Below are 72,089 nucleotides of genomic sequence, written 5' to 3' on the forward strand. Positions count from 1 at the left end.
ATGACAGCTATTGGATATAGTCGGCCGATCCTTATGAAATTTTGTACACAAGATATTTCGGTCAAATATAACATGTGTGGAAAGTCTCAACCCTCCAACTTAAAAAACACCAAAGTTATGGCATTTCCGATCAATCAGTTATATGGCAGCTATAGGATATAGTCGACCGATCCCGGCCGTTCCGACTTATATACTGCCTGCAAAGGAAAGAAGAGTGTGTGCAAAGTTTCAACTCGATAGCTTTAAAACTGAGAGACTAGTTTGCGTAGAAACAGACAGACGGACAGACGGACAGACGGACAGACGGACCGACGGACAGACGGACAGACGGACAGACGGACAGACGGACATGCTTATATCGACTCAGGAGGTGATCCTGATCAAGAATATATATACTTTATAGGGTCGGAGATGTCTCCTTCACTGCGTTGCACACTTTTGACCAAAATTATAATACCCTCTGCAAGGGTATAAAAAGCAACAAAAAATAGTGACAGTGACACATACATATATAAACAATATAATATATAACATATATACATATATTCAAAAAAAATAAGAGTTGCTCGCGACGGTTGTGCCAGTGAATTCAAAATACAAATTAAAGAATTCTCCGCGTCGCGAAACAAACTTCTACATAGCTGCTACTGGAAGGATTCGTCGTCCCCATGCACTGCACCTGCATCAATTGTGAAAGGAAAGTGGCCGCAGGATTAAAGGATCCGAAAGCAGAACCCCAGGTATTTGTGCAAAAAATTGAAAGTTGAGATAAGACAAATTAAAATCCGTCTTGTGCTGGAATATTGCACCCTCCTTTCAATTCTTGGCGCATACGTACGTAGAAAAAATAGTAGAGCAAAAATAAATAACAACATATATAAAAATTCTAAAATTTTAATTATAAATATATGTGCTAACCTAAATGTACTGCCTGTGGATAAAATAAAAAAGAGAATATTTATATTATTTGCAATCACTGTCGCCCCCTACCCCTCGTTCTCGAATTTACAAATCTTCCAAATAAATACTAAAGTGCAGCCAAAAATTATTTTAATTATTTCAGATAAAATAAAGGTGCATATATATTTGGTTTACATACATACAAATAGATGCAGCGATAATATTCTCGTTTTCGTTTCCCACCGTTATCCGCTGCTGTATGTATGTATGTATATGCACTTTTTGGCGCGTATAGTTTACCGGTCTGCCAAGTGACGCGCTCCCCTACAATTTGGTCAAGCATATTGGTTTCGGTGTCATTGGCGACCAACTATTTTTTTGGATACTCTGTGCCTCGACTATCAATAATTCGTTATCAATTAATTAATCAATTTAGATTTGGTTAAATTTAATAAATTATTTATTATATTTAAATAAGATTAATTAATTATTTTCGTTTTCGCATTTTCTTGTTGTTGAATTAAATTCAATAAATTTTTAAATAAATTTTAGAAAAATTTAATAAATAAAAATTTAATAAATTTTTAATATTAATATTTTAAAATTAATAAAAAATTTTAAATAAATTATTAAATCTTAAATTTGCATTGTTTTCGTTTTTGTATTGAAAAAAACAAATTTTTTATAATGGAAAGTACTAAACAAAAACTTAATTCCACGACTCTTATTGACTTAAAAAAAAGATTAAATGTCAAAGTTAAAAGCATTCGCCGGTTGGAGGAACGTTTGGAAGATGGATCACTTCCTCTAAACAAAACCGAGCTAGAATGCAGGCTTCAGGTTTTAGATGAGGCAATTTCTAAAGCAAATGAGTTGCAAGACCAGATCGAGCAAATAGATGAAATGGATGATTTCGGAGCCGAGTTGGAAGAATTAGGAATAACTACGAAGGCAAGGATTATGTCCTTATGTAATGCCTTGAATTCAGCTGAAGACTCCCGTTCAGCTACTGCAATTTCTGCAGCCCCAACTCGAGCTCGACTTCCTAGTTTGGCATTGCCAAAATTCAGTGGAAATTATTCGGATTTCAAAAATTTCATAAGTCTTTTCGAGACATTAGTTGACAAAGATGTGAACATTCCAGTTATCGAGAAATTTAATCATTTAATTTCTTGCCTCTCTGGTGAAGCCTTAGGAACTGTCAAGGCATTCCAGGTCACCGAGAGTAATTACGCCAAAGCTATCGCTAGTTTAAAAAGAGTTTATGATAACGAATGTCTCATCTTTGCGAACCAAATACGTCAACTGTTCAGCCTTCCGAAAATTTCCCAGCCGTCTGCGTCGTCCTTGAGGGGTCTCATCGACACTGTATCATCAATTTATGGATCACTATTATCCATAGGAGATGATACTAAAATTGCAAACTCAATGATTATTCATTTAGTTTTGAGTAGAGTGGATCCAGTGACCAAGAAAAAATGGGAAGAGTCACTGGATTATGAGGAATTGCCGCTGTGGTCCGATTTCGAAAAAATACTAAATCGTAGATACCAGCATCTGTCCGCTGAAGAGACTGGCAAACCAAAACAAGAAAGAACTGGGTTCGGCAAGCAACTAAATAGAACTTCGTTGGCTTGTTCTTCTACCAACGCCAAACCAGCTTGCAGTTATTGTAACGCGAACAACCATTTTTTGGCCCAGTGTAGTCCGTTCGCTCGCCTTGCTGTAATGCAAAGGTTTGAGTTTGTTAAGTCAGCCTCCCTATGTTTGAATTGTCTGCGAAAAGGTCACACGGTAGCGAATTGTAAATCGACCAGGTGCCAAATCTGTTCAAGATCGCACCATAAACTTCTGCACCGATTTACAGTGACCGAAAATAGCTTAACATTACCACCACCCACACAAAATCCTCCTCCAGAGTTAACGAATGATGGCCCTTCTACTTCACATGCTTTGCATGCGTCGTCTGTAGAAAGGGTTTTGTTAGCAACGTCGATCGTAAGCGTTCGCACAAAAAATGGTGAGCACATCTTGGCCCGAGCATTACTTGACTCAGGGTCACAAATGAATTTTATTACAGAAGATCTTGCTCAACGCTTACAGATCCGTAGGGAGGAATCGTGCATCAACTTGCTTGGAATTGGTAAAACTAATTCACAAGTTAAGAAAAAGATACACACCGTGGTGAAGTCGAGAGTCAATGGTAGCGAGTTTCCGTTCGACTTTTGGGTTTTGAAAACCATTTCAGGCTATCACCCTGATCAGTCAGTGAACGTAAAAGATTGGACCCTACCAAAGAACTTGCCGTTAGCAGACCCATATTTCTACAAACCTCAGCGGATAGATATGCTAATTGGAGCTGAGTCATTTTTCGAATTGTTGTCCGTTGGCCAAATAAAACAAGGTCCGAACCATCCCATCCTTCAAAAAACTCTCCTTGGGTGGATAGTGTCGGGAAAATATCTGGCAAATTCCTCAACTCCTCCACAGCCAGTCTCTAGTCTGAATTGCCAAGAGGAAGTATTAGAGTCAATAGACAAAAACTTGAAAAAATTCTGGTCGTTGGAAGAAGTTCCTTCTTCTAAAAAGATGTTGTCGCCAGAACAAGAGCTATGTGAGGAACATTATCGGAAGACTACAAGAATACTGCCTTCAGGTCGATTTGAAGTTAAACTTCCATTTAAGTCGGATCCAAGCGTTTTGGGCAATTCATTCGAGATAGCCAAACGCCGATTCCTGTCGCTCGAGAGAAGATTATCTCGAGATCCGAACTTAAAGAAAATGTATTTGGAATTTATGGAAGAATACGAATCCCTAGGCCATATGTCCCCTGCAAGCAATGACGTTCTTGCTTCTCCACACTACGTCATACCCCACCAGTGTGTCTTGCGGCCGCAAAGTACAACGACCAAACTTAGAGTCGTTTTCGATGCGTCCTGCAAGACATCCACACAAAAGTGTTTAAATGAGTTGTTTATGGTGGGTCCAACAATTCAGGAAGAGCTTTACTCAACTCTTCTTAGATTTCGGCTAAACAAATTCGCTCTGGTAGCCGACATAAAAAAGATGTATCGTCAAGTGATGGTAAATGAAGCAGATCGACGATACCAGTTGATAGTGTGGAGAAAAGACCCGTCTGAGTCCTTGAAATTGTGCAAGCTCAACACCGTTACGTATGGCACTGCACCAGCCCCATTCCTGGCCATAAGGTGTTTGAAGAGGTTGAGTGAATCCGCGAAAAATACATTCCCTCGAGCTGCTAAAGTTATTGGGTCTGACTTTTACGTCGACGACATGTTAACGGGTGCTGGTTGCGTGGAGGAGCTAAAGACAATTAAGTCTGAAGTAACTCAGGTTCTTCAAAACGCTGGATTTGAATTGAGCAAGTGGTTTTCAAACTCGCCTGAAGTTACTGCATCCGAGAGCACGGTTAAGCCAATAACACGTTCGGACTCAGAGCTGACAAAAACATTAGGAATCGTTTGGGTTCCTAAAGATGATGTATTTAAATTCGAAATTGATATGTCAGTCATGGGTCAAAGGGCGACTAAGCGGAATATTCTTTCGGTGACGTCAAAGCTTTTCGACCCTCTTGGCTTATTAAGCCCGATCCTTATTAAAGGAAAGATCCTGTTACAGGAACTTTGGCTCAATAAGCTAGATTGGGATGAGTCCATTCCACTGCACTTGGAAACCGCATGGAACAAGATTCAGCTTGCCTTGTCACAGTTAGAAGAGATCTCAATACCGAGATTTGTGATGAGTGAGCCAATGTCACCAATTGAAATTCATGCCTTTTCTGACGCATCGATGAGAGCCTATGGAGCCTGCGTCTATATCCGTTGCAAATCTGCAGAAGGTAGTAAAGTCTCATTGTTGACAGCAAAGTCGAAAGTAGCGCCGCTCAAGACAAAGACGCTCCCCCGTCTTGAGTTATGTGCCGCTCACCTTCTCGCGGACCTCTGTCGCAAAATAAAACCTCTTATCAAAGCACAGATCGAACGAAGTGTATATTGGTCAGATTCGGAAGTTTGTCTTCATTGGATTCGTTCCCATCCATCGTCGTTGTCAACGTTTGTATCAAATAGAGTTGCTGAGATTCAAGAGTGGTCAGAGGATAGCACGTGGCGGCATGTACCAACTAAACAGAATCCGGCAGATATTGTGTCAAGAGGTGGAGACGTAAAGGAAACGATAGAATCAATTTGGTTCACAGGTCCATCGTTTTTAACGGAGCCGGAAGATAAGTGGCCAACGAGCCCTTGGTTTGATCCGTCACCAGAGATTTTGCAGATGGAAGCAAAGAAGAGTGCGGTCGGACTGACTGCAATGGTCTCTACCTCATATTTGTTGGAAGTGATAGAAGGATTTTCCTCTCACTTAAAACTGCTGCGAGTGTTCGTTTACATGGTCCGCTTTATAAAGAAATGTAAAAAATTAGTAGTTCCTTCTGATAATGTACCTTCCCCTGTCGAATATCGAGACGCGTTTAATAAAATTGTCCAGATAGTCCAAGAGCACGAGTATCAAGAGGAAATTAAAAATGTTAGAAAAAATCTTGTTGTTAGCCCAAGCCTACAGAAGCTAAGTCCGTTTGTCCATGAAACCTCTCAGGCTGGGCTTACCTTTTCGTTGTTGCGGGTCGGGGGGCGACTAGCTAATGCTCCTATTTCGTACGATGCCAAGTTTCCAGTATTGTTGACGAAGCGCTCTCAATTTGTTCAGAGCTACGTCCGATACTTGCACGAGTCGAATTTTCATGTGGGTCCACGAGCACTAGTGAGTCTCTTGCGACAGCGCGTTTGGATAGTAAACGCGCAGGAAGTCTGCAGTCAGATAGTGCGGTCATGCATACGATGTTTTAAATGCAAGCCTCATCTGATGACTCAAATTATGGGAGATTTACCCCTAGATCGAGTTCGTGCTCTCCGCCCATTTTCCATATGTGGCGTGGATTTCTGTGGCCCTATTGAGACGACCTTGAAAATTCGTGGTAGGCCACCATACAAGTCCTACATTGCCCTGTTTGTTTGTTTTTCGTCTAAAGCAGTACATTTAGAAGTAGTTTCCGATCTGTCAACTGATTCCTTTCTATTGGCTTTTCAAAGGTTCGTTGGGCGCCGAGGATGTCCGCAGACCGTGCACTGCGACAACGCGACGAACTTCGTCGGAGCGAGTCGCCACTTCGCGGCACTGCGGCACCAGATCGAGAGCGAAGCGGACGAGCTGCGGCAATACGCATCAAAAAAAGGATGCGTATTTGCGTTCATACCGCCGCGGGCTCCGCACATGGGCGGACTATGGGAGGCAGGTGTGAAGTCTGCAAAGAACCTACTCCTACGAGCGGTGGGCAGCGCGAAGTTGACCGCAGAGGAGCTGCAGACCGTCCTCGTTGGAGTCGAGGCCGTCCTGAACTCGAGGCCCCTGGGCGCCCTCAGTCAGGACCCAAGCGACGGCGAGGCGCTGACTCCCGGGCACCTGTTGACAGGCGGGCCGCTCATCGCCCCACCAGCACCGCGGACCCCGGACCAGCAGGGTCTAACGTGCTTGCGGCGATGGCGGCTTGTCTCGTCAATCAAGCAAATGTTTTGGCAGCGTTGGTCCCGGGAGTACGTCTTGGGCCTACATACGCGGTCGCAGTGGCAGCGGGAGCAGGAGGACGCCAGGAAGGGCGATCTGGTCCTGGTCGCCGAGGACGACCAGCCGCCCCAGCAGTGGATCACCGCCAGGGTCGTCGAGACTCACGCCGGCGCGGACGGAAGGGTCAGGGTCGCCGACGTCAGGACGAGTAGAGGAGCATTGTTTCGGAGAGCAGTCCACAAGCTGGCAAGGCTGCCAATAGTTGAAGCCTAAGGAAGGCCTTCAACGGGGCCGGTGTATAATTAATAATAATATAATAATATAGTGAAGCTCTCACTTGCGCTCTCCCATGAATTCGCCCCGCTTCGCCGCACTAGATAAGCTAGGCTTAAGGTTTTGTTAATATGAAATATAACCGAATTTATAACGTCGAAGAGTGCACGCATTTTCGTTTTCGTTAGTTTTTTTTTCGCAATATAATTTAATTCTACAGCCACCGATTTTTCCTTTCGTTTTTCGCGACGAGATAAAATAGTCTCGATAAACACATATGTTTATGTTATTCGTATGTTCGTATGTGGCTGTATTTGGTCAGTATAAGAATGCTGACCAAACGTTTAAGCCGTATTCGCTGAGGTGGCTGATCATATTACACTTGAACTGAAGCAAAGTGTTTCCGTATTTATTGCAACAAAGTGTCACAATTTATTTGTTAATATTTATTGTACAGTGATCATTGCCTATAAGCATTTGCTTACACTACAGCACATCACCAAAGGAAGTCGTTGAGAAATGGGTCTGTTATGGAAATATGAGAAAGTGGACTTGTCAGATTCTTATTTCATGGCTCTCAAACGTCTCAAGTGTCTTGGTCAAAAACACAAAGCTAAATAATTTATAAATCCACACTATGCGAAATGTTCGTCCGTAGAGCGTTATGCGGCCACTACGTCGAACTTGAACTCGCGGACATAACGGTAGGTCCCGGAGTCGTAGTCAAAAGAACGTATAAAACTTCTGACTAAATGTACCTGGATTCTGCAAGGGACTGCTCGGGTTGACCAGGCGCTGGAGTTGAAGTCCTGGGCTGGTTTTCCTCAAGTACATATGGTACGGTGGTTCGGCTGATACCTTATCGGAATTATCGGTGCTACTTTTGGTCCGTTTCACGGGAGCAACCCTCGAAGTAGATTGGATACCGCGGGTTCTACTTGTGGTCCGTTTCACGGGGGCAACACTCGAAGTAGAGCAGATAATGAAGTAGGTTCGATGATGAAAGTTCTACTGGTGGTCCGTTTACACTGGAGCCACGCGAAGTAGATAGCTTTAGAGTCCTAACTTGTGAACCGTTTTTCACAGGATAACTCGAAGTAGGTTGGATGATAAAAGTTCTACTTATGGTCCGTTTACACTGGAGCCACGCGAAGAAGAAAGCTTTATGAGAGTCCTACTTTTGAACCGTTTTACACAGGATCACTCGAACTAGGTTGATTTTAAGTGCCGTAGTTCAGACACTGAGTATCGAGACGATTCACTCTGATTTCGCAACTATCTTTATTTCAGAAGAACAATTCTTATATAAGATGCTAAATTATACAGGGTACTCCATCTTTTATGTCGGTATGTAAACGCTGAATAACTTTCACATTTACCAACCGAGCGGTTGTATCAGATATGTTTTGGAAACGTCAATTCAGTACAATTTTTGCCATGGATCGCTTCACACCGAAACAACGCGCTGAAATAGTGACACTTTACATTTATGCTTATTGCTAGGTGTTATTTAGCATAATTATTACTAAGTGTGCTAATAGGTTAGTGGGTCTGATTGTTGTGTATTGGGACATGCTGATCACCATTGATTAGATCAGATTACCAAGTGGGTAAGTAGGGTAGTAGGTCTGGGCACTAGGTGTTAACACGAAAATACATTCGAAAGCAGCAAAAGCGTGAGTGGCTTACTAACCGATATTCTTGATACATTTCTCTCTTGCTCATTTATCATTCCACTCTTTATCCCAAAGCGAACGGACGTGTTTTTTTTGGGCGCACTGCGTTTTCATAAAATTTGCTCATTAGCTTTCCATAAACAGTCGGTGTTTATTTTTATTCACTTAAAAAAAATAATAATAATAACAAATTGCAATTCATAGATCCGTATCGCTTCGCGTGTGCAGTGATATATTTTGAGGTAAAATAATAATTTTTATAAATTTTTCTTCCAAACATAGCGCTGCTCTGCTTCTTCATCTTTTACGGTATTGCGTCTATTCTATTTCTCCTATTTCTTGCTCAATAGAGACTTTTATCTCTATTTTTTGCATTTTACTAACTCGCACTAACTACTCTCTTCAATCTCCCCCTTTCGTTTCCCTGGTACAGTGGTACAAGGTTTATCGATATTATTAATAAATTAATTATTGAAATTCTAATTGGAATTTAATGGAATTTACATTGGTCTGTGCGTTGAAGTCTTGTAATAAGACAATCTCGTCTTCCCAGCCTACCATCCATTGCTGGCTTTGTGAAAACGTTTTACACGCTAAGTGTGCCGGGTTCACGGCCTCAATTTCGGATGCAATCTCACGTAGGTCTGGTCTCCACTTTTGCGGTGACGGTTGTCGTGCTGTTCAGGACGAAATGAGATCGTTCATGAGGCAGACCAAAAGCGGATTCTTTGATTTTCGAAAAATCAATGACCAACTCTGTACGCTTGATACACAGTTTAGTAGTCTTCAACTACTAAACGAGTCTCCAAAGCGTAAAAAATCCTCTTTTAGTGATGTGCTTGTGGCGAATAATCATCAGCCTGCTCAGCCGACAACTATGCAGCCGCTTATATCTCTGGCCACCCCAAGGGCCGGACCTGAGAAAAATTCGGCTTCCGAATATCTCAGGATTAATGAGCAATTGTCCGATATGTCCTCTGTGGCATCGCTTCAAGTGATCCCAGACCCAATAATTCAAACCCCGGAAACAGTCACCAAACAGGGCAATCAACCGCCCGGACCCCCGGTACGTATTGATGCCGCTGTACTAGTTACGGCGGCACCAAAACCCTTGGAGGTGATCCCACCATCGAAACATATTTTTGTTTCCCGGCTTGCTCCTGATACTTCTGAGATTGATATCTCGGCTTACATCAATGCCAAAGCAAAAGTCGACATAAAGGTGGTGGACATTACAAAATTTAAATATTCATACAGCAGGCACACGTCATCTTCAAAATACGTGTCCCTTTGCAGATGTTCAAGACGATTTGTGCCGCCAGCTTTTGGCCAGAGAATATTTTCGTCCAAGAACATCAGCCAAGTACGGTGAAAAACAAAATGACCAAACCTGTGGGTGTAAAACTCCCACATGTTACGGCCACTGACCAACCTTCCACTTCATCTTCCTTAGTTTTAAAAAACTAATGTCTTCTCTAACACTTACCTATCAGAATACAAGAGGGTTACGTAGTAAACTTCCCAAACTGTATTCTGATAGTTCTTTCTTTGCATCTCACATTATTGTATTTACAGAAACTTGGTTAAAGCCGGAGATCTTTAGCTCCGAAGTTTTTCTTAGTAGGTACACCACTTTTAGATGTGATAATACTCTGCGAAGAGGAGGAGGAGTGTTAATCTCTGTAGACTCCAAACTCGCTTCTGAAGAGGTAAATGTTGTATGTATGTTACCTGTATGTTACCTGTTCTTACATACCACCTTCGTCCAAACCGCCAACATACTGGCAACATTTGTCCGCTATTCGTTTGGTTTTCGATCGTCTGTCTGATGGTGACCAGCTGATAGCTCTGGGTGACTTTAATATCCCAGAACTTATGTGGTCAAATGTTGAAAATTCACCATCTTTAGAGCTTAACTCCCACCACGACTTCCCTGCGGGCATGTTCGACATGTCACTCGGGCAAATTAACCACGCTAGAAATTCTTTAGGTCGGCTGTTGGACTTATGTTTCGTTTCTGATCCTGATGGAGTTACTCTTTCCAGAACTTTGCCCCTTTCTGACTCTGTATGGATCCCTCATCCCACTCTTGAGTTTTCAATTGAAAACATCTCTTTAATTGACCTTAAGTCTACACTAAAATCTCATAAAGTTCGTTTCTTTCGTAAGACCGACTTTATGAAATTAAATAAGTTAATTTTGGAACTTGATTGGTCTGATTTACTGGCATGCGAGGATATAAACTTATCATTAAAAAATTTTATTTCACTTTAAACTCATTTTTTGACGCTTGTGTGCCGTGGAAAAATCCGTCCGCTGCAGCGAATCTACCTTGGTATACAAGGCATCTTATCAACTTAAAGAATAATATGAGTAGACTTTTAAATAAACATAGATTATCTGGCTGTACAGTTAGTTATTTAAGATACTTAGTAGCTCGGTCCAATTTCACCGTGCATAACGCAGAATATTATAGGATAACTCCTCCGCCGCTGCAGGATTCAGTTTACTCAGGATCCGAATCAGTTTTATAACTTTGTAAACACTAAGCGTAAACATGTTTTATTTTCCCGCACTGCTTACGTTTGAGAACTCTTATGCGAACGCTGATCAGGCAATGGCCGATCTCTTTGCACAGTTTTTTCAAACTACGTATTCCTTTTTCAAACTGTTAACCTATCCGCAGCTCAGCTCAGCCTTACACTTATAATATCCAATCAGCCAATCTTATATTTCGCCCATCTTTCGATCAAAGTGGTGTGTTATCGGATCTTCTTAAGGTCAAGCCCGTGTATTCGCCAGGCCCTGATGGAGTACCAGGCTGTGTTCTGAACAACTGCGCCAAGGCTCTGTGCATACCACTCGTTAAACTCTTTAATCTATCGCTGGAAACTTCGATCTTTCCCCTTATGTGGAAGGAATCCTTCATTATTCCGCTGCATAAAAAAGGGAAAAAATCCGACGCTGCAAATTATAGAGGCATCTCTAAATTGTCAGCAATTCCAAAGCTTTTTGAAAAACTTATCACGCCACATTTGCAACACCTATGTAGTTCAATAATAACTCCGTGCCAGCATGGCTTCATGAAGCGCCGCTCCACCACTACCAACTTATTGGAGCTAACATCTTTTATCACGGATGGCTTCCGGAATTGCTTACAAACAGACGTCATATACACTGACTTCAGTAAAGCATTTGACTCTGTTAACCATTCGCTTCTTATAAGTAAACTCAGTCTTTTGGGATTCCCAACTAATCTTCTTATCTGGATTTCGAGCTACTTATCTGGGAGAACCCAACGTGTTTTCTTTAAAGATGTTACCTCGCGTTTAGTCCGCGCCACATCTGGGGTGCCCCAAGGAAGCCATCTTGGACCAATGGACCGATTAACGACTTGCCCCTTGCCTTAACTAATTCACTTGTACTTATGTACGCGGATGATGTTAAGCTATGCCTTCAGTATAAATTCACTAGCGCCCAGTCTAGACTTCAATCCGATTTGGATAATCTTCAAAATTGGTGTTTAGCAAATAACCTAAAGCTTAATGGATCTAAATGTAAACTCATGTTTTTTTACCGATCTAGTCCTCACCAGGCTATGTACTTTCTCTATGGGAACGCCTTAGAACGATTAACTCAGGTAAACGATCTAGGTGTTTTATTACATTTGAAACTTAAATTTACCGACCATATATCTATCATGGTTAATAAAGCTATGGGTGTGCTTGGTTTTATTAAAAGATGGTCAAAAGAATTTAATGACCCGTACATAACTAAAACGTTATATAAATCACTGGTTCGTCCGATTCTTGAGTATGGATCGTGTGTCCTCAATATGGAGTACACCAAGATCACATTGAATCTATACTTTTGCTCTTAGGGGACTTAATTGGGATGCAAATCTTTACCTCCCCTCTTATCGTAGTAGACTTTTACTAATCAACTTACCATCATTAACAAACCGTAGAACGATGCTGGGTGTCATGTTTCTATATAATCTTATTTATGGAAATATTGACAGCCAGCATTTACTAACACGCGTTAATTTTAACGTTCCTAGTAAAAGGACTAGAAACTTTCGTCCTCTACTCCTCAGCCATTGTAGTTCGACATATGCCCAACACGATCCGTTCAGGGTATTATGTTCGGACTACAATGGTCTCTACCACATCTTGTCACTTTGCCCTACTAACAATCTTAAATCGCTTATATTAACCTCCTTATCTGTGCAACACTCTTCCTCGTGATATCTTTCTCCTACTTTCCGCTTAACTATCTCGGATCTATTCCCGCGATTCGAGCTGTACGTCACGCGGCAGCGTCCCTCGGTCGGTTGGACGGGAGGTGGGCTGTACGTATGCAGTGGGAACCGCGCGAAAAAATACCTTTAGGAAATACAGGTGAATGGGGTATCGTTGACTGATAGCCTCATGAAAAGTCCGGATTTGTTGGTGTTCAGAATATTTTCGAAATTGAGAGATCGATCGATCTCCGCATATATATTTGCAATGAAAGTGATGACTTCCTGGGCAATTTTTTGGTAATGAAACTTTTGGATCAAGGTTTCCCAGCAGCGTTCCTGAAATATCTGGAGAGCAAGAACTTCAGAAAAAAGTTCTGAGCATGTGATGGCTTTCCGATTCAGACATGCTAATGTTTGTAATTATACGTGAGTTGCTGCACAGGTCCGCAATCACGAGATTACCATGATCGCCGGAAGAGCGTTCAGTAACAACCATGGAACTGATGAAGCAGGATTAGTTTTGGTCTCACCAAGCTGAACCTGCACCACATACCAGAGGGAGGTACGGATTACTAAGGGTTACAGTCGATCATCCCACAATAAACTACGAATTCGTCATTCATTTTAGAGAGGCATGGAATACACAAACCCCGGGACCAGTGGGCTCGCTTCATATTTAAACAGATGGATCAAAGCTTAACGGTCAGGCGGGAGGCTGTTTCGATTGCGAGCATCTGTGTCTCAACGAGTTCTTCAAAATCCCAGACCTGCAGTGCTTTCCAGGCTGAAGTAAGAGCCATCAGAGTAGCACTTAAATCCGTAGCACTAGGGGTAAGCAGGATACCATATGTGTCTTCTCGGACAGTCAGGCAGCACTTAAGGCACTAGACGGCTTCTCATCCCACTATAGTACAGTCAATGACTGTCGCAGATTTCTTAACGAGATGGCAGAGCAGCATGACATCCGACTCATACGGGTACCCAGTCATAGGGACCACGACAGAAATTGGACCGCAGATGAATTAGCAAGGGCAGGGACTACCAACCCTCTCCTTTCGGAGAAAGAACTAGTAGGCATCCCTTCAGCAACTTGCAGGCTCAAACGCAGGAAGTTTTTAGACCTTGCAGCCTTTAAAAAATGGTCACCAATCCTGCAGAACCTCGCTCTTGATCTGGTCCACTCGCTGTAGGAAAAAATCGGGAAGACTCACCGCGCTCAACAGGCCAGACTGTATCAGATCGTTAATAGCAACAACCGGGCACTGGCCCACGACTATTGCAGGAGCTGCAGCGACGAGCAGGAGGAGGAGTCGGTCACGCACCTGGAAATACCATTGTCCACACAGTGATCCCACGTATTCACGCTAAATATATTTTTCAAAGACGGCTAAAAGTGTGCTACTGCATATATTTGTCGACGCGATCTTGAATGCTGCGGTAGCGCACTTGCGGGTTGAACTTGGCAAAGAAATCAGATGCTCCCTAGTCGCGTCAAAGAACAATGGCCTTTTTGAAACCCATATCTGTGCCAAGATTGGAATTGATGGCAACCATTTTGGGTCAGAAACTTACAAAGCCTTTGGAGTCCGAGCAATCAGAATTGAGAGGCGTACATTTTGAACTGATGCTCAAGATGATCTGTTACAGATAAATGTCGGACGTTCGTCGGAGTCCTGGAAGGATCAGAGATTGTCGATTTGCGATGGATACTTTCGAATTAGAGGTCTGCATGGATACATTTTGGAATGGAATAGAATGTATGAGTGCAATAGACAAGACGAATTGAGGGAGTGGGAGCGAGAGTCTAAGAGAGCATTCTCACTCATAGCCATTCTCCTGTTTTGAGTCCGAATGAGTTAGTGTGGGAAGCAAATTGAGTGATTTCGGAATGCCGAAAGGTTTTTAACGCACTCTATCCATTCGTAAATTTTTTTGTTTAGGCTCACTGATAGATGTCATAATGGAAGAGAGAGGCGGATTGATGCGGAAACCATAAAAGGAAAAAGCATAAGAGACGGATATTTTGACCTATTTTTTCTTTACATTTTTATTAGAATTATGTGTTTTATCATTCAATCACTAAAATAAAACACTATTTAATTTTATAATTTACTATTAAAATATAAATTATAAAAATATTATTTTATTTTCTTTTTTATTGCAGTTTAGCTCTTTACGACTGAACTGAATTTATAGTTTCTGTAGCTGATTTTGTATTACTTTGACATTATAAATTGACTTTTAATCAAAGTATATTCAACAATTTTAGTTTCAGTGCGCACTATGTTTGCAGCTTAATAATAAACGAACCTAAAAATATATTTTTTCAGGGAATCAGAACACCCTTCCCGTATCCTTATTCGAAAAATGTAATAACCAAAAACAATTTTTTTGTGGCCCAACTATTTTAAATTAAGTAGAAAATTCTCAAAAAAATAAAATAAAACAAATAAATTATACGAAATAATAATGAACATTGCCAAAACAAATAACATTGACTTGCCTCCACTTTTCTATTATTGCTATATATACACTCAAACATTGACCGTTCATTTATGAATGCGTTCGAATTTTACCTTACTCAATTCATTTGTCCTGAAGCAGATAGTAATCTGCATAATCTGCACGTCGCAAGCAGATAGTAATCTGCATGGTAATTGGTTGTCAAGGAGATTATGCAATGCTCTTGGATACCAGAACACTCGTAAAAGAAATTAATAAAATAAGATGTTGACGAGAAAATATGGACGCTAGTAGAGAAGAGTATTAGCGCAAAAAAGGGATCGAACGCATATCAGCTTCGGATGTAGAAAAAAAATTTCCGGAAATCACATTTGAATTCATTCCACCTCAGAGGGTCTGACGCCGAATCATTTTCTAATTGGAAACTCATATGAACTTCGTGAACGCGGGACTATGGAAGTCCCTGGACATTGAGGAGCAAAACAATTTCAAATCGCTGGGCAATTGAACTAGTGAACACACTAACAAGACTTACGAGACACACACTACACACACATGACGAAATGTTTCATTCAAACCAGATTCCGCGTCCAGAAGAAGATATAGTTCTTCCAAAAAGGAGATGGCGTAGATGTTCAGTGTGCCCAATTTGAATTTTTGTGCCCAATTAACGGTCCAATTTGAATTTTGTGAATAATATTAAGCCAGCATTATATATTTTAAAATTTATGCAGTTTCCGATTGGATCGTTCCAAACGCCAATCGTCAGTGTGAAGAGCGGCAAACCACAAGTGTATGCAAAAAGAACATCAAATTTATAATTTTTTAACATTTAATTAAAGATTACGGTGTTTCGTGCATAAAAAGTCAACAACAACACTTACGCGGGAGGCTTTAGAGACCTGGGAGTGTTTCAACAATAAGTTTGCTGTTGAGTTTTTCCCGTTTAAACTAAAGAGAACAAATATGAGAAAGAAATGGCCAGGTATTGAAATGCAAACGTCCAAGAACATCAGCCAAGCACGGTGAAGAAAAAAATACCAAGCCTGAGGGAGTTAAACCTCCACATGTTAGAGCCATAGACCACCTCATCTTCCTCAGTTTTAAAAAACTAAAATCTTCGCTAACACTTACCTATCAGAATACTAGAGGGTTACGTAGTACTTCCCAAACTGTATTCTGATAGTTCTTCCTTTGCATCTCACATTATATTCTTTACTGAACCTTGGTTAAAGCCGGAGATCTTAAGTGTTAATTTCTGTAGACTCCAAATTCCCTTCTGAAAAGGTAAAATCACAAGAGTTTGGTGACATTGAATTTCTTTGCATCAAAATCACTTTGTCCGATCAATCTTTGTATGTTACCTGTTCTTACATACCACCTACGTGTGAACCGCCAACATACTGGCAACATTTGTCCGCTATTCGTTTGGTTTTCGATCGTCTGTCTAATGGTGACCAGCTGAAAGCCATTGCTTTAATATCCCGGAACTTATGTGGTCAAATGTTGAAAATACACAGTCTTTAGAGCTTAACTCCCTCCACGACTTCCCTGCGGGCATGTTCGACATGTCACTTGGGCAAATTAACCACGTTAGAAATTCTTTAGATCGACTGATGGACTTATGTTTCGTTTCTGATCCTGATGAAATTACTCTTTCCAGAATATCTGGCTGTACAGTTAGTTATTCAAGATACTTAGTAGCTCGGTCCAATTTCACAGTGCATAACGAAGATGTTATTGAGATATATTCGCCGCTGACGGGTTCAGTTTACACAGGATCCGAATCAGTTTTATAACTTTGTAAACACTAAGCGAAAACATGTATCTTTTCGTCCTTTGCTTACGTTTAAAAACTCTTATGCGAACACTGATCAGGCAATGGCCAATCTCTGCACAGTTTTTTAAAACAAAGTATTCACCTAGCGCCAGTCCAGCTCAGCCTTACACTTATAATATCCAATCAGCAAACAGAAAGATTTACTAAAATTTACTTTTTTGTTGAAAGAAGTTTATTTTATTATATGTATGTAAGCTTACTAAGGGAGTATGTTAAATTATGTTTAAAATATATTAATTATTTTCCGCGAAACAATTTTTAATTAAATTGCATTTTCTTTCTAAATTATATAAACTATAAATTTATTTAAGATTGAATTAACCTGATTCTACGTCGTATACATCCTGTATATAGTCGCTAAAAAAAAAACCAGTAATAGCCAAATATTTTTCTTTGACTTCCAAGATAAATTTTAATTGAGAATTTCGTATCTCGAAATACGACAAATTTAAAAAAAAAAAATCTACAAACTAAACCGTTATTAAGGGGCAACCCTAGTTATAACTTTCAAAAATTAAATTTTTTATTTCACATTTTTCAAAGTTTAGGTCCCTAGAAATGTGTCTGTAAAATTGAAAGTGGGTATTTCAAAAATTGAATGAGATATACAGCATCAAAGCGGTGCGCATGACGCTATTAAGTTAAAAGTTAAAACTTTAAACTCGTTTTTCTGGGAATATTGTTTTGAAAGTCGGTGACCAAGATTTCCCAAAAACTACCAAACCGATTCTGCCCAACTTTGTGGGCTTCTTTTACGCAAAAAAATGTAGTTTTGGATCGAAAAATGTTTTTTAAATGAAAAATTCTTTTTTTTACAGTTGAAAACCCATCCTTTTTTTTTTGTGCCAAAATCAAAAAGTTAGGTTTTGGCCGTTGCCATTTTGTCAAAAGTTAAATTTTTTTTCCTTCGATTAAAGACTAGATTATCTTCAACTTTAACTAAATTCGTTTGAATTTTTTGTTTCAGATGAACCAGCTCCTAATAATATTGGTCACCGAAAACCATATTTTTCATGCAGACCTCCACAAGATCGCGCACCATTACTCCATTTTAAAATTTTTTTCAAATTTTTTCATGGAAATTTTTAATTTAAATTGTGTAATTTTAGAAAATAAATTCTATTATTCAAAAATGTTGGTAGTTTTCTTTTAAATATTTCATGAAAATTTTCAATTTTTTGCGCTGCAACTAGGGTTTAAGTTTACTCTGTTGATGGTTTTGGTAAAGAAACAAATTCTTTTTGCATCTTAAAAAAAATGTCAGCACAAACTCAGTACACAAAATTGAACAAAAAAATGTAAGACTTGAATTCCTGAGCGTTTATTGAAACTGGCTTATAAAACACAAAAATTACTTTTTGCACTAATTTTAGTTTGATTTATTTAACAATGCCGCATTCGAGGTACGAAAACCAATTTCTTGTGTGAGGACCATCTAAGAATGATTTTTTTAATGAATGAAAGTTTTTTTTATCTTATCAGAGAAGGTACGCATAATTATTAAAATCGTATACAATTTAAGGAGCAACGTACTTTCTGCATCAACCAACGTTCGCGTATAGCCGTAACCTTACACATGCAGCATTAAAAAAAAATACACTGTAAACTATTCTCAAGGACTTAGATCCTGATGAAGATTAGGATCGTACCCGCCCATAGTGTTGTCATACGATTGCTGCTGGTCATAGCCTCCAGAACCTATTGGATAGCCCATTGAGTCCTGTGGTGGTGCAGGAGACATCATGGGAGTTGTTGTACCACTTGGCGGTCCAGCCATAGAATAAGGTGAAGCTCCAGCAGCCTTTTTAGCTGCGTATAAATTTGCCTCCTCCTGCGCCTTACCAATATTTTTTTTATAACGAATGCGCTTATTTCCAAACCAATTTGACACTTGCGATACCTACAAAAATATTTTTATAAGTAAAACAAAAAATGAAAGGTAACTTCAGGCGGAGCCGAAGTTGATATACCCTTGCAGTTAGGTAGCAGATTATATTATTATATATAATATATATTGGATCGTAACTAGTTGGCCGATTTTTATGAAAATTTCACTATCAAATCAATTTTCTTATCAAAATGTTTAAAAAAGCCTCAAGCATCTTTAATAATAGAAAGGTTGTGCCATTTCCGTATAATTTCAGTTATATGGCAGCTATAGGATATAGTCGCCCGATTCGAATGCCTGCAAACAAAAGAAGGATGTGTGCAAAGTTTCAACTCGATAGCTTTAAAACTGAGAGACTAGTTTGCGTAGAAACAGACAGACGGACATGCTTATATTGACTCAGAAGGTGATCCTGATCAAGAATATATATTCTTTATAGGGTCGGAGATGTCTCCCTCACTGCGTTGCACACTCTTGACCAAAATTATAATACCTTCTTCAAGGGTATAATAAATATTTTTTTTTGTATTAACTTACTGTTATGCCACATTTACGTGCAAGCTCCTCCTTGGCCTCTTCTGAAGGGTACGGGTTACTTAAGTGGCTATAAAAGTATTCGTTGAGAATTTCTGATGCCTGCTTACTGAAGTTGCGACGCTTGCGTCGAGCATCTAAAAAACGTGAACGTAAAATCATGACAGCCTCACAAGTAGATTGCTTTAGTTGCATTTGAATGGAACTAAATTTCTTGTGTATAATTTGAACCATACGCTCTATTTCTTTTGGAGTAATCGGTCTGAAAAAATATAATTAAATTTAAGTTAAGAATTATTCAAAACCTGTTTCTTCTTTTTTATTATAAAATAAAATTATTTCGAGTTTTCCCTTAAATCCAAAATTAAAACATGATATGATCTACTGATTTCAATAAGAAAATAAAAATCTTCCATAGAAAAATATTTGGGGAAAAATCATAGAAGTCCAAAAATTAATGTAGAAAATCTGAGATTTCAACTTTGGATGAGTATTCCAAAGATACTTCTAGATACCATTTTTTAATTTTAGTTGGTACACATACATTTTAAAAATGATATGTACTAGAAACAATGATGATCATCACCATTACACGGCCTACATAAATCAATACAGTAGAACTCCAATTATCCGAACTCCGACTATCCGAATCGCCGATTATCCGAATCACAAGTCTTGACTTGACTTGTCTTAACTTGCCGTTGTGCCTACACTGACTTCCCCCGCGATTGTTTGTTTTGATTAAAAAGTGTGCTATTCACTTACTCGAGGACGCTACTCTTTCGCTATGGCTTACTTTTGTTTGTGCGTGTACAATACTGTATTGTTTATATACCATGGCTTCGAAAAGAAAACGAAAATCCGATTATCCGAATATTTGATTATCCGAATGGGTCCCGGTCCCCATTAATTCGGATAATTGGAGTTCTACTGTATATGGTAAAATTTGATCAATTTCTTCTCTTAGGTGTACCGCGGAAACTGTGGGTGATAGAACCTATGTTTGTTCTGGACTTTGGTTCAGGGGAGCTCTAAGATTATGGAGCAGGTGAAATTATGCGTGGAGATTTTTTTCTGTTGGCCTGTGTTATTTTGTGTTGCATTTTTTTATTTATTGATAACACAGTGCTACAAAAAAAAACAAAAGTGAATGAACTTTTAAAGTGACATAGTAGGAATCGTTTATCTGGTTGAGTATAACCACTAACCATACAACATATAGACTTCTCATTTCATACAACGAAAATGGACGCAAAAATTTCTTGCGACAGGCCCCCGGAGGCCCCAGAGAGAATCTTACTCTCATTCTTACGCTCATTTTTACGCTCATAATCTCATTTAACTTTTTTGGTTGTTCAGTCGCAGAGAGGCGCATCATCAAGAAGGTTCTTCTGCGGTTAAACCGATCTTTATATGTATGCGTGCTCACACATTCACACACACGGTTTCATGTGTGCGTTGGATTTCGTTTTGAAACCAGCTAAAATTTTTGATTTTTGTAACTTTACAGGCATGCTACCCTAAGAAAATTGGGATAAACATTATACGCTAATGATGAAAAAAATATGTTTTACATATTAATATTTCAACCTATATTTTATATTTGTTATGGAATGCGATTAAGTGGTAGCTGTAAAATGTTTTTCACATATATATATGCATATGTCAACGAATGCATTAAAATTTATATATTAAGGTAGAAACAGGGTATATTTCAGTCGATTGCTTTTAAGTTGTTGTAGTTCTGCCAGCGGATGGTGTTCCATACCCTTCTGATAGATGATTTTTGTGGAGTGAGAATAAACAAAAACAGCTGATTTTTTGTTTCCGTGGGCATCAGTAGGGTATGCAAGAACCATGAAAATAACAACAGTGAAATTTGGGTTTTAAATAAAAGCGACTGAAAGATACCCTGTTTCTATCTAAGTACAATGATTTTTAATTGTTCGTAAATATATAAATACGTAATTTCGTAAATATATATGTGAAGCATTTTACTGCTGCCATCTAATCGTATTCCTAAATATGTATAAAAAGTATGATATATAAAAATATATAATATAAAATATAATAAAATTTTTTCACAGGTATATTATAACGATAACTCCCATTTTCTTAGGGTAGCATGCCTGTAAAGTTACAAAAATCAAAAATTTTAGCTGGTTTCAAAACGAAATCCAACGCACACATGAAACCGTGTGTGTGAATGTGTGAGCACGCATACCTATAAAGATCGGTTTAACCGCAGAAGAACCTTCTTGATGATGCGCCTCTCTGCGACTGAACAACCAAAAAAGTTAAATGAGATTATGAGCGTAAAAATGAGCGTAAGAATGAGAGTAAGATTCTCTCTGGGGCCTCCGGGGGCCTGTCGCAAGAAATTTTTGCGTCCATTTTCGTTGTATGAAATGAGAAGTCTATATGTTGTATGGTTAGTGGTATAACCAAAAACCGTGTATGAAATATTTGCAACACCCTAAAAATCTTGATTTATGGTTAAAATAACGTTTTTCGGGACTTTTTTTGCGCTTAAAAATTTCTTAACGCGTTTTTTTAAACCGATTTCAAAATTGCCGGTTTTTTTTTAATAGTGTAAGGTTGTAGCTTTTGAAAAAAATATATCGTCGATTTTTTTAAACAAAAAGGACAAAATTTGTATACAAGAAACCGAAATTTTTGCCTTTTATTCGGCTTTTGACGCCAGTTTTTCGGTACAACGTACAAAAATTATGCCATTCATGCCACATATCAATGTTGTCTCATTAAGTCTGAATAAAACGAGAAAAATTTCATTAAAAAAATATGAAAAATGTTGAAGCTATAACGTTTTTCCCAAAAAAAAGTCAATTCAACCTTGCGAGCGCTCCGGAGTAACAGTGTGTATAAGAAAGGAATATTCTCTTATTCCTATATTAATTAATTAAAAATTAAATTTTTACAGCTCTTTTCAAATGAAAGCCCTCTGTTCCCTCTGTTTGCACTATTTTATTCTTGGCAAAATATTGGAGATATTTGTTACCTAAATATTAGTAACTTTTGTTCTATAACTTTTCATATAATAGAAGATTATCTCAGAAGTATCCTGTGAAATTTTCATGTCGATCGGACTACAACTCGCTGAGATACCGATTTTCTAGTTATTTTCTATCCATATACTTTCAATTCAAAACAACTTTTTCAAGTCGGTGCGTTACGTAACTCAAAAAGTAATGCTCGGATCTAAATAAAATTTTTCACACATCTTTTACACAATAAATACTTGCGGATGAACAATCGCATTCATTTAAAAAAAATTTTTTTTTTTTACCATTTTTACGGGCAATAATAAAAATCGCATATTTTTCAATATGCATTCGTTCATCCTCACAAGAAACTAATATTTTGAGTAAATCAATTCAATTTTTTTATTTCCGATAGCACTGTAAGGCCAGACTTTACGCACTGCAAGTTAAGAATTTTTTGAAGTGACTCCGGCCGACTGCCCGTCACGGGATAAATAATAATTATAATAATTATTTCTTAAGGGGGCATGCGCACTTGTAACTTTCAAAAAATCTTTCTTTTTTTGCATTTTTCTAAAGTGTATATATTTAGAAATGTGTTCAAAATTTAAAAATGATCCGGTGAAAATTCATTGAGATACATATGTTTAAAGGTAGGGGCGTCCGGTTTATGTAATAGTGAGTTGAAACTTTAAAGTTGACAAATCTGTGTAATTGCTTCGGAATTCGATGTTGAAGACGTAACCCAAACTGGAATTCCGGATTTGCACCGGTGACACTCTCGTAAGTGAGTCGCCAGGTCAGGATCAGCCTTTCCATGATTTTTCTTCGGGATGGTAGATTTGGCGATTTTCCTGGTTTTGGGATTTCCTCGAAGTATCCAACAGTTAGTACAACAGTTTGGGGTTTGACTCTTGTACCGTTATGTGATACGCCACAGCAGGTAGTTAGAACTAGCGTCTGTGTCCAAATATCGATTTATAGATTTTTTTGAGTTCATGAGAGTTCATGGAGTGTAATAACTTGTGGCCTGTCTACAGCGTATCCACTGATAATGAAATTATCAAGCGCTTTCGGTGTTAATAGGGAGCAATACTATCAGCAATAAATTTTTTTCCATGTCCGGCCAGCAAGGATTCAAATACTGATTGTATCCATCTTTCTGCTGGGGGTAGATATATCGCTACTAATGTGACATTCCCTTTTGAAGTCTGTAATTGGACGCTCGCTATCTGTCTGTCATTGCTAGAGGCGGTGGGAAGTGGAATGTGGCTTAGGGATTCCTTTATAATGACTGCAGAGCAACCTCTCCTGTTGCCACTCGGGTGATAAACATGGTAGAAGTAGATGCACTAACCAGCGCGCATGTGTGGCAAGTATTATGTCTGTGATATGAGAGCTGCGGAATAATCGAAGCTCTGAACTGTGACCAATCCACGAGCGTTCCTCAATCCGATATTTAATTCTGGTTCCTTTTCAAGGTTGAGCTTATCCAGGGTTGTGCGGGGTGGTACCGCGCGAAGATTTAGGTTTAGGTTAGGTTTAAATTCCATAAATTAGTTACTGGGATTTCCTATAGGCTAGGTAAATAATAAATTTACTAGTTTACGAAACTAGATTAAATATACATGTATATTGATTCTATCTTTGTTTATATATTATTATTTATTTAGGTAATAAAATATTCATTATGAAGAAAGCATTATACATAGGGAGGTTTTAAATGCTCAAATTTTTTTCCTTGGTGGTTTGGTCCTCTAGGTCACAGATTTCTATTATTATCTCTTCTTGTACCGCTCACACGCTCTCTGCCTTCCCAAGATTTCTGACCATATGATTTTTTGAAACGGAAATATTGATAAGGATTGATAAGGAAAGGCGACCGCTGTGGTTCTTTACCGCACACATTTTTTTTACACGCTTCATGGTGCTGTGCTTGCTAAGACAAGGAGCCTTCACATGACGCTAAAAAGTATGCTCTCACCACTTCTCCGGTCGACCTGACTTACAGAGCTTGACGTTTTTCTCCATTTCTCTCTTTTGGGGGCGATCCCATCCTAGCCATAATAGAAGTGACTCTCAAGGGGCGTTGCACGAAGTCACTGACCGAAAGGATAACCCACACTACCGCCGTGGCGGCGCAAAAGGAAATGGGGCTCTGTAAACGGGGATAACCCCCAAAATAGCTTTCAGGGACCCCGTCAAAAATGGGAAACTGACAGAAGGTATAAAATGAAGTGAGCAATGCTAAAAAATAACTTCAGATGGCAACCACTTGAATGGAAATCCACCAGCGGTCAACAACGCAGCCAGGACGCGGATTTTGGAGGCCCTAATTACCATTCCTAACTCTACTGCTTCGAAGGCGGCATACTTGGCCAGAGAAATTATTAACACTACAAGTGGAAAAGATGATGAACTCCATGGATTCGGTCACACTAACCGGGTTTTGAGGACGCCTCCAAAAGTGACGACTGAAGTTAAAAATTCCAAAAGGCGCCGCCTTTCCTAGTTCAACCTACCAAAAATCGTAAGACGCGTTACCTCCAAGTCCATGAACAGGTCAGAAGACCCAGGACAACCCTTGGGCCTCCCGGCAGGACAGTCGGGGACAAGGGACTCAAAGTCGCTTACCAAGAAGTGGCGTGCGCCCTAAGGAGGGCCAACATAGTCCAAGACCAAGAAAACCAAGAAAAAAAGGGTGTTGGAGGTCAAGTTCAAGGTGCAGGGTGTACGCAGAACGGCAGATGGAGACATCCTGCTGAGAATGTAGAGGCACCAAAAGCCAGCCGCGGCAGAGGTTTTTGCTGGGTTTCAGTCGGTCCTGGACACGAAGACGAGATTGAAAACCATCCAGGACGCTGCAACAATCTAGATGCACGACCTGGACGAAGTCCCGACCCCAAACAAGGTCATTGAGGCGATTTTTTCGTCGATCGAATGTTTATGAATGCTATGTTTTACAATGTGGTCTAATTGATATGCACACGAACTTGCACTGGGCAGCGAACACTTTTTTTTATATTAAAGGTTTGTCGGATAAGTTAAGCCTTCTCCTCGCGGGGTCTCGGAATTTCTTTGTTCGTTCCCCTGGTGGTGTTCCATGCCATGTTCTGGCTGATGCAGCGAGTCCTCGTTGCCTTTGTTGCTCATCTTTTGTCAAATAATGTTAGCAGTAAAGTCCACACGTCTAGCTCAATACGAAGCAGAGATAAAAAAAAGAAAAGAAGGACCAGATCTAGCAACAAAACGAAGCCACACACGGCCTTAGTTCGCAAACTAAGTCCTCATCATACCAGGACTGATATATTCCCGCACGACCAATGGTCACACCTTAAAGTCTAATGTCTAACGAGAGACTTAATTACCTCCTCTCCGACACGGCCATCCTGACATATACACGTCCTCGTGTCTATAATCAACATCTGAATTTCATTCTACTTTATAATTTCATTAAATGCTTTCAAAGAACTTAATCACATAATCTTAGCTTCATATAATGTTCATCAACATAACTTAACTTCTATTTTTAACATATCTCTTATGATCTCTCATAAACCATTTCCATACAAAAGATCAATAAATCGTTTTCAAGCTCTACATTAATCAGTTAAAATAGTTACTTCGTAATCCAAAATGCATACCTAAACTTTTAAAAGCCGATTTTTAAATTCTTCGCCAAACACATTGGCTTCACACATTTTCACACAATTTAAATTGTCCATCGCCCACGAACACAGCTTCACAAATTCATTAATCTCATTACTCGTCCATCGCCCAACAGTTGGCTTCACGAATTCATCAATCGCATTTCTCGTCCATCGCCCAACAGTTGGCTTCACGAATTCATCAAACAAATCTTTCGTCCATCGCCCAACACTTGGCTTCACGAATTCATCAAACATATTTCTAATGCAACTCTCGTCCATCACCAATCACATGGCTTCACGAATTCATCAAACATATTTCTAAAGCAACTCTAGTTCATCACCAATCACATGGCTTCACGAATTCATCAAACATATTTCTAAAGCAACTCTCGTCCATCACCAATCACATGGCTTCACGAATACTTTCTTTTTCATCAGACTTTTCCAACTGATATTGTTCTTTGAAATTTACATCAAGCTCTTCTGGAATTTGCACTACCGGCAACTTTCGCAAACTTTCGTGTGGATACTTGTAACGCCTATTGTTCAGTGTAGACTTTAAAACGTATCGGTCTCCGTCCAATACCTCGACCACCAAAAAGGGTCCTCTGAACTTAGGATCTAATTTAGTTTGCTGTCTCTCGCTGTTTTTAAGCAGCACAAAGTCCCCCACACAGAACCTTGTTACTTTGGCCTTATTTTTATCAAATTTTATCTTCTCATATCTAGCGGCGTCCTCCATGTTCTTTGTGGCCAACCCCCTTGATTTAATCTTGTCAATTTCATCTTCGGTATCTCTAATAGGTATCATCCCTAGTGGTCGCCCAACTTTACCAATCAAAAGTTCTAAAGGACTACACTTAGTGCTACGATTAACTGTACAGTTAAGAGCTAACTGTACATCCCCTAATGCATCCTGCCACGATCTAGAGCTTGTCTCAACAGCCGTCAAAAGATTCTTCAGTGTACTCATGACCCTTCCAACCTGGACCGTTGGCTCGACTTGCGCCCGTTCCAATTAGATGTAATTGTATTTTTTTTTTTTTTTTTTTTTTTTTTTTTGACTCACCGGGTTCCTAGATAAAAAGTCAACGTGTGCCATACGTTTACCTTCCTTGTATTCAATTTCGAATTCAAATGTTTGTAGGAACTCCCACCAACGATAAATCCTAGGTGACAACTCGACTTCATTTTGAGAAGATTTGATTGAGTTGCAGTCAGTAAAAATTGCGAATTTTCTCCCATGTAGAGCTGATGTCGGTATGCAGTTACTTATGATTTTACTGCGAATTTGTTCATGTTGTGTTTGCCAATCAAATCTAATCTTTTCAGATATAAGAAAATATAAAGGCTTCATCAGTTGCGAAAACCCAGGGATGAATTGACGAAAATAAGACGCTAGCCCAATAAACTGTCTTAAAGAAGTAACTGACTTTGGTGGAGGCAACGCCACTAGTGATTCTATTTTGTTAGAATTTGGACGTATCTCCCCCGCTTGTATCTCATAGCCCAGGTAGCGCACTGAAGTTCTCATGAAAATGCACTTTGAAATGTTAAAAGTTAATCCTGCCTTCACTAAAACGTCTAATACAAGTTTCAAACGTTCATACGCTTCTTCCTTCGTTTCTGAAACAATTAATATGTCATCCATATAAACAATTACAAACGAATGAGCAAGACTGCCGAGTGCCTTTAATAAAAGATAGGGAATGTTGGTTTAGCAATGATATTAAAATTTCTTTTTCATTTTCGACCAATTCCGTTTTAATATTATCAAAATTAGTAGGTTGAATGGTTTCACAAATGTCTACAACTTTAGATTGAACAATTTTAAAATTATCATAGGAGACTTCTACTGTAAACCCTTGAGACAATATTTCTCTGCCGATTACAATATTATTTTTCATACATTCGTCTGGTCATGATGTTTGATTCAACTTGTGAGGTACTATAGGTATTGGCATTACCTATCCCCTTTAAAGAAATAACGTTATGAATTCTCTTACCAGCTTACTTATTAGAAACGCTTTTCTTAATTAATGAGCACTCAGCTCCCGAATCAAATGTTTGGTTGTCCGGGTTTTAGAGGGCCACGAACCGGTGGAGTTCAAGCGGCTGTTTGCCAAGTTCGGAAAGTTGGATGCCCATTCCCTGTGCGAGCGGCTACGTTACGTTAGTCCTTCCATGACAGGGCTGCGCTGACCGCCACTCCTTTCCAGTTGTCGAAATCTGGGATCCGGATATACAGTCTTGCTTTTTATGGCCTAGTTTTCCACACTGGTAACATTTGATTTCCGCAGTTTTAGCTCGCTTCGTCTCTGGTTCCCAGTTCGTTGCATTAGGGCGCTCTCTTAGCGCTGAGAATACTTGCAACTCCGCTTGCAGTTCTCGTCGATTTCTAACATGCGTTGTGTGTATCATTCGCTGCAAACGCCGGTCGAAATTAGCCATGTGCCCAAGAACCAACGCGATGGAAATTTGTTCTGAACTCAAATTGCGAAGTTTTGTGCACAGTGACGTCACACAGCGACTTGCAAAAACAGGCAGGCTTTCGCCATTGCTTGGACGGCTATTAAGAAGGTTTAAAATGACGGCGGCCGGCGTCTCTGAAGTCTCGTATCGCTGCTCAAACAATTGCCGAAACTGTTGCCAAGTTATTCCCGGGTAACATATTTGGGATAACCATTGCGCCGCTGTGCCTTCCAAAGCTTTACTTAACGCTAATATAAGAGCGCTGTCACTTAATGGTTTTTCTCGTAAGATGATGTCGACCGTAGCGCACCACTGCGTGGCATCCACACCAGCAACGTCCGGATTATATTTCGGCAGGCAAATCTCGCTAGTCGGTTGCAACTCACTCGCCGGCATCTGTAGCCTCTTAACCAGTTCCAGAAAGTTCCGATTTTGTTGTTCTAACAGAGCGAATACGTCTCTAGAAGTAGTTTGGTTAGGGCCGTATCCCACTTCTGATGACGGATAAGTTAAGCCTTCTCCTCGCGGGGTCTCGGGATTACTTTGTTCGTTCCCCTGGTGGTGTTCCATGCCATGTTCTAGCTGATGCAGCGAGTCCTCGTTGCCTTTGTTGCTCATCTTTTGTCAAATAATGTTAGCAGTAAAGTCCACACGTCTAGCTCAATACGAAGCAGAGATGAAAAAAAGAAAAGAAGGACCAGATCTAGCAACAAAACGAAGCCACACACGGCCTTAGTTCGCAAACTAAGTCCTCATCATACCAGGACTGATATATTCCCGCACGACCAATGGTCACACCTTAAAGTCTAATGTCTAATGAGAGACTTAATTACCTCCTCTCCGACAGGTTTTATTTATTGGATCTTCTCTTTATGAATCTAACAATAAGGTTGGAAATCCTAAAATAATACATTATCTAACGGTTTAATTTTAACTGAATAGTGACTACATGTTCCTAATAATTAGCGATGGATTGGAAGGTCGTTGCGGCGAAGGCGAGAACTGCTAGAGGGCAGTCTTGCTTGTTAAGTGTGAACCTTACATGTTTGCATTTTTGTTCGTTAACTTTGATTCGCCAGTCGGAAAGCCATTTCTCCACTGCCACTGTTGGCCCTAACACGCTGCCCTGAGGAACTCCGGCTCTGATGATGTAATCATCGGACTTGGCAGCATCTTACATCTTACTGAGAATTTCCTGTTGTATAGGGTAGACTTCAGAAGTTTGTGAGTGTTGGTTGGGAGCATTTCTGTTATTTTCCTTCTAACCATAAACTGTCGAAAGCTTGTGATACGTCCAGAAATATCGCAGTGCAGTACTCCTTTTGTTCGAATCATAGCTTGCAAATAACTGTTAACCGTTTTTTTCCTTACGCTCTGTTCGTGAGAGCAACCGAAAAAAAGCATACCGTTTCGGTTTCTCTCTGAGCATCAGACTTTGTTTCGTTTTGTTTCGGTTTTCTGTTGAAGGAATTACGATAAGCCGATAATAAAACTCTAACCAAAGATTACAACAATAATGTAAAAGAAACGATGCGATTGCTAATTACTAAGAATTTCTTATCAGATTATCAGTTTATTTCATTGTCGCGTGCGACATTGAAAAAGAACATTTGTGATCAGTACGTCGAAGAAATTTGTCGAATGAGCATCAAAACTTGGGCCCAAACATAAAATTGGACATTTAAGTATAAAAAAAACATTAGTGAAATATAAGTAGAGCATTCGGTTATAAACGTTTTTTAAGTTTGTCGCGTGCGACATGGTAAGAAATTTTTTTATTTGAAAAAAATTTTTTTTTATTTTTTATTTGCTTTTCATTAATGCAGATAAATGAAGGAAATAATAATAAAGTCAACTGCGAGCGGTGGAGACAAAATTTAAAAAATAACGGCACCAAATAAAAAAATATTTTATTTTTATATTACATATAATTATATTATTTTTCTCCTTGTTTGTTAAGTTTGAAAACTACATTTATTTTTTTTAGCTCTAAATTAATTTCTAATAAACTTAGAATCTCCAAATTCACGTTTTATTATTTTAAAAGTACAAAAACAACTAAAAATATGAGAGAAGAAACTGTCGCGTGCGACAGTGAATAAAATTGATATTAAAAAAAAACTACCAAATAATTTTAAGTGAAACAAAAAGAATTACCAAGATCAAATAATAAATAACGTTTTGAAATTGTTTGCAGACAAATTTTCCATCAGGTTTCGCTAAAATCAGCGTTTGAAATGGTTTTTGAAAAAGTAACTTCTGTTTTTTGTCGCGTGCGACAGATCCTTGGCACATTGTTTTTTTTCAGTTGGAATGCGTACGAATTCGTACGAATTAATGTCGTGCGTACGAATTAATGTCGCGTTCGACATTAGAGAATTACCCATATGTAGGTTTCCATTCTCGTTATGTAACATAAAATGTACATAAAATAAACAAAAATCGAATTTTTCTGTGTTCTTCCCGTGAAAAATTAGCATACTACAAACAATATTTTTAAATTTTAAAGTATCTCTTTTTGGTAATTTTTCGCTTGAAAGAAATATTTAAACACATACAGTGGGTCGCAGCCTATTTCGTGAAGGGGAAAAAAAATATTTTCGTTTGGGATTTTAACATATTTAATAACTAAAAAATAAATTAAATAAACATAAAAACAAAAAAGTTAAATACCAAAAACCAAATTAACAGTCATTTTCAAGGCCGCAGCTTATTTCGTGCACTTAATTAGACTTAAGGGGCAGGATGGTTTCAGAGGCTGAAAAATAGCAGATTTTTGCGATTTTTTTTTTTATGTCTGAGTAAATATATCAATTCAATTTTTTTACACGATTAATGGCTATATTCGGAGAGTATCTAGGAATTTTTATTTTTAAGAAATAATTATGATTTATCCCGTGACGGGCAGTCGGCCGGAGTCGCTTCCAAAAATTGGTCTCTTGCGGTGCGTAAAGTCTGGCCTTACAGTGTTATCGGAAATAAAAAAAATTGAATTGATTACTTAAAATATTAGTTTCTTGTGCGGATGAACGAAACCATTTTGAAAAATATGCGATTTTGAATTTTTGGCGCGGTTTTAAAGTCGGAGGTACCATTTTTACATAAAAATCCGCCCATTATTGCCCGTAAAAATGGTAAAAAAAATTAAAATTAAAAAAAAAAAAAGCGTTCGTTCATCCGCAAGTATTTATTGTATTAAAGATGTGTGCAAAATTTTATTTAGATCCGAGCATTACTTTTTGAGTTACGTTACGCACCGACTTGAAAAAGTTGTTTTGAGAAAAACGCGTCTACAGTTTTAAAAGCAATGGAACGTATATGGAGAGAAAGAAACTAGAAAATCGGTATCTCAGCAAGTTTTAGTCCGATCGACATGTCCTCCCTTCTGGTTCTGGACAGCAGTCAGTCGGGTTCGCATTGAAAAAAAAACAATTTTTTTGTCATTTCCCCGGGAAATTTTCCCCATTCTTCCAACAGCGCCGTTTTTAAGACATTTTTATTGGAAATTTTCCTTTTACGGATAGCCTGGTCCAATCTTTCCCACAAATTTTCTATCACGTTTAAGGGGGCGAATTTTTTTTTGCATTTTCTTAAAGTGTATATATTTAGAAATGTGTTCACAAAATTTTGAAATGATCCGGTGAAAATTCATTGAGATACACATGTTTAAAGGTAGGGGCGTCCGGTTTATGTAATAGTGAGTTGAAACTCTAAACACGTTTTTCTCAAAACTACGTTTTTGAAGTCGGTGGCCACTCTTACTCGAAAACTAGTGACCCAATTGTCTTGAAATTTAGCATGGTTTTTAAATACATAATAATCTAGTACATAATCGAGGAATGTTTTTTTTTTTGATGCAAAACTTTTGTTTTTACAGCTGAAAAACTACCGCTTTTTTTTTTTTAGCGAAAAACGATTGTTCAACTTTGATAGGTCGCCATTTTGTCGAATATTTTTTTTTTTTAATATCCATCGATTAAGTACTAGATAAACTTTCAATAAATGTAAATCCGTTTCATTTTTTGATTTCAAACGATCCAGATTTCCACAGTCTTGGTCACCGCGACCCGTGTTTTTCAGACGGACCTCACTTCGACGGGGCATAACTTTGAAACTTCTCAATATTTTCTACTTTTTTTTTCAAATTTAAGTTAAAACAAAAAAAGGAAAGCTAACTTCGGGCGGAGCCAAAGTTTATATACCCTTCCAGTTGAGTCGCAGTCCGCTAGGCGGCGCCATGCATATTATATTATTAGATATATAGCAGATTGTATATAGTTGGCCGATCCTTATGAAATTTGGCATATTGAATTATATAGCCCAAAGAGGAATCCATTGAAACTCCCATGCTTTTAACTTGAAAAACAACCAAGTTATGGCATTTCCGATCTATCAGTTATATGGTAGCTATAGGATATAGACGGCCGATCCTTATGAAATTTGACAGATCGGATAAATTTGCCCAAATTAGAATGCAATGAAAGTCCCATCCTTGAAAAACAACAAAGTTATGCCAATTCCGATCGTTCAGTTATTTGACAGCTTTATAATATAGTCGGCCGATCCTTATGAAATTTGGCATATCGAATTATTTTGCCCAAAAAGTAATCTGTACCAAGTCCCATCTTTCTAACTTAAAAAACGTTCTATGACAGCTATAGGATATAGTCGGCCGATCCTTATGAAATTTTGTACATAAGATATTTTGGTCAAACATAACATGTGTGGAAAGTCCCAACCCTCTAACTTAAAAAACACCAAAGTTATTTCCGATCAATCAGTTATATGGCAGCTATAGGATATAGTCGACCGATCCCGGCCGTTCCGACTTATCCTGCAAGGAAAAAAAGGATGTGTGCAAAGTCTCAACTCGATAGCTCCAAAACTGAGAGACTAGTTTGCGTAGAAACCGACAGACAGACAGACAGACAGACGGACAGACGGACATGCTCATATCGACTCAGGAGGTGATCCTGATCAAGAATATATATACTTTATAGGGTCGGAGATGTCTCCTTCACTGCGTTGCACACTTTTGACCAAAATTATAATACCCTCTGCAAGGGTATAAAAAGAAATTATTTCAAGCTTGCCATAGTAATGAAGATAACGGACAAGCACCTAAATGTAGAGCCCTGCTGAAATTAGGATCACAAATCAATTTGATCACTGAACGACTAGTATCGATGTTGTCACTATATCGTCATGTACAAAGCTTCGGATTGAAGGCATTGGTGGACAACCAAGAGCAAGAGTAACTGTACTCGATAAGTCTGGGGATTTCAGTCAGCGCATAGAAGCCTTTATTCATCATTGTGAATTGCAAATATCAAATCAGTGTTGATTAACAAAATCCAGAATTCGAAAAACCTGGAAGGATAAATCTACTAATCGGCACCGAGAACTATTACCCGTTACTTCTTCCAAATCAGCAGCAAGTCGGAAATGCCGTGTAACAAAACACGAAACTTGGATTGATTGTAGTAGGAAGAATCAAGTCCACAATTCCATCAACCATTCCAAGAAACTGATGCAGTAATGTAAAGGTGTTGAAAGCTGGACAATTTAAATAACCAAAAGAAGCAACAATCTCCGCCAGAGGTACATTGAGAGAAACAATTTGTAAAAAATTTAAAAGAATAGAAGATTAAAGATTTTTAGTCGAATATGACTTTTACAAATAAACTTTTTGGAGCAACAGCCCCAAGCATCTTTAAGAATGGCAAGGTTGTGCCATTTCCAATCGTTCAGTTACAAGGGTATAATTCTGTGAAAAATATCTACATGAGCTGCAAAATTACTACATGGTAATCTAATGCTAATACCCAGCGTATCCACCCTTATTTTCTATAACTGTGGTTATCCGTTTGGGCATGCTGGCAATTAATCTACGGCAAGTCGCCAAAGAAATCTCGAACCATGCTTTCTCTACGAATGTCTGCAATTCTACTGCATGCTCTCCCTATAGGTTTTCTATAGGGATAAAGTCTGGGGATTGACTTGTCCATCTAATAACGTCAACCTTTTTTTCCGTAAACCAGGCTTGATGTATGTTTTTGGTCGTTGTCCATTGTGAAAGACCCATCTCAAGTAGGGCGAGTCATTAAAAATTTTTTTTCGACTTTGAAACGCTAATAGGGCTTAAAAGCTGTGTACACATGTCCAGAATACGTGTGCAAAATCCGATTGCTGTGCGACGATGTCTTCCGCCTGTATGTTTTTCTCAACATGCGACAGCATTATGTCTGACAATAAATTTTCTATCGGTAATCCGATGAATCTGGCCAACGCCATGCTATGAAAATCAGCCCCAAACCACAATGTTCACGCCTCAGTTTAACGGTATTTTTGCTGTACCGGGCGTCGAATTCTTTGCATTTGGGGCGTCGTACATGACTTCTAGAATCGTTACCAAAAATATTTTTTAAAATAATAAAAACAACATACCTTAACCCAAGTACAGTTTTAAACCATTAACATTTATCGAATACACATGTGTACTTATTTTTTTGGCCAGACCAACATCGCTCATCCATTAATTCTTAATATACTCGGGGTTTTCTCGTTAATTTTTTTTTAGAACTGTAACACTGTAACCCTTCAATATAAAAATTGGCGCGGGTGCGTTCAATACCAATTAAGTTATTTCGAATCATATAAACACTATATCTGTGTACTTATTATTATGGCCAGCAGTGTATATCCCATTTTTTAAATGCTATATTCTGGCATCAGATATTTTGGGCGTTCGTCTCTGATACTTTATCTCGTCAAGATGCTTTGTTTATTTGATAGGGACAGAGATGTCTCCGTCTATGGCAACGGTATTAAATTTATATATAAATGTATAATTTATTATAATTTTACTATTACTATTTAATTTATTTATTTTACTCACCTTGTGCGACTCTGTTCTCTTAAAAGATTCATAACATGAGTTGTAAATTCGTTACAGGCCTGCTCATATTTTTCCAACTCCTGATGATAAATCTGACGTATTTGAGCTAGTTTAGCGCGATAATCTGAATGTTCTATAGCATTATCAGCTCCATCAATAGAAAGCGATCCCCCTTGGCTAGCCGCAGCTGCTGATGCGGCTGCCGCTCCCCCACCGCCTTTTTCAGGGCCAGCAACACCCTCGGCAATCAGCATATTATCTAACCTCATAAGTTGCGGATCTGGTGGCTCTTCCTCCTGGGTATTTCTAATAGAAAGAACTGTAACAAGTAATTCAAAATAAAATCCATTAGTAATGTTCCAGAGAATTTAATGTCCCTTATATAAGATGATTATACATGTGGGCATTTCCAGAGTCGCAGCAGAGTACTTTCGTGCGGTATAAAGTGAGACACTATGATTCGAATTAATAGTTTCTGAGGTATTTTTTATACGATCATTATTTCCAAAACTTCTATGTTAACTATCTGTTTTCAAATCAATACCTAATAAATATTAAAAAGTATAAAGACTACTATACTTTGCTATAAAGACTGGAAACGTATCAAATGTTTTCCATGCGAAATAATTTTATATAAAGCTACCTTTAAATGGGCTAAAAGTAGATAAAAATTATTTTTTTGTTCATTTTTCAATGAATAGGGAAATATTTCCGAGAAAATAACTGTTATGTACTATGATAACCAATAGTTTGGTTTATGAATGTTTTAAATATTTCTTTACAAGACTACACAAAAAAATTTGATGTTCAAAATTTTGTATTCGGTCTTGCTTGATTTTTCTGGAAATGCCAACTATAATTTAAAAGCTTATATATTGTTATTTGGATCGATACTGGATCGATATATATATATATAGATATAGATATATACATACATATTTATATATATATATATTAGGGCGGTTCGATTTGTAGGGGGTAAAAAAAATCGCTTAGGCACATATGATTTTTGGATTCTAGGGATCAAAATAAGAAACTTTGCTCAAGAGACCATACCTCTAAAATGAATTCTGATGTCCCTCGTTTTAACGTGAAGGAAAAATCTTGTTTTGACCCATTTAGAGTGCCCCAATCGAGTCCAAATGTATGAACGACCCCCACTAACTTTGGAGGGTCGACCCACCCATACCCCCCTTTGGTACCCCCCTAGGATCCCACAGGAGGGATTCTCCCTTACAAAAATATCACAAAATCACAGCACCTAAAAGTATGCTATGAAAATGTAACTCAAAACCTGTTGCTCCGCCCACCGCCTCTCCTCCTTTTCGTCCCTTGGTGGCCCCAGGGGGGTACCAAAGGGGGGTATGGGTGGGTCGACCCTCCAAAGTTAGTGGGGGTCGTTCATACATTTGGACTCGATTGGGGCACTCTAAATGGGTCAAAACAAGATTTTTCCTTCACGTTAAAACGAGGGACATCAGAATTCATTTTAGAGGTATGGTCTCTTGAGCAAAGTTTCTTATTTTGATCCCTAGAATCCAAAAATCATATGTGCCTAAGCGATTTTTCAATCGACCCACCCTAATATATATGTATACACACGTATGTATATATATACGTGTATAATTGTCCGATCCTTATGGGAATTTTACCATCAAATCAATTTTCTAATAAAAAAGTTGGAAGCAACCCCAAGAATCTTTAAAAATTGTGACATTTTCGATCGCTCAGTTATATGGCAGCTATAGGATATAGTCGACTTATATACTGCCTGCAAACAAAAGAAGGATGTGTGCAAAGTTTCAACTCGATAGCTTTAAAACTGAGAGACTAGTTTGCGTAGAAACGGACAGACGGACATGCTCATATCCACTCAGGAGGTGATCCTGATTAAGAATATATATACTTTATAGGGTCGGAGATTTCTCCTTCACTGCGTTGCACACTGTTGACCAAAATTACCCTCTGAAAGGGTATAAAAATAATAAATCCTTCAAACTATGTCCATCTGATTTAATTAACATTTGGTAGCGCACCCTTTATTGGCAACAACGATGCATCATGGAAAAGAGGCAGCGTAGTCCTGGCAATGTTTAATAGAAATTTCTATACAAAACTTTTTAAAAACTTCTCAAAAAGATCCTGATTGTAGTTGGCATAGTCCCAGAAACTACCTAGACTATAGCATTATATAATACAGTAGTAAAGATAATACATACCAGTCTTCTCCTTAATTTCACACAAGACGGAGAATAGTGCCGGCTTCATTCGATGACAATTAAGCGTATGTTTTCTCGCTTGCGCCTCATCCAGCGACTGCTCTGATATACTCATGATTTGTTGTAATATTTCTCCAATATCCTTTTGCTTGCGTACCTCATTTTCACTCCCTGTATTTTGTCCATCATCTTGACCTGTTAACCCATAGCCTTGTGGCGCCATCATACCTGCAGAGTGTGCTAGCATGCGATTGGGATCCTCCATACTAAGCTGGACTGCTTTGTCCAAACACTAGACGTATGGTATCAAAAGACTACTAAAAAGAATAATCAAAAAATAACTATAAGTATAAGAAAATACTTTTTGAAAAGTATATTTGGGAAATTATAAATAACCGCACCGGCCGCGAAAGCCCGCGAATCGTGACTATTGTAGTGTACCCCAAGCAGTAGTACGACATAGACCTGCTTCGCTTGAAACGCTTAAATTAAAATATTTTATCAAGAAAGGGAAGCTAACTTCGACAATTACGTAGCAGCTTACATTGCTACATATCCATCGGATCGTATATAAATGGCCGATCCTTATGAGAATTTTACCATCAAATCAATATTCCAATAAAAATGTTGGAAATAGTCCCATATAACTGCTAAAGGATATAGTCGGCCGATCCTTATGAATTTTGGTATGTCAAATTAGGTTTCCCTTATTCATAACCGATCCCGGCCGTGCCGACTTATATACTGCCTGCAAATAAAAGAATGATGTATGCAAAGTTTGAATTGGATAGTCGGATCGGTCGACTATATCCTATAGCTGCCATATAACTGATTGACTAGTTTGCGTAGAAACAGACAGACGGACAGATGGACATGCTTATATCGACTCAGGAGGTGATCCTGATCAAGAATATATATACTTTATAGGGTCGGAGATGTCTCCTTCACTGCGTTGCACACTTTTCAAAATTATAATACCCTCTGCAAGGGTATAAAATTACGTTAACTTCACAACCACTGAAGCTATCGAAACATACTTTCTATCTTTGGAAAGATTTTTAATTATTCCACTTTCTTTAATGTCAAAATCTATGAAGTAAAAAGAGTTTTGGTGTTTATCCTTACTTTTAAAGTATTGCTCATTGTGTGAATCGCCTGTCCAGATCAGGGTTACTTTAATATTCTATTTATTATGTGTCCTTTTTTAAACAATTGAAGATCGACAAACCTGCATGCCAAATCTAAAATATCTGATATCAATTATGGTGACGAAAATATGTTATATACAGTGGCGAGCACATGTAAATACATGTTTGGTCACTTCTGAGCTCAAATTGTTATAAAAGTAGTAAAAGTTGTGGTTTTTTCCAAATATTAATACTTTGTCCAAAGACCCTTAGTTTTAATGCGCCTAGGCATATTTTCATCCAAATTCTGCAACATTTCCTTAGAAATATTTTTCCATCCTGTTTCTATCCTGACCCACAGTTCCCCAGAGCCTTTCGGTGCAATATCCTACTTTGCCAGTCGTTTTTTTTAGCAGATCCCATAGATTTTTAATAGGCTTCAAATCCGGGGTCTGAGCTGGTCACTGCATAAGCTAAATCTTCGATTTCTTAGCCAATTTTCTTCGATTTTAGTCCTGTGCATGGGGTCTTAATTAAAAATATGTTCATCTTGTTTACGGTTTTACCACTTTTATAACACTTTGAATTCAGAAGTGAAAAACATGTATCCACATGTGCTCGCCACTGTTGATGTATAAAATTGCATATAAAAAATACTCTTGTTCGGCACGTGCAATAAAAACAAAAAAAATGTGGCACGTGCCGAATAAGAATATTTTTATAACCAACTTGTATATAATAGCATATTTTCGTTACCAAAATTGATATACGATATTTTGGTCGCCTCCGCCCGGAGTTATATATGGGTAATTCTCCAGAAAGGTCAACCGCGACAAAAAAATTCAAAGTCAATAAAAGAATGTTTGTCGCGTGCGACATTGAAAAAGAACATTTGTGATCAGTACGTCGAAGAAATTTGTCGAATGAGCATCAAAACTTGGGCCCAAACATAAAATTGGACATTTAAGTATTAAAAAAAAAATTAGTGAAATATAAGTAGAGCATTCGGTTATAAACGTTTTTTAAGTTTGTCGCGTGCGACATGGTAAGAAATTTTTTTATTTTTTTAAATTTTTTTTTATTTTTTATTTGCTTTTTATTAATGCAGATAAATGAAGGAAATAATAATAAAGTCAACTGCGAGCGGTGGAAACAAAATTTAAAAAATAATGGCACCAAATAAAAAAAATATAATATATTATTATATTACATATAATTATATTATTTTCCTCCTTGTTCGTTAAGTTTGAAAACTACATTTATTTTTTTTAGCTCTAAATTAATTCCTAATAAACTTAGAATCTCCAAATTCACGTTTTATTATTTTAAAAGTACAAAAACAACTAAAACAAGAAAGGAAAGCTAACTTCGGGCGGAGCCAAAGTTGATATACCCTTGCAGTTGAGTCGCAGTCCGCTAGGTGGCGCCACGCATCTTATATTATTAGGTATATAGAGGATCGTATATAGTTGACCGATCCTTATGAAATTTGGCATATCAAATTATTTTGACAAAAGAGGAATCCATTGAAACTCCCATCCTTCTAACTTGAAAAACACCGAAGTATTAGCCTTTCCGATCAATCAGTTATATAACAGCTATAGGATATAGACGGCCGATCCTTATGAAATTTGGCAGATCATATAAGTTGGCCCAAATTAGAATGCACAGAAAGTCCCATCCTTCTAACTTAAAAAACAACGAATTTATAGCATTTCCGATCAATCAGTTATATGGCAGCTATAGGATATAGTCGGCCGATCCTTATGAAATTTTGTACATAAAGTTATGGCGGGTTACACCAAAGTTATGGCGTTTCCGATCAATCAGTTATATGGCAGCTATAGGATATAGTCGACCGATCCCGGCCGTTCCGACTTATATACTGCCTGCAAAGGAAGGAAGGATGTGTGCAAAGTTTCAACTCGATAGCTTTAAAACTGAGAGACTATTTTGCGTAGAAACAGACAGACGGACCGACGAACAGACGGACATGCATATATCGACTCAGGAGGTGATCCTGATCAAGAATATATATACTTTATAGGGTCGGAGATGTCTCCTTCACTGCGTTGCACACTTTTCACCAAAATTATAATACCCTCTGCAAGGGTATAAATATGAGGGAAGAAACTGTCGCGTGCGACAGTGAATAAAATTGATATTAAAAAAAAACTACCAAATAATTTTAAGTGAAACAAAAAGAATTACCAAGATCAAATAATAAATAACGTTTTGAAATTGTTTGCAGACAAATTTTCCATCAGGTTTCTCTAAAATCAGCGTTTGAAATGGTTTTTGAAAAAGTAACTTCTGTTTTTTGTCGCGTGCGACAGCCCTTGGCACATTGTTTTTTTTTCAGTTGGAATGCGTACGAATGTCGCGTTCGACATTAGAGAATTACCCATATGTAGGTTTCCATTCTCGTTATGTAACATAAAATGTACATAAAATAAACAAAAATCGAATTTTTCTGTGTTCTTCTCGTGAAAAATTAGCATACTACAAACAATATTTTTAAATTTTAAAGTATCTCTTTTTGGTAATTTTTCGCTTGAAAGAAATATTTAAACACATACAGTGGGTCGCAGCCTATTTCGTGGAGGAGAAAAAAAAATATTTTCGTTTGGGATTTTAACATATTTAATAACTAAAAAATAAATTAAATAAACATAAAAACATAAGATAAACATAACAACATAAAAAAATTAACAGTCATTTTCAAGGCCGCAGCTTATTTCGTGCACTTAATTAGACTTAACATAAAACTCTTATTTTATAGCTTAATATTTAGTATGTCCTCCCTTCTGGTTCTGGACAGCAGTCATTCGGGTTCGCATTGAAAAAAAAACAATTTTTTTGTCATTTCCCCGGGAAATTTTCCCCATTCTTCCAACAGCGCCGTTTTTAAGACATTTTTATTGGAAATTTTCCTTTTACGGATAGCCTGGTCCAATCTTTCCCACAAATTTTCTATCACGTTTAAGGGGGCGAATTTTTTTTTGCATTTTCTTAAAGTGTATATATTTAGAAATGTGTTCACAAAATTCTGAAATGATCCGGTGAAAATTCATTGAGATACACATGTTTAAAGGTAGGGGCGTCCGGTTTATGTAATAGTGAGTTGAAACTCTAAACACGTTTTTCTCAAAACTACGTTTTTGAAGTCGGTGGCCACTCTTACTCGAAAACTAGTGACCCAATTGTCTTGAAATTTAGCATGGTTTTTAAATACATAATAATCTAGTACATAATCGAGGAATGTTTTTTTTTATGCAAAACTTTTTTTTTTTACAGCTGAAAAACTACCGCTTTTTTTTTTAGCGAAAAACGATTGTTCAACTTTGATAGGTCGCCATTTTGTCGAATATTTTTTTTTTTTAATATCCATCGATTAAGTACTAGATAAACTTTCAATAAATGTAAATCCGTTTCATTTTTTGATTTCAAACGATCCAGATTTCCACAGTCTTGGTCACCGCGACCCGTGTTTTTCAGACGGACCTCACTTCGACGGGGCATAACTTTGAAACTGCTCAATATTTTCTACTTTTTTTTTCAAATTTAAGTTAAAATGATGTACTTTCACATAATAAAGCAATATTTCAAAAAAATTCAATAGTTTACGAGAAAAAAATTCGGGAAAAATGTCTATTTTTTGGCGCTCCAACTGCGCATGCCCCCTTAAGTCTGGGGATTGGGCTGGTGTTATAACCACGTGGGAACAATTCCAGACAAGCCAAGTCTTCACAATTCTGACTGAATGATTCGTATCATTGTCCTGGTAGTATCTAAATCTGTCCCGTATGCCCAACTTATCAGCACTTTGAAGCCGATTTTCCTTCAGGAGGTTTAAATACATTTTGGCATCCATAATGCCGTCGATGAAAACTAAGTTTCCGACTTTTGAGGCTGCCATACAGGCCCAAACCATAACATAACCTCCGCCATGCTTCGTGGTAGCTTTTAGGGGCTTATTGTCGAGCTCCGTATTCGGTCGCCGCCAATCAAATTGTCTCCCATCCGATCCAAACAGATTGAATTTGGATTCGTCCGCGAATATAACGTCATCCCAAAAGGAAATGGGATGAAGGAGATGCTCCTTCGAACATTTTAACTGAGCCGCTATATTCTTCTTACTAATTAAGGGCCTCTTCCGTGCTACACGACCATTAAAGTTGTGATCGTGTAGCACGCGGCGCACCGTATCAGCACTGAACTTTTTCCCCATTTCTTGGGCAACTTCAGCCACAATTTTTGGGGCGGATAACTTCGGGCTCTCCTTAATTTTTCGAACTATCCGGCGCTCCTTGTGTTCGTAAAAAATTTTGTTAGGCGCATTTTGGCTCTTGTTCTCTATCCTATTTTCCCGAACAAATCGCTGGATGATATACTGTACTGTACTAGGACTTAAGGATACGATCTCAGCAATGGCACGCCACTTTTGCCACTTTTGAAGTGGTCCAGGACGAGTTCTCGCTGCTCTATTGTTGTACGTAGTGCCATTTCAGTTTTTCCCCTTAATCTTTTGCTTTTAGAGGTATCAATCCCCGTGATGTAGATTATATAAATAGCTATTTATAGCTATAGTTAAAGTTATATAATAACAAAAAGCAAAACAAAAATTGGGAGTTTGGTCTAAAATTTAATATTTTTGGTATATAAATATGCTGCACGAAATAAGCCGCGGCCTCGGAAATGACTGTTCATTTGGTTTTTGGTATTTAACTTTTTTGTTTTTATGTTTATGAATTTATTTTTTAGGTTTTAAATATATTAATATCCCAAATGAAAATATTGATTTTATATTTTTAAAATATCCCTATTCGTTTAGCGGCAATAACGACTAAAAAATCTGCTGCGACCCACTGTATGGATGTATCCTGCAGAACCAGTGTTAAGGAGTTCCTTGTTGAATTCTCCATTACCTGCTCACCATACATGAGGAATTCCCCAGTGCTGGTATATGAAATTCGTAAAGGCAGGGTACTGCGATGTAGTTTTCATCGTGACACTGATACATAAATATGTAATTACACATACTTTTATGCTTGAAGTATGCAGTACAAGAAAAACACTAAGGAAAATAGGGGGAAACACTGAGAAAAAGAGTGAGAGGCAACATCTTTTAAATCAATAGAAAATGCAAGACAATCGATGAGAGAAAAAATGGTCACAGCAAAGTTAGAGAGCGAAGAGGAAGAGTATGATCACATATTCTTGTGATTCTAAATATTTTGCGCGTGAAACTTTAACCCAATGGTTCAATGGTTAAAATGTCTACCTGTTAATCTTAGGGTCGTGGGTTCGTTTCTTACCAGAAAAATATATATTTTGAGCTTTCTTTATGTTTTCTTTTATTATACCTATGCAGAGGGTATTATAATTTTGGTCAAAAGTGTGAAACGCAGTGAAGGACACATCTCCGACCCTATAAAGTATATATATTCTTGATCAGGATCACCTTCAGAGTCGATACGAGCATGTGAGTCTGTCCGTCTTTCTGCCTTTTTCTACGCAAACTAGTCTCTCAGTTTTAGAGCTATCGAGTTTAAACTTTGCACACATCCTTCTTTTGTTTGCAGGCAGTATATAAGTCGGAACGGCCGGGATCCTTTAACTGATTGGCAGTTATCCTATAACTGCCATATAACTGATTGATGGGAAATGCCATAACTTAGGACTTTCCACACATGTAAGTAAAATTAGTACAATGTAGTTTGTTTAAGATATTTGTAAAATGTTTCTTAACATTATAACTTAGTTTACAGTTTGCGAAAACAAATTAATACATTAAAACATTGATGTTATGGGTTTATAAAAACAATTCCTTAACGAATTTCATACACCAGCACTGGGGAATTCCTCATGTGTGGTCAGCAGGTAATGAAGAGTTCCACAAAGAACTCCTCAACACTGGTACTGCAGGGTATGTACCGGCAGATTTGGTCGATGTCGCAAACGGCGAGTTTGTATTTTTTTTCATCATATGTGCACAAGATAAGACATATACACATGTATGAATGCATGACCACAAAACATTGTTAAGCACCACAAGATTGTCAACAAAACATAGATAAACAGAATATTTCGAAATTTTTTTTAATGTATACGTCCGTATACATGGATAAAAAAATTTCGACCATTTCGATTGATGAAAAATTTATTTAAAGATATGTATGCATGTAAGTATATATATGTACATTGCGGTAATTTTGTATGAATTTCAGCCAATACTTTAATGTAAATATTTTTGTATACATATATTTTGAAGTCTATGACGCCAGAAAATCAATCCACTGTCAAGTCTATTAAAAAAATGTAATTGGTATAATCTCTCTTACTCTTAATTAGAAATTGAAATGATTATTTATCAGAAAAAAATTTATGTTTTTAATTTTCTAAATATAAAAGATTTACAATTACATACATACATAAAATTTATGTATATTGTATTTATTGTATTACATACAATAAATGTATTACATACAATAAATGTATTAAATACAATAAATGTAATACATATTTATTGTGTACATATTGTATTATATGAACATTGGTTGATATTTCTACAGTTAATATTACAGTTAATATTAGTACGTACATATGTAATTTAAAAAAAATAAGTTTTTTATTGATGTGTTATTCATAAAATTTGGGGTACTTACAAATTCGTTATCCTCTAATAATTAATTTTAATTGTGACACTTGGTTCGGCTTTTCTCTACCAATGTAGAACGATGAAAATTTTTTTTGTTATGTATACGCTCACAAAAATCGATTTTTAGGAACAGAAATGATAATGTACAAAATATAGACGATTGGTATTTCTCAAATATGCGTTTACTCAAATATTTGCTTAAAATGTTATAGCATTAGCATTATGTTATTAATATCATAAATACACTGCTAACGCATTATTATAACAATAAAACTCGCGAAAAGCTATAATAACGTATTCCAACTTATATGTGGATAAATTTCAACGGATCTGAGGGAGTGAAAATATTTATTGATATTTTTGTTTACTTGCTGAGATTTTCTCCGTTTTCACTTGCTCCTTTTTGCTCAATTGCTCAATTTTGTTCAGAGTCAGTTTGTATATTTTTGAATGCATTAGTTGTCTTCATTGTACTTTCCAATTGAGCAAATAAACTATTTATGTGGGTAAGGAGAAGGACCTAATATTGAACCATAATTCTTTCATTCAAATGCCGCAGTTCATATAATCAATATCTGCCCCACAAGTTTAAGAACGTTTTATTTTACGGCGGTAGAACTTAGTTGCATACGGCGGGACCAAAATGCTGTTAAAAAACCGAATTTTGCAGAATCAGCGTCTGGAATCAAGGAAACTATTGGAGAGTGCACTATAGGAAATATTTCGCATATTTTGCTCCCAATTTTTTCTTTTTTTTCGTATTATTAAATGAACCATATTTTTTAATTAGAATACTTTATGAACACTAATAAAAACTTTTATATTTTTGACTTCATAATCAGGAAACTAAACCTAAAAAAATGACGCGAAAGCTTATGTTTTTTGCTGTGTGATTTATTTTCAAATTATAGACAAAAAACCCTGAACATGAAATTTTAACATGTCTAGTACTCATATAAAAAAAAACTGTTTTTCAACAATGAGAGTGAGCAAGACGGAAATAGCGTCGGTTCAACTACTCAGATTAAAATAAAAATAAATTTACTTGGGGATGCAAGTCCCTCACCGATGAACGTTATCCAGGTCCCTGAACATATGTCGTAAGACCACTAATACCTCCTCAAAACTTTCGGAAACTCGTCAACGGACTTCACTCACCACTCGCCACCGTCTCTGCTGCTATGTCTTTCGCATGAATTCTCTACTTCCCCGAACTTAGAACTTCGCGACAACTCTGTTTGTCCTCGAATTTTATTGCTTCCCGACACGGCCTTCCTGACCTACCACACATCCCTGTAGGTTGAATTTCTAGATTCCTCAAAAAATCAAGAAAACATCGGTTATATTGGTTTTTATATTCGTAGCCTTTAATTTAATTTATTCATTGATTCTTTTCATCATTGTTCTCTTATACAGTTACAAACTACATGAGTCGCTTTCCACAGACAATTTCATTAATTAACATAAACTTTTCATTCTTTTTTTTTAGAGCCATTCTTAATTCCAAACAATTCATCGTTTACATAACCTAAATTCGTCCTTTAATTTCATTCATCATTGCCGCGCAAGCACCAGGTCACCAAGACCTCCGTCATAACACTGTTCGACCCTACGAGGCAGCTGCTATACTGCGGTCAACATTTAACAATTAACATAAACTTTTCATTCTTTTTTTTTTAGAGCCATTCTTAATTCCAAACAATTCATCGTTTACATAACTTAAATTCGTCCTTTAATTTCATTCATCATTGCCGCGCAAGCACCAGGTCACCAAGACCTCCGTCATAACACTGTTCGACCCAACATTTCCCTCCTTGGGACACAGACGCACATTCACTTATGCCATCCTCAGTCATGCTCTTATGTCATGCTCTTTCCCCTCTTGGGACACAGACGCACATTCACTTGTGCAACCGCAGGCTCTACCCCATCTTGGGGCTCATCATGACTTTGGAATTCTCCTGATTAACTGTCTGTTTGGTAGCGCTCTGAGAGACTCGTGTGAGTATTTATACTTCTGCTTAATAATTAATGATTTTAATTCATATCGATCTCCATCTAATACTTTTACCACTTGAAACGGACCCTTGAACTTGGGATCAAGTTTTGTTTGATGACGCTCTTCAGTCTTTAGTAAAACATGATCACCTACGTTATACGACATAACTTTCGCCTTATTTTTGTCAAATCTTTCTTCATCGTATCGTGCATTATTCTCTATATTTTCTTTAGCTTTTTTTCTAGCATTTTCTCTATTCACTATATTATCTTCTTCATTTATTTTCAGCATACCAAAAGGCCTAGCCTCTTTCCCTATTAGCAACTCTAAAGCACTAGATTTTTTAACTCTATTTGTAGAGCAATTTAAGACGTTCGCTAGTTTCTACAGCAGTTAGCATAGCTTTTAGCGTGCTCATTACATATCCCACCTGACCATTGGCACGGCTTTCGCCCGTGGCTATTAAGTGCAACTCAATTTTATTCGATGAGCAAAATTCACATAATTTTCTGCCATCCTAAATGCATCATAGCCTCGTTTACATGGTTTATGACAGACCACCTAAACGCCTTAGGAATCACTGGTAAACAACGAGTCTTACCATTACGTTGTATCTTGCAATATAATAACCCAGTTCTAATTTCGTAAGTTTTCATTACATCTGTCTAGAGAAGATATAGAATCTACGCTATTTAATTGGTCCATGATTTTTATTATGCTATCATCTCGTTGCTGTTCGGCTATCAGCCAATTTATTATTTGTTATTGCAAACGCGGGAGCGCGGCTCAACGCTTGATGCTGCGGAGCGATCGAGAGAGCCCGGGAGAGAGCGAGACAAACGCTAGTGCATGACGTCAGATGAAGGTGGCCAATCGAATGCACGAGAGCGGGCGATGTGAACATAAGTATAAAAGAAAGTAACGTCACGAACTCAATAAATTATTGCCGGCCAAACTTCTTTCCGGCGGCTGCTTGGCCCGACATACTCCCCCCGTTGGAAGATGCTCATCATTTCAACAACTTCATAAAGGGGCAGCAGGTACCATTTGTTGATTGCCCGCCTTGTAGCTCCGGACGCCGTGCTCAGCAACGCAGCCGACACACTCCGTCGCCGTCGTCTTCATCCTCGATGCAACTGCAGCTGGGCGATGGCATCTCGGTAGCCTTTTCGCTGCCAAAGTCCAAGAGCGGCTTCAAATCCACACTGGGTAACATATGACACCACTGTGCAGATCCCGGCAAGACGCTTCTCCATGCGCTGCTCGAAGTGACGACGGTGCCTGTAATATTTCTCCTTCTCGCTGAGCACTTTGCGGAGGGGCTTATTTTTTGGTTCGGAAACAAACCTGCGATGCGACTCCACCTTCACCTGTTTTGTCTGAGGCTGAACGAGCAACTCTGACTGCTCAGCTGCCATGAGGACCTTACCATCGTCCATCGCCTCCGGAAATGTCTCCACTGATTTTAAGGAGACATTGATTTACTGATTTATTTTATTTTGTTCATTTATTGTCAGCTTACGACCCACTGTGCCACTTCTATATAACGGGGTAATATATGTATGAGCGATTGTAGCACTCTGAAAACAGCGTATGTATGTATGTCAACAGATGCTAATATTTTTCGAACAAATCACAAACCGAATAATGTTTTTTAATTTGTTTATGTTTATATGTTTTAAGCCGCGCAGCTCAAATTTTCAACGGAAAATAATTTAACAGCTTATTTTCCTATACACAATCACGTCGGGGTTCACCAAATGTTCAGTTACCGAGCGTTTTCGGGAGCTATATTCAATGTTCTAAATATTGGCTTTAGTAAAACAAGCACCGTTCAATTTCATACAATTTATTTAAAATGTTTTGGCTTTATACAAAGTGATATATGTATAGATGCGACTGCGAGGGGGTGAAGAACGAATTAGAATACAAACGCAGGAGTATAAAAGAAAGTGACGTCACGAACTCAATAAATTATTGCCGGCCAAACTTCTTTCCGGCGGCTGCTTGACCCAGCAGATTGCGTGATAAAAAGTCCACGTGTGCCATTTGGCAACCCTTTCGATACTCAATGCTAAAATCAAAAGCCTTTAAATACCCCTACTAACGGTGTACTCTTGGGGTCAATTCAGATTTTTTCTGAGTCGCTCTAAGTGAATTGCAATCGGTGTGCACAATAAATTTTCTACCATGTAAATAGTGTCTGAAGTGTTTCACTGCATTGTAAACAGCTAAGGTTTCTAGCTCATATGAGTGATATTTAGCTTCGGATACTGTCAAGCGTTTGCTAAAATATACAATTACTCTTCGTTTACCATCTATTTTGTGTATTAGTATTGCGCCATGCCCATCGGCACTGGCATCTGTATGCAATTCGATTTGGAGTTCAGGGTCAAAGATTGTCAGTACGGGGTCAGACGTTAGTTCTTTGATAATCTTTTGTCGGATCTGCTTATGCTTCTCTTTCCAATCAAACGTTTTAAGTTTAGAAGTCAACTCATAGAGCGGCTTCATTGTTTGAAGTATGATGCCAAACCTATAAATTGCCTTAACTGAGTTACAGTGGATGGTAGTGAAAGAACTGTCAGGGCTTCTATCTTACTTGGATTTGGTTTAATTTCACCATATTTCATATAGAATTCTAGGTACTCTATACCTGTGTAAAGAAAAGCGCACTTTTTTATGTTAAATGTAACTTTTTTAAACCTGCCTCAGACAAAACTCTCAGCACTATGTCTAACCTTTCATATGCTTCCTCCTTTGTTTTTGCTACAATCAGCACGTTGTCTATGTAGACCACTACGTAGGAATAGGCTAATTCACCCAGGGCTCGCACTATGGCACGTTGCAAAATAGAAGAGACATTTTTTAGCCCAAATGGCATCACCAGAAATTCACACTGACCTTCTGGGGTAACGAATGCTTTCTATGGAGTCAGGATGGATCGGTATTTGATAAAATCCGCTGGCCATGTCTAAAGTAGAAAAATATTTTCCGCCTCGCAAGCAATCTATCTGATCAGAAATCAATGGCAACGGGTACTGATCTGAGATTGTGTTTGAATTTAGCTCACGAAAATTAATACACAGTCTGTTGCTGCCACCTTTTTTTTTTGACTACTAGCATTGGACTTGCAAATGGTGAATTGCTTGGACGGATCACATTGGATTTAATCATTTGGTCTATTTTTTCCCTAACTAATAGCTTTTCATCTACACTGAGCCGATAAGGGTGCCTTTGAACAGTTTAATTCTTGTCTATCAAACGAATTTCTAATACTACTGTGGTTACGCGTTTAGTTGGGATTCCATTTATAAAATTGTTAGAGTAATTTTTCAATATGTTTTTTAGTTTACATTTATCAATTTTACTTAATTCTATGTTGGTATCAAGTACATTTTCAAAATTGGATGTATCTTCATGTATAGCATCAATAACCCAGGCCGACAATTTCCAACTTTTTTTTTCCTCCACGCATAATTTTACCTGCTCCATAACCTTTGGGCTCCCCTGAACCGAAGTCCAGAACAAACATAGGTTCCATCACCCACAGTTTCCGCCGTACACCTAAGAGAAGAAATTGATCAAATTTTACGATATATTGAATTATGTAGGTCGTGTAAAGGCGATGACCATCATTGTTTCTAGTATATATCATTTTTGAAATGTATGTGTACCGACGAAAATTAAAAAATGGTATCTAGCAGTATTCCAAAGATATGGTAACTGCTAGATACCATTTTTTAATTTTAATTGGTACACATACATTTAAAAAATGATATATACTATAAAAAATGATGGTCATAGCCATCAATTTCTTCTCTTAGGTATACCGCGGAAACTGTGGGTGATAGAACCTATGTTTGTTCTGGACTTTGGTTGAAGGGAGCTTAAAGGTTATGGAGCAGTTGAAATTATGCGTGGAGATTTTTTGCTGTTAGCCTGTGTAATCTTAGTTTCGTAAATATTAAATTTGTCTGTTTCGATCATAACACCAAAACCAAGCTGGAATATATCTTGTCCAATCATGATGTCATGCTTTTAATAATCGTCTAATACGACATGGAACAAAATTTCTAAACTAAACTGTGATATTTGAATCGTAGACAAAATCTGCAAATGGCTCTTAACAATATTGTCGCCAATTCCTCGTAGTACAATTAAATTATTAAATCTTTTTCCATCAATTTTGTTACTTAATTTTTCTTTTATCAAAGAACACTCGGCACCCGAGTCAAAAAAAAATGGAAAGGTCTCACCCCTTTGATAGAATAAGCCTTTGGACTGAAGAACTTGACATATATCCATGCGCTTTCCTTGTACTCGCCGTTTCCACTGATACTATCTTTGGTGCATACAGAAGCAATATGTCCAGCCTCACCACACTTGTAGCATCTTATGTTTGAACGGTCCTTTACTCCAGACACGCTGCTTCCACTGTAGTCCTTTCCTTTGGTGGAGAATTAGCTCTCCATGCGAGCGCGGCATTGGGCGTATTTGTGGCCAATTTTTCCACAACTATGGCATTTTACCTGCGACTGCATTCGTGGTTTTTTCTTGTCCAAGTTTGACGAAGATTCATCACTTTCGTTTTTACGCTTCTTGAAGGCGTAAGCCTGCAGCTGCCGATGTAGTTCATTACATGTCGTCACGCTGGTCGTAAAAACCCAAAGCAGCAAATTATTGTAAATTTGCGTCATTTGGGCTAAAGCTATTGACACCGCAATCTCTTCCAGCTCCGTATATTTCCACTTGAATAGTAATAGCGTAACGAAGCGACTGCCATATTCAGCAAAGCTTTCTCCAGATCTGGGATGCATTGCCTCTTAATCTTTTTTTTTATTGATGCGGCAGCACAGTGAGTTCCGCTCACGTTCGTTATCATAACTAGACTACTGCATTTCCTCTCACCGATCATTAAGCTCAACCATGCTCTCTGAGCATTCTCTCAAGTTGAGCCTCTGTCGTCATCTCTTTCCATCTCAAAACTTTCGGTAACTCGTCAACGGACCTCACTCACCAGCAGAGACTGCTACCGTCTTTCGCATGAATTCTCTACTTCCTCGAACTTAGAACTTCGCGACTACTCTTTTTGTCCTTGAATTTAATTGCTTCCCGACATATATAAAATTTTCATTATCATCCCGTTTGACAGGGTGATCGACTTGCAATAAATTTTTGTTTTATTTTTAATATTAAGAATAAAACGTGTAAAATTGAGTTAAGTTGGTGAGTTTCATAAGTTTGAAATCGATCTATTTAAATTAGTCGAAATTCACCCAGCGATTTGAGATTTGTGGGATAGAAAATCTTTTCATGCCAATTATTTGAAAAAATTTTGGAAAAATATTTAATAAATTAGTTCATCATTCGATTACATATTTTATTTAACATAAGAAAACAGAATTCTTCAGTTTCAGTTGATTTCACACTTAAATGCTAAAGCATAGTGGCATAATATAATATGCGAAATGAAAGTACAAAATACACATGGAAAAGGCTGCAGAATACGATACGCCTAACTAAAAACCTAACTCGCTCCGTCCAGATTCTCTGCGCAGACTTCCGTGATTTCAGTTTTTGATTGTGGTCTACCAATATACCCACATGTACATTGTATAGTATATCCTTTTAAAATATTTGTTTATAAATAAGTGTATTGCAAAGTGGCGTTGAAGATGACAATGGATTTTTAAATAATATTATTTAATCTAAAAAGCTTTTAAGAAAGGGTTTGTTAACAGAAAATGTATTAATATCATTTGTTTCCATTGCTGTCTATATATTTAAATTAAAATTTAAATGAATTTATCCACAAACACAGCTGATTGACAGTGGATCGTATTACGTTAAGTTAAAAAAATACATTCACCCTGGAAAGAATAACCTTTTTTGCTCGTCAACCAGCTGAGCAAAGTTCATCCACACTGGAAAGAAAAAATTTTTTTCTCGTAAACCATTTTTTTCAATCTGAGTACTAAGCTTTAAAACTAAATTTTTAGTACATGTGTGTGTTAGTATTCTGTCCAGTTAATGTATGTATTTTTAATATATATTTTTTAGGCCCTACTAACAAATGACTTTGTGTTTCTGTGGATTGTACTTGAGCGTTGGGGGCAGTTGAGGCCATTTTAAAGCTGAATGTTATTAATTTAAATGAAAATTATAAAATAGTGGCTAATATTTTTGAACGAGTTACGGCAATACTTTGCGATGAAGTTGCATTTACGTTTTCCCATTTAATGTCGTCCCTTATTTATAGCAAAAATAACCGCCAGCAAGCTTCTGTGACGCAGTTTTCTTGCAAAATATCGGTAAATCTGAATTAAGTGATGTTCAGCAAAATTTAATGTGCCGATGGTTTCCGTAATTAAAGTTAAGTAATAAGTTGAATACGGATATTTATCACTGGACCCTGTCAGGAATTTTTTGCATACGTGTGGTGTGTGTATGCATGCCATAAACGGTTGCCACTCAAATCTCTTGGTATTGGGTTTCTTCTGAGTTGGCTGGTTTTGCTCGCCACGGTCAGCCGGTCATTCTTACCACTGATATTGCTGATTTCGGTTTCTGGCCCGAATTCAGTTATTTTTGGGTGCAGTCAAACAATCAATAATTTTAAAATTAAACGAGACCAGTATATACAGCCATATATAGTTAGTATTTTTAGGGACTTATTTAAAGTATTTAAAGGCTTATGTCGGGTCCAGCAGCCGCCGCAAGTCTGGCTGGCGATAATTTATTGAAATGGACATCCGTGACGGCACTCTGTTCTGTCGCCGTTGTTACCCCGTCCGCTCTTGTTCGCTCGTTATATCTCTTTTCGCGTCGCCCGCTCTCGTGCATTCGACCACCTGCATCTGCCGCCATATCTCGGTCGCTCCTCAGCATCAAGAGTTGAACCGCCCCCGCGATTTGACTTCAATTCTTCGGTCGAACTTCAACCCTTTAAACCTAGCACAAATTTGTAATCATCAAAATCCAAAAAAAGTTCAAAATAAATTACGCTTATACATATAAATCAAACCGAATTTTTGTTTGTTTAAAACCTGGAATTCTGAACTTATTTACAGCTGTTGGAAACGCTCGGTAACTCGGTAACAGCTGCCAGAAAACGCTCGGTCGACATTTGGTGAACCCCGACGTGATTGTGCTTGGGAAAATAATTAGTTAAATTACTTTCCATTGAAAAGTTGTGCTGCGCGGTTTAAAATATGACGGAAATTAAAACATAAAAAAAACATTATTTGGGTTGTGATTTGTGCGCGAAATATAAACATCTATAGGCATACATAGGCATATTGTATCCGTTGTTCGCAGAGTGCTACAATCGCTTATACTAATATATGTAAGTTAAGGTGTCCAATGGTTGGTCACCTGATAATGAGTACTCCGTTCATGGTTCGATGTGTAGTTACAATTTATTATTCGCTTCTTAGTTTAACAATTTGGTTGATAGTAGATCGAGAATAGGATGTTAAGGGTACAATTTGTAGATTAGGTTCAGGATGTTCAGGTTCAGCTTCGATGCTCAGAGGTCCGGAGAAGACTGACTACGCAGAGTTGAGGCCCTCCGGTCGTCGGTTCGGAATTGGCTGATCTCCCACTCCAATTCTATACGCGGTGTCAGCGTGTGTGGTGTCGGCGTGTGTGGGGTCGGCGGATGTGGAGTCAGCTATCCGGTGTCCAGAGTCAGCGTAACACTTATAGTTTTGTGTCGGCTCTCCCGCAACATTTTAGTCAGCGTACATAGTTGCACACTTGTGACTTAGTTGCACTCTTGCGACATAGCCGAAAGTACTTGAACCCACAGCACTTGAATATTGGGAATTGTGCTTATGTTGTGGATTCGGGTTTAAGAGTCTGGGTCGAGTTCAGGGCGTAGTGGTAGGGGCGAATAATGCTGAGCAAAGGGAGGGGCTCGAATGTGCCGGGTGATAACTCCTCCCCCTCTAAAAGTCTGCGTCCCGCAGATCAATTAACAGAATGGTGGGCTGTTGTCGAATAGTCGAGCGTTGATCCAAATTTTTGCTGGTCAACGCTTTCGGTGATCATCTTCTCCGAGTTGAGTACCGCATTCCAGTCCTCTGCATCCAGTGATCCTGCTATCCATTTCCAGGCTGAACCCAGCCAGTTTACCGCTCGAGCTCTGCGTGATGATGGCCTCATCACTCTGTTCATCCCTTCCGCTGCCTGCTCCAGGTAATGCCTCGTTATAGTGTTGATACGTTGATCCGGCAGGGTTGCCGCATCCCGGCTAGTTTCGTCCACTAGCTGCATCATCCTCGATATGTCGATGACGTGAACCAGTTTGAGCATTCCGTTGATGCGCCATACTCCTCCTTGTTGCAGGGGTACGACGGGTGCGTCGTATTAGTATATGCGCGCGGCTGATGTGAGACCGACGATTGTGAGGCTTGTAGGGCATTGATCGAGAAGGAAAGGAAAGCTTGTGTATGTACTATCCGCGCTTATAATATTTGTGTATTCATGCTTAAATTATTTGTGTATTTGTGTGTATAATATTTGTGTATTCATGCTAAAATTATTTGTGTATATAATATTTGTGTATTCATGCTAAAATTATTTGTGTATTTGTGTGTATGTTAAAATAGAGAAATGTTTTGTGTGTGTGTTAAAATGTTTTGTGTTAAAAATAGAAAAATATTCTATGTGCATGTTAAAAAATAGATAGGTTCATAAAGCGCTCTTCAATTCCTCAAGTCTGATTTAAGCAAAATTTTTCCTGATCTAGTTTTAATTGTGACTCCGCGATTCTCTTGTACCTCCTCCGGTCTGAAACGTTGTTTTTCTTTAGTTTTAATTTGCTTATTAGCGACGAAAACCTTATCCCCCGACTCATATTGTCTAGGTTCAGTCCTATTGTTATTATGCCTTATATTGACCATAGTCTGGTTTCGCTCTTTTAAGTAGGGGTATGTTATAGTTCTATCTCCAATGTTCGGAGGTAGTTTAGTACCGTTGGGCAAAGGAGACCCCTTTCGTTGTCCGACACTATCATTCTAGGTAACGTAGGGCCTATAGCAGTGCTTCGCGGTGAATTGATTTTTTACCAATCTCTGCGTTATTCGAATTTTATACAACTTAAAATTCTGAAAGCATGGATTGGAAGAATGGGGTCTTGAGTACTAGTACGTATTCCGACCTACTAAACAATGCGTAATTCTAACATTGTCAGCAGCAGATTCGACGTAAAAGGGAGTGGGTAATGGGGTGGGGCCGGTATCGATAAGTAACTTTAACTTGTTGCCATTCTTCGCGACGTATTCTATGAATGGCACGCTGGATAGGCGTCCGTCATAAAATTTACCTCATCGCTAACGTTCTCGTCGTCAGCCTTATGGTATGGGACATCGTACTCGAGGCTCGTGTCGTTGGCGCTCACCGCTTCGTCTACGTAAGTAGTTTGACAAGCGGAATTTTGCGTGTCGTCCTCAGGCATTGTCACCACGCTAGACGGAACCGCCGTCATGTGGTACAATCTTTGTGCCTTCTTGAAGGGATTCGGGCCGGATGAAGTATTTTGGGACCCATACACGGAGTCGTTTCCACGGCGTATGCCAAAGCCGGACTGATACGACTGACCAGACCGATTTGATTCCATCTTAATGGCTGGTCGTGGTCCCTGGAATCTATTAAAGCCCCGTGAATTACCGGATGAACCATCATTAAAGGTTGCGCCCACCGGTGCCCTCACTGGTGATTGGAACGAAGGCGGAAACCGTGGGGCTATTGGAGGCGCATAGCGTGATGCGTTTGTTGGGTAGCGGGGTTGGAAAAATGGGGTGAACTTATTTGTGTGTTCCATTCGTGCATTACCCCTGACCGATACATTTTGCAGCTCTAGGCAAAAGGAATATGCCTCCGGCAAATTTTTCGGACCCCGGATGATCAGTAATTTAGAGGCATCGCCGTTGAGTCCTCTTACAAAAACATCCAGTGCTTTGTCCCTATACATCTCGATCAGGGCACTGGCCACGTTAGGCGCGTGCTCTGATTGTTTTAATTTGTTTAGGATCAAGGAAAAGTGATTATTGACATCATTGTAGAATTGATCTAGGGTTCTACCTGCCTGTGTCAATTGGCTTAATTGATACTCAAGGGTTCGGACGTCTCGCTTGTCGGCGTAGTGAAGCGAAAGGACCCGCTTAATTTCCGACCAATCATCGTCTTCTACATTGTAAGAAGAGAGCGCCAAATCGGCGTCACCTCTTATTTTATGTCTAATACAAAGAATGATGGTCCTGTACAAGGGCTTGCCTATAATGATTTCATAATCATTGACAATGGCTTGCGCCCTGTTAATCCAGGACACGAATTTCCCGGGCTCCCCTTCAAAAGTCTGGAGTTCCTTAACGCAATCTGGCAAAGTAGAAGTTTCCCTCAGTTCATATTCGGTGCGCGGACGGACCAGGGGAACGGGTTGGATCACCGCTGGATTACGTCTTTCATGGTCTTGCTCGAGTGTAGCTACCCTCGTTCCGACTTTCCTAATATCTTCCTTAACTGCGGCTCTCGTCGAATTTCTGCAGGGTGGCCTTGATTTCTTCCATTTCAAGAGGAAGGGGAAAATGTTTTATTTAGGAAAAAATACTATAGACCTATGCCAAGGGGTCCCAAGAGAATGACGTGTAAGTCGTATAAAAAAATAGTACGTAAGTAAGCAATTTAATTTTAAAAATTTTTGAAATATAATTCTTAGTATTCGTAAATGATGGTTGTACTTTTTGTTTTTGTTCTTGTTTCTTATAATATAATTTTTAATATTTGTTTTTATAATTTTTGGTACTCGTAAATGGTGGTTGCAATTTTTTGTTTTTCTTCTTACAATATAATTTTTAATATTTGTTTTTTATTTGGAATATAATTTTTGGTATCCGTAAATGGTGTTTGAATTTTTTGCTTTTCTTCTTACAATATAATTTTTAATATTTGTTTTTTATTTGGAATATAATTTTTGGTATTCGTAAATGGTGTTTGAATTTTTTATCTTTTGAGGAGGAAGGGAGGAAGCGCTTTACTCACCCTTTACAAGTGTTTGTGTGTTGATATTGGAGTACTCATGTTCGTCTTCAAATTCTTCTGATGATTAGAAAAGGAAATTTTTTTAAATATGAGGAATATCAGAATATAATATTATCTAATTGTAATAGGGTGTAGAGTGAGTGTGTACTACGGGTGCTGTTTTGTTGCGTATATTGCATACTTTTAGTTTTCCTTTTTTGTTGCATACTTTAATTTTATTTTTGTTGCATACTTTCAGTTTTTTCTTTTTGTTTCGTTTTAGTTTTTCTTTTTTGTTTCGTTTTTGTTTTTCTTTTTGTTTCGTGCTTTTAGGTTTTCTTTTGTTTTGTGTGTTGTAAATTCTGGTTTCGGGTTTGTCTTGTGTTTTGTATTTTTTTGGCACTGGGCGCGGTGGTCCGTATTGTTCCGTTTTAGCCCGCAGGCCTACTCAGGTACGGTTGCTCACACAACCCACTGGGCAGCTTTTTTTGGGTGCATTCCACACCTCTTAGCGTTTCCAGCAGGTTGCCACACACCATTTTATCTTTATTTGTTAGTTTATTTTTCTTGCCACACGCGAATGTGCTCACGGTGGTTCTCTTATTTTTTTATACACGGCAATATTTTAGCACTCGCGGATATGCCAGTGGCAAACCGCCGCAGTGGGTAATTCCGTTTCTTTTATTTTGTAACACAACACAACCCTTTTTTATATTTTTTTTTATTATAATTCTTGCCACTCGCGAATGTCTTCGCGGTGGTTCTCTTATTTCTTTATATGAAGCAATATTTTAGCACCCGCGAATATGCTATGGTAGCAAACCGCCGCGGTGGGTAATTACTTCATTATTTTATTACAACACATATTTTTCTTCTTTTTCTTTTTAATTTTGTTTCATATTTCGTAATTCTTTGATTTCATTTTTAATTTTCATTCTTATTTTCGTTCTTAAATTACCCGCTCTTTTCCCATACCTTAATGTTTTATTTTTACCTTCTTTTACCTCTTTATACCTTAAGGAAAGAATCCTCTACCTCTCTAAAAATTTCCCTATCTAAAAAAAAATTCTATTCTTTTATATTTTTTTTATTTAGAGGAAATGCTTTTTATTCTCGTCTTCCCCTATCTAAATTTTCATTTTTCCTTTATTATTTTTTTCCTCTTTTTTTTTTTTAAAAAACTACGTTTTTCCCAACGCTTGTTTTTACACTTTTCCCAACCATCTTCCTCACTTTTGCTCTACTCTGAAAAACTTTACGTTATTTTTTATTCTTGATTTTATTCACTTTCCCTTTTTTTTATTTTATTTTGGGAAAAAATTTAAACTTTTCACTATTCATTCTCCCTTTTTTTGTTTGGTTTTGGGAAAGAATTCTACACCTTTAAATTTTTCACTATTCATTTTTCCCCCTTTTTTTATTTTATTTTGGGAAAGATTTCTACACTTTTAAATTTTTCACTATTCATTTTTCCCCTTTTTTTTTTTTTGAAAAATTCCCACACTTTTAAATTTTTCACTATTCATTTTTCCCCTTTTTTTTTTTTTGGAAAAATTCCTACACTTTTAAATTTTTCACTATTCATTTTTCCCCTTTTTTTGCTTTATTTTGGGAAACTCTTTTTTTTTTTTTTTTTTTTTTTAATTCATTCTTCATTTTATTTTATTTTGGGGAAAGAATTTGTTTGGGGACAAAACGAAGAATATTTTTATTTTTTTTTTCGAGAAGGATTTCTATGTTTGGACATTTCGATTGATTTTTTCTTGGGAAAACACTTTTCAGCACCCGCAATACACTCACTCTACTTACCCGCTCGGGCGCCAGTTAAGGTGTCCAATGGTTGGTCACCTGATAATGAGTACTCCGTTCATGGTTCGATGTGTAGTTACAATTTATTATTCGCTTCTTAGTTTAACAATTTGGTTGATAGTAGATCGAGAATAGGATGTTAAGGGTACAATTTGTAGATTAGGTTCAGGATGTTCAGGTTCAGCTTCGATGCTCAGAGGTCCGGAGAAGACTGACTACGCAGAGTTGAGGCCCTCCGGTCGTCGGTTCGGAATTGGCTGATCTCCCACTCCAATTCTATACGCGGTGTCAGCGTGTGTGGTGTCGGCGTGTGTGGGGTCGGCGGATGTGGAGTCAGCTATCCTGTGTCCAGAGTCAGCGTAACACTTATAGTTTTGTGTCAGCTCTCCCGCAACATTTTAGTCAGCGTACATAGTTGCACACTTGTGACTTAGTTGCACTCTTGCGACATAGCCGGATGTACTTGAACCCACAGCACTTGAATATTGGGAATTGTGCTTATGTTGTGGATTCGGGTTTAAGAGTCTGGGTCGAGTTCAGGGCGTAGTGGTAGGGGCGAATAATGCTGAGCAAAGGGAGGGGCTCGAATGTGCCGGGTGATAACTTGTATATTATACCGTTATACAGCAGTTGCGCAGTGGGTTGTAAGCTATCATTAAATAAACGAACTAAATTAAATGTTTTGTTACGAAAATGAATCCGTTTTTTGAGTCTGCATCTCCTGGAAGAAAGCTCTTTTTGAGTTGTGGTTGTGGTCCTTTTTGAGGATCTTCAAAGATTGCTGTCCTCCTTAATAGCGATGGAGAAATTTTCGGATGCAATGATAAATGTTCGGCTTACCGAATTGAAAGGCTTCGTCGCGGATTTCAAGAGCACACACAAGGAGCTGTCAGAGTTGGATATTACGGAACTCAGGAGTGATCTGCGCGTCAACGCAGCGAGGGAGGCACAATTCATAATGGACCAGGAGATAATTCGGTGTCCCAGTTAGTTACCTGCGAGCTCGACGTTGATCAACGCTACTTTCGGCACCAATTTTGATGCGTCATTTGACAGAATTTTCCAGGCTTTGCCACTTCCCGCCAGTCACTGTTCTTTACCATGGACCCACAAACCCATTTATAAGTCGGATGAAGAAGCTTCAGCGGTTGCGGTCCTGCCTTCGTGAATCTGCCTTGGAAACTGTGAGGATGGACAAAAACTATGACGTCGCCTTGGAGCTGCTAAACGAAAAGTTCAATAATCGCTGGCTTATTTTTCAAGCTTATATTAATGAGATACTGCATGTGAGAGTTGTAGCATGTGTATCGGTAACGAGGCTTCGCGAGCTTTCGAATAAATTTAATTCCTTGAGCAGAGATGCCGGACTTTGGAAAGCATGGATTTGCCGACGACATCATATGCTCCAAACCTTGCGGTAGGACGACGTAAACCCTTTCATCCAGGTAACTCTGCATTTGTGATTACAAACTCTTCCGCTTGCATGATCTGTGATGGCCATTCTCACATAATAAATTCCTGCCTAAGGTTTGTAAGCTTGTCGCCTGAGGATCGTTTAGACGAAATTAAGCAAATAGATTTATGCCGTAAGTGGCTTGGATTTGGTCACCTATCTCGACATTGCAATGCTTTAAGCTGCCGTGCGTGTTTACGCACGCATTATAGTCTGCTACACTTTGGTGGCAGGTCTCCAGCTGGTATTCAAGGCCAACACCCCTCTTCGGAGGTTTTCGCATCTAGCGACGCTTTCTTTCGTCACCAAGGACCGTTTTGGTGATATGGTGCTGCTAGCCACTGCCAATATTCTACTCCGGAACCGCTCTTGAGTTCTAAAACTCTGCCGACCACTGCACTATTCTTCACTGCTTCACTTATCTACTGGTTTGCCCTAAATCCAGAAAATTTGGCTTGGAGGGGTTGTTTGTGGAGGCGGACGAGCAGGTCAACCACCAAGGCCCTTTAGATGAGCGGCTCGATCAACTTCTTCGCAAGTTTTGGGAAGTGGAAAATTGTACCGATCCGATTGTGAAGGCTTCAAAAGAAGAACTGGATTGCGGAAGTCATTTTTCTAAGAACTTCGTGCGGTTAGAAGGTGATGAGAAAACAGTCAGCTGCTGCTTTAGCGCGGTTGTACGATCCGCTTAGCCTAGTTGGTTCTGTCGTTACTAAGGCGAAATTCTTGCAGAAGCTGTGCTGCGAGCAGCTTTCTTGTGATGAAATCTTGCCTCAGGTTTTCTATACGGAGTGGCAGGAGATATGCCAGAGCTTCAATCACATCCAACGTGATCACATCCACAGGATTTCCTTGGCTAGCGCCATTGGCAAGGAGCTAGTATAATCGTTAGCTTTCATGAGCAGAACCTGCACGATCGATAGTTATTGGCAATAATACGTTCTCTGTATTGGCCGATTGGGGGAGATAGACTTTGCTTAAGGCGACAAATAAATGCGTGAGATGTTTTCGGACGTTTGTTGGAACATGTAATGAGTCATCTTGCGAAGAAGAGAGTGGACGGTTATCAAGTCTTCGATGTAACCGCTTTTCGCTTTTCGCGGTCTTTTCTTTTATAAGTCGTAGGTTTGCAACAAGGCTCCAATAAAATGTTACATCAGCGTTTTCATTTGTTTCACAACAAAGGCCGTCCAGTTAGAGCTGGTGAAGGATCTGTCTGTTTATTTCCATCAGGAAGAAGTCTCGACAGATCTGGTCCGACAACGCCACCAATTTTGTTGGAGCCAAAAATCAATTGAGCGAATTAAAGAGAGTAGTTCTGAATTTTCTCGCCCCAGGCGAGGGTAACGGAAATGGTCGTTGGAGATGACGGAGTATGTCGGGTGCTGCTGCTAAGGACGGTGTCAGGAGCTACAAGGCGGGTAGTCAATAAATTGTGATTGCTGCCCCTTCAAGATTCTGTTGAAAGCTCATCTTCTAACGGGGGAAGTATGTCGGGTCAAGCAGCCACCGTAAGTGTGGCCGGCGATAATTTATTGTAATAGACATCCGTGACGTCACTCTGTTCTAACGCCGTTGATATTCTGCCACCGTACACTCTTGTTCGCTTATATCTCTTTCGTCTGATCTCGTTGGCTTCACTTCTTCGGTCGGTCTTTAACACTTTCAACCTAACACTTTCTAACACACCCCTACACTTTCAACTTAAAATAAATTGCGCTTATAAATATAAATCAAACCGAATTTGTTTATTAAAAACCTGGAATTCTGAACTTTATTTTCAGGAGCAAGGAAACGCTCGTTAACTTAACAGCTTATGTAACAAAAACGTTAACTTATAAGGTTGTTTCTTTAAACCCTTGCAATTTTGGTCAAAGGTGTGCAACGCAGTAAAGGAGACATTTGCGCCCCAAAAATGTATATATATATTTTTGATCAGGATCACCTCCTGAGTCGATATAAGCATGTCCGTCTGTTGGTTTCTACGAAAACTATTGTTTTAGCTTTAAAGCTATAGACTTGATACTTTGCACACTTCATTATTTTGTTTGCAGGCAGTATCTAAGTCGGAATGGCCAGGACTATATCCTATAACTGGCATATAGTTGATTGATCGGAAATACCATTACTTTGTTGTTTTTTAAGCAAGTGGGATGGCATTCCATTTTGGGGAACTTAATCCGATCTGCCAAATTTCTTAGGGATCGGCTGACTATATCCTATTTCCAAAATTTTTATTAGAAAATTGGTTTGATGGTGAAATTATTACAAGGATCGGCCAACCATATTAATTCAATATATACATAATAATAGTAAAGCAGGACCTTATACACCTAGATAAGTTTTTTCACCATCTTGGTGGATCTGTGTGTGGTTTGGGGCTATCGAAAGGCTTATTCGTTAATTTTAATACTTCTCGACTAAAACTAAGTAATCGTTTTCAGGTTTCGTAATCATTATTAAAGTCGTTTTTTTTTATATTACTTCCCAAAAATATGGAAAAATCGATCATTATGATGATTCCGAAACCCAAAATCCAGGTCGGGTATTTCCGTTTGCAGATATTTTACCGTATTGCAGATAACTTCAGTGGCGGCGCTAGCCTCGTTGGCGCTCGGGGCGAAAGACGCTTTTGCCGCCCTTTTTTGCATTGATAAAATTTTTTTGCTTTTTTTTTTTTTGCTAAAAATTTTCGGCTTTTTGCACCAATTTTGCCGCCCCTTAGTCTTGGCGCTCGGGGCGACTGCCCCTTTCGCCCCCCCTTGCGCCGCCACTGGATAACTTCTATGGCACAGTTCGGCTGTTTTTTTTTATCATAGTTGTGCTTATTAAGTCTACATCCAGTGCGTTCTTAGGTTTAAGTTGATCCTTGATAAATTTAGCAATCTCGGTGGGTCAAAAGCCAATTGGGTTCGTCGCTGCTGCAGTGCTTACGGTGGGGCGAACGAATCGTTGCAGACCGGTTCACGGAAGCTGAGCTAAAATGTTTTTACACGGTCTTCATCACTAACGGTCCAATTACATGCGGAGTTTCTAATTCGACTGATTGTTTGCCTCAGTTGGCTTTAATTTTTGGTCCAGATTTCCTCTACAGAGGTCAATGATAGCTTTTTTTTGTAATTAATTATTTATTTCGCCATTGAACTTATTCTTAGATGGCTACTATACAATCTAACTTACATACTACTCAAAAAATGCCTAACCAGTAAGCTCCTTAAAGCATGTTTTTCTGAGCCCCACTTATTTCGGAGGCTGGGCGGTAATGAAGTAGAATGAAGATTAAAGTAAGATAATGCTCGATCTATGAGCTCATTTAAAAGATAATTGGCCCTACGACATGCAAACCGAAAGGGAACAAACGTACAAAGATTCCTTGGGTGCACATTAAAGTTGATAAGCCCCATATTGCCCAACATATTGCAATCAATGTTGATAGAGGAAATATTATTGACAACATCAATGCTACCACAGTGAGTCGATCATCCAGTGTACAGATATAGAGGAGAAGGCACCGGCTATGGTAAGAGGGTAGGGGATCCACATATCTTAAAGGGAGAAGTGCAAATTTTAAAAATTTCTTCTGAAGTCGCTCAATTCTGTTAGAGCTTTTTTTTATTAGCGGGGGTCAAAATAATAGAGGCGTATTCCAGCCACGACCGGATGAATGCGGCATACACAGTGAGCCTTGAGAACGGGCTCTTGAACTGGTCTTTGTCAGCATGGTATTAATACCCTTTAGGCATATTAAAATCTAAATGGCTGGAAAATTTTATTTTTTTGTCAAAAAGGACGCCAAGATCAAAACCTCCTCTTTTAGTTGCAAGTTGTGGCTGCTGATTGCATAGGCAGTACAAATATCAAGCGCCTTCTTACTGTAGTGAATAACATGACATTTTAATAAATTTAGAGGAAGAATATTGAGGGTTCACCAAGAGGAGACTCGGCGCAAATCCTCCTGCAGCAGAAAGCTATCTCTAATGCAACTAATGGACTTATAGAATTTGAGGTTATCAGCGTACAACAGGAAGTTAGAATAAAGAAAGCAAGATGAGATGTCGTTAATGAATATGATGAATAGGAGCGGTCCCAAAGAGATACCTTGCGGAAGTCCAAACGAGCCAATAAAGGGACTAGAGGGGCATCTCCAATGGGAACATGGCATGATCGGTCTGCCAAATAAGATTCCAATCAGCTTAACAAGGAGGAATGAACGCCTAATCTCAATAATTTAGCAAGTACGGTTGAGTGGCAAACTTTATCAAAAGCTTTAGAGAAGTTCCTATACATATCATCAACCTGACATGGGCGCTTAAAGGCTTTAAGGCAGTGCTTAGATAAAACCAATAAGTTAGTTAAGGTGGATCGCCCAGGCAAGAATCCATGCGGATTGTGTGATATAAGGCTACATATCAAAAATGTTCACTTTTTGGTGATTATACGCTCAAGTAACTTGGCAATGGTACAAATCTTGGCGATAGGACGGTAGTAGGTGACGTCTGACCTACTGCCACTATTATGAATGGGCGTGATCGAGTGATAAGAAGAACAGAAGTTGCAGAGGCTAATCATAATGAAGAATGGGAAGATACCATTTACGTCAGGGGTATGCGACTCATTAAAGTGAATAGAGGCTTCATCAAGGTCACGATATAATATATCCAAGCTACTAACCTCATGAAGAGGCAAAATTTTCTGAAGTACTTCCTGCTTATCCCAAGAGTCCTTTGGCTCCAGGTTTGAGGCAAAGTATTTAGCAAAAAGTTCTGAGATGCCCTTATCAGTTAGCTGCAAACCCACCTTAAGACATGCAAGAAGGAATGCCAGAGGATGATTTTTCCCATTCACAAACCGCCAAAACGCTTTAGGGTTGGATCTGAAGCTAGCTTCGACATCGGAAATATATTGGTTATAGAGAAATTTATTGCGGAATTCAAATTTCCGCTATTATTGCCGGTACATCTCACCAGCTCTTTGCTTCCCTCTCTTTAAAAATAGCTTATAAAATTGGCCCCTTCTATTCTTTAAGTTTTTTAGACCCTCTGTGTACCAGGGAAGCTTGTACGACTTTCGAACCCTAACAGAGGCATTATTGTTAATGATATTGAACAGAGCAATAAAAAACATAGTATAACACTCACCGATCAAGGCATCCAAAAAAATGGAAACCCAATCAAAACGTGCAATAGCGGCATTAACAAGTGAAAGGTTTGACTCATTTAAGTGATAATAGGAAATAGGTGAAAAAGAAGACAAAAAACTATAAAATTCAATATGTATCAACAGTGGCTTATGGTGCACATCACACGAACTTGGTGGTACATTGCAAATTTCTACTTTACCATTTACGAAATTGGTTAAAAATATAAGATCCAAAATATTCAATAAATCATTAAAAATATATAATAAAAATATCATCCAAGTCCACGATTTCATGGGATTAGTGAACATTGTTGGGTAACATACCGAGGAACTCCGGGCCCCGAGACCAAAGAATAGAGCTCAGGTTGAAGTCGCCAGCTACCATCAGAGCGGGTTCTCTATTCTAGCACTGGCCATGTTTTCCATATGCGCATGATAGGTACTGAATGCGTTAATTGGTGGAATATACGATGCAATTATGGTGAAAGGGCCTAGAATGCCCTTGATTTCCCCTGAGAAAGTTTCTTGATTCGTCACGCTCCAGTCCAAATTGTAATGAAACAATTTCTATATTCGCCGTCGAAAAAGATTAGAAGTTGAAAAGAGAAGGGCTCCCAACATCGCGATTTCGAACCATTTGTTGTTGCTGGCGATTCAGAAGCAAAGATAAGATGTAAACAGCCCATCTTGGAATCAGCTGTTGTTGTTGGATCAAGTAGTGCAATGATAGAACCAGTTGCCATCGCCAGCGCTAATTGTAGTTGGTGGCACCGCAAAGAGAGAATATGATGACCAGTAAAAAAGAGGAAGAGTGAAGAGAAAGAAATAACGGCTCCAACGGCGCCGCTTACTGGGGGTTTTTTGACCTTCCATGATTGGATGGAGGGAATCTCGCAGGTCAATAACCTAAGAAGGCTCTTTATGAAGAAAACGAGTATCTTTTACCGACATGGGCCAAAATTCATCATTGAAGATAGCGGGGAAATGTTGCTAATTTGAGAGCGTTGAAATCAGCATCTTTTTTAACCAGTCTAGCACAGACTAAATCACTGGGGTCCAGGTGAAACTTATCAGCGACAAATTTGCACAGTGCTTCCAGTTGGGTAGCCGTTGAAAATTTACCAATATGCAGATATTTTAAGGTGGGAAGAACTTGGAGCTGAGCACAGCTTGGTGGATGTCCAACAATGTGCTTGTTAGGGTGGTTGCTCTTCTTTTTTGGGACAGGCACATTTGACGCAGTGGGAGCCTGGGTCAGTGAAGTATTTTTATTTCTAGCACTAGTACAATTAGTAAGGGGTGCCGCAACCTCTGAAGTAGCAATGAGTCCAGACAAGACTCAAGAGCATGATCCAATTTAGTCTTAAGGCTCAAGAAAAGGGATTCCAGATCCAGAACCTTATGATTATTTGAGTGAGAGTCGTTCCCAATGACTATCACATTGCCACAGTAAGTTTGGAATGTTTATTAGAATTTTTCCAGCATCAGAGGGCAAATCAACACAGGCTGTATGGTAGGCACGGCGGCAATCGCAGCACCGAACGGCCTCACACCCACGAAGCTGCGTAGCAGTAACTTCACCACTGCATTCAGTACAAACGAGCGGCGATATTAGCAGAAAATACAACGTCCGAACGCAAAGAAAGCTAGATGAGGAATAATTTCTTTCTATGTACCTTCCTTTTCTATGTACTCTGGCTGTGCATTTTCAGCGTCCTTGTTTTTCGTCCTGGTTGGGTGCGGGTTTTTCGGCTCACATGTTTTCCTTGGTGATGAAATTTTTGCTGCTGTGACAAGTACTGATTCCAAAACGATGGTGAGGCTGTCAATGTTCCTACGAGGCTAAGATGGCTAACTCCTCCGCAGTTTTAACATTTTTTGTTACTTGGATCATCTTTGTTCGCAGCGCAGTTATCAGAGTTGTGACTATGTCCACAAGCTACGCAAACTGAGCGAAGTGTGCTGTATGCTCTGGTGTGTCCACACCAGTGTTGCCAGTTTCGCTTTTTCCCGTCAAATCTGGCTTTTTATAAAGGCGATTTGGCTAGAAAAATTTAAAAACGGCGGGCAGCGGGAGTTCTGGCTTTTAATTTTTGATAAATAATTTTTTAAGGTTTTTTTTGCGTATGATCGTTACATTAAGTATATTTTTAAGATTACCTTTCAAAATACCTAAATATACCAAACATCTGACTCTGGCAAATAGATCTAGCGGTAAATAGATCTAAATAGATTTTAATACATCTAGCGAGCAACACGTCAGCTTAACAGAATCGTTAAAAAAAATGTTAAGAATGCCAAAAGACTATAAACAGAAAGTTCTTGGTCTCGTAGAGACGACACCGACGAAATGCGAGTTTTGTGCAGTTACTGCAAATGCACAATTACCTTGAAACATTCCGATTTGCGCGCCCTTACCGTGACAACACACAAAAGTGCAAAACGTGTTCCATCGTTCCGGGAAGTGGGAAATTTTTACTTATGATTTTTACCAAGCTGCAAATAGACGAATTAATTGATTTTTTAATATAAGACAAACAAAATTAAATTTACTATTAACTAAACCCGAAAATGTTTTGAAAATATATGTTTTGAAAAAACTGACATTTTTATGGCTTTTTTCAATTTTTGTTTGGCTTTATTTTATGGTTTTTCACGTCCAAAGCACCTTTTTTTTGAAAGAAATAGTTGGCAACACTGTCGGGAGCATACAATGTGACATTTAAAATTAGCTTCATTCTTAGTGAAAGCTTCACTATCTAGAAAAGCATTGCTCCGAGAAGAACTCCTCGCGAGCGATGAATTTTTATTTTAGAACTGAATGTATGGATTTCCAATTGGGGATTCTCCAGCGGGGGTCCTCATAAGAGGGTGTGTGTTTCATCTATTGTTTCATTTTACCCATTCACATTCGTGGACAGCCTTTTTCAATAATTTTTCCTTTCATATCGGAATACGAAATATATCTTATATATATATAAGTTAACACCTAAAATGTCAAGTACTAGATAATATTAATAAAACGCTAAGTCCAAGCACATAAGTTCTTAATAACAACTGCAAAAGAGCTTACATAACCGCATTGAGTGCCCCGTGCACCGGATGCAATATGATGCCAACTTCTGGCTATTAAAGAGACCCACGACTTAGGACATGCATTACATCTTTGCAACCTAATAGAGAATCAGAACACTAGGAATGGACAAACACCAAAAAACATTTACCCCAGAAGAGATAACTTAGTACCCACTAGAGGGTATCCGCCACAAGCCCTACCCCGAATGACCAAAACAAATTTTCAACCAAATCTGTACTATTACCCAAGCCAAGAAAAAAAAGTTTGGTTGAGTGGGTTAGGTCGGTTTGGTGTTGTTTCAAATATCCTTGGTGGGATTGCGGTATTAAGATTAACCCACTCAACCAAACTCAGACAAATCAACCAGGAGCGCAAGCTTTCTTCAAACCCAACCCACCTCCCAGACCCCAACCAAAGCCAACACCCATGGACGTAGACCAGTCTATTCGTTCACGCCACGTTAACTATATGAATAGACCTCAGGACAACAATTTTGTAGGGAAACGACCCCTGAGCAACACAAATGTTCAAAATACTAATAAAATGCAACGCCAGTTCAATATACAACCAGAGGTAGATGAGGATCAATATTTTCAGTTATCGGAAGAGAATGGAATAAACGAATGAAGAAGCTTCATGGCAAGCGGAATCCGAACAACAGGAATCCATTGATATGTCAGAACTATATTATTTAGAATAGAATTTTTTAGAACCGTTCCTCCTTACCCTATTTTAAGGTAACTATCGGGAACGGCAAAACTCTGAAATTCTTAATTGATACCGGCTCAAATCAAAATTACATTCCAGCGAAACTAGTACCAAGCCCTATACCCAATAGTAACAACTTTACAGTAAATTCAGTAGGAGGGAATAATGAAATAAAACAACATACAATAGTTAAACTTCCCAACATATCAGATATCCCACTAAAATTCTTTCTATTAGATACACTGAAAACCTTCTATGGGATTCTAGGTAACGACACTATGAACAAACTAGGGGCAATAATAGATGTTAAAAATGATATTCTGCTGTTAGAAAATAATAGGAAAATTAAAATCCATCAATTAGAGGCACAAGCCGTAAACAAGATCGGACCAACAGACGAACATATGACAGAAACTCAAAGAGAAATAATCAAAAAATTTATCGACACCCATAAAAACCTTTTTGCCGATCCTGAAACTAAACTAACTTACACTACCAGAGTTGTAGGTGAAATTAGAACTTCCTCCGATACCCCTGTCTACGGAAAGCACTACCCATATCCGGCATCGCTTGGGCAAGAAGTAGAACAACAAATTCAAGAAATGCTACAGGATGGCATTATTAGACCCTCACGGTCACCCTATAACGCACTAGTTTGGGTAGTTCCGAAAAAAACCAACACTAATGAAAAACAAAAATACAGGCTAGTTATTGACTATAGAAAGCTCAATGAGGTAACAATATCCGATCGGTATCCCATTCCTGAATTAGGCGAAATAATCGCACAACTAGGAAACAACAGATTCTTCTCAGTACTAGACTTAAAAAGTGGATTTCATCAAATACCACTTAAAGAGTCAGACATGGAAAAAACTGCATTCGCAGTGAATGGAGGAAAATACGAATTTACCAGATTACCATTTGGATTTAAAAATTCACCAGCCATATTTCAAAGAGCTTTAGATGACATTTTGCGAGAACACATAGGGAAAATCTGTTATGTGTACGTTGACGACATCATCGTTTTCAGCAAAACAGAAAACGATCATGCTGAAAAATTGAACAAAATGTTTCTAACATTACAAAAAGCCAATATGAGGATACAAATCGACAAATGCCACTTTTTCAAAAAAGAAGTTGATTCTCTGGGATACACAATTTCAGAAGAGGGAGTTAAAACCAACATCGAAAAAATCAAGACAATTAAAAACTTCCCAATACCTAAAACACTAAAGGAACTTCGATCATTTTTAGGAATGAAAAGCTATTATAGGAGATTTATTAAAGATTATGCGAAGATTGCCAAGCCTTTAACTGCCCTTTTAAGGGGAGAAGAAGGACGCGTATCCAAATACAAGTCAAGCAGAATAGCTATTAACCTAGACAAAGAAGCAACGGGTGCATTCGAAAAACTTAAAAACACACTTGTATCTAGGGATGTTACACTAGCGAAC

General features: G+C 38.4%; 1 protein-coding gene across 3 annotated transcripts; it reads right to left on the reverse strand.

Moving 5' to 3' along the window:
- Positions 1–17,818: 17,818 nt before the first annotated feature.
- LOC6502886 (homeobox protein extradenticle) lies at positions 17,819–45,605 on the reverse strand. Of its 3 annotated transcripts, none has more exons than XM_032455941.2 (5): positions 45,434–45,605; positions 37,639–37,952; positions 35,420–35,738; positions 19,401–19,659; positions 17,819–18,875 (listed from the first exon to the last, which is right to left on the reverse strand). In XM_032455941.2, the coding sequence occupies exons 2-5, from the start codon at positions 37,901–37,903 to the stop codon at positions 18,588–18,590; spliced, it is 1,131 nt and encodes a 376-aa protein (XP_032311832.1). In that variant the 5' UTR covers positions 37,904–37,952; positions 45,434–45,605; the 3' UTR covers positions 17,819–18,587. The 3 variants fall into 3 exon arrangements, with proteins under 3 accessions (XP_032311832.1, XP_001963661.1, XP_032311833.1); XM_001963625.4 differs by having other exon boundaries at positions 37,639–37,955; positions 45,434–45,603; XM_032455942.2 differs by lacking the exons at positions 17,819–18,875; positions 19,401–19,659 and adding an exon at positions 35,277–35,334 and having other exon boundaries at positions 37,639–37,955; positions 45,434–45,601.
- Positions 45,606–72,089: the final 26,484 nt, after the last annotated feature.

Source organism: Drosophila ananassae, chromosome XL (genome assembly GCF_017639315.1).
Source record: "Drosophila ananassae strain 14024-0371.13 chromosome XL, ASM1763931v2, whole genome shotgun sequence".
NCBI classification, from domain to species: Eukaryota; Metazoa; Arthropoda; class Insecta; order Diptera; family Drosophilidae; genus Drosophila; species Drosophila ananassae.

Coding starts and splice junctions, on each gene's coding strand:
- LOC6502886 (XM_032455941.2), bottom strand. CDS start 37,903: ATGGAGGATCCCAATCGCATGCTAGCACACTCTGCAGGTATGATGGCG. Junction 35,739..37,638: donor TGAAATTAAGGAGAAGACTG/GTATGTATTATC, acceptor TACTTGTTACAG/TTCTTTCTATTAGAAATACC. Junction 19,660..35,419: donor AGAGAACAGAGTCGCACAAG/GTGAGTAAAATA, acceptor ATATTTTTTCAG/ACCGATTACTCCAAAAGAAA.